This window comes from Coregonus lavaretus (genome assembly GCF_964263955.1).
Source record: "Coregonus lavaretus genome assembly, chromosome: 24".
Taxonomy (NCBI): domain Eukaryota; kingdom Metazoa; phylum Chordata; class Actinopteri; order Salmoniformes; family Salmonidae; genus Coregonus; species Coregonus lavaretus.
The window spans coordinates 24513359-24585447 of NC_140011.1; the positions used below are offsets into that span (position 1 = coordinate 24513359).

Here is a 72089-nt window from a genome sequence, read left to right on the forward strand (position 1 = left end):
TAGTTAGCAAACTAGCTAGCCATTGCTTTCAGACAAAGAAGAACCCCTCCTTTCACGGCACGAACACACAGAGAGAGCCAAACTAACGTTAACTAGTCACCCATGTCCCGAATTCCTTGAGCGACTATCAATATGTAAAAAACAAAACACAAGTGTAGGTTATGACTTACCCCTAGCAGCTACTGTTAGCTAGCCAAGTGCAAAGCTAGCCACTGAATTGACTCAGCCAGTTCGCGTCTGTTCGCTCGGTCGTTCCAGCTATTGTTTACAAGTAGCTATCCAGGTTGCAACAAGCTTGCTAATTTTCAAGCACAGTAGCCACTTGCTACCTAACGTTAACGGTTCAGACAATGAGGTTAGAAAACAGCTGAATGGTAGGCAGTTATTGTATATAACCATTGTAGGCAGCCAGCTGGCGTAATTACAGGCACTCTCAGGCGTGAAACAACTATACCGTTGCTAATAGCTACTCGCCAGCTAGTCCAGGTGGTGAGTTAGCTAGCTAGCTAGCTTCGTGCTACACCCGGCACTGCCGAATACAATACTAACCTACAATAATTACATACAACAACTACCTACAACAACCCACGATACCTACCTACAATACCTAACTACAATCTAAATACATCGTTTAAGCCTTACTCGACAAAGCCCAAGCTATGTATAAAGCCAAACTTACCCGACGCCAAGCTTACCCGACATCACTGCTCTAGAGGAGATCTGCTCTCCTCCACCAAATAGAAGTGATAGGTTGGCGCGATATCTCCGCTGCGCTGTATCAGCACCATGGACAGTTTCCTACACACTAAAGCAAGGCTGTTGAAAACCTAGGCTGGCTAAGTAAGGAAGTCACTGGCTATACCACCAAGATTTTGATAAAAACCAACCAGCTAGATTGTTTCTTACCTTTTCAGAAGAGTTGCAGCCTCCTTGATGCTATATGGAACTACTTGATTAATCGATAATTCCATTCTCCCCAAAATCTTCACGTAAGATCCCCTCAAATGCCAGTTGGATTAGTTGAGCTTTCTTCAGGTGTAGCATGCTTCTTCTGTGCTGACTGAACACGTTTGTCAAAGTGGAAAATGAGTTCTCGCATGTAGCTGTGGACGCCCCACTCATGAGCCCTATGATTTCATTTTGAATATTGTGTGACGTGTTTCTGTCATTGTGGGGTATAGTTCTAAACACATTGGCACTTCCTTGTCTTTTCTGAGAGTATATTTTATCATAGACAGAAAAAGTCCACTGCCCCCCTCCCCTCTTGACTCTATCACGTCCAATGTCCCCCTCTGGTTGCTGGTTTGAAACAAGGAACTCAATAATGTCCACAATGGCTGACACACCGATGTTCCCATAGCACTTCGAACTTGTTTTTCTTTCCACAGTGCAGTGCATTTCAAATGGTCTTTGCATGATGCGTGCCTAGCAAATGGTTTGGTACTATCAGTAGCATGCTTCCAGTTAGAAAACCTGTCTTGGGTGAAAGCCTTGTCTGCATTAGCATTGGACCTAACACAGAACTTTCAATCAATCAATCAATTTCAATCAATTTTATTTTATATAGCCCTTCTTACATCAGCTAATATCTCGAAGTGCTGTACAGAAACCCAGCCTAAAACCCCAAACAGCTAGTAATGCAGGTGTAGAAGCACGGTGGCTAGGAAAAACTCCCTAGAAAGGCGAAAACCTAGGAAGAAACCTAGAGAGGAACCAGGCTATGAGGGGTGGCCAGTCCTCTTCTGGCTGTGCCGGGTGGAGATTATAACAGAACCATGCCAAGATGTTCAAAAATGTTCATAAGTGACAAGCATGGTCAAATAATAATCAGGAATAAATCTCAGTTGGCTTTTCATAGCCGATCATTAAGAGTTTGAAAACAGCAGGTCTGGGACAGGTAGGGGTTCCATAACCGCAGGCAGAACAGTTTAAACTGGAATAGCAGCAAGGCCAGGCAGACTGGGGACAGCAAGGAGTCACCACGGCCGGTAGTCCCGACGTATGGTCCTAGGGCTCAGGTCTCTCAGTTGGCTTTTCATAGCCGATCATTAAGAGTTGAAAACAGCAGGTCTGGGACAGGTAGGGGTTTCGTAGCCGCAGGCAGAACAGTTGAAACTGGAATAGCAGCAAGGCCAGGCGGACTGGGGACAGCAAGGTGTCATCATGCCCGGTAGTCCTGACGTATGGTCCTAGGGCTCAGGTTCTCAGAGAGAAAGAGAGAACGAGAGAATTAGAGAGAGCATACTTAAATTCACACAGGACACTGGATAAGACAGGAGAAGTACTCCAGGTATAACCAACTAACCCCAGCCCCCCGACACATAAACTACTGCAGCATAAATACTGGAGGCTGAGACAGGAGCGGTCCGGAGACACTGTGGCCCCATCCGAAGAAACCCCCGGACAGGGCCAAACAGGAAGGATATAACCCCACCCACTCCGCCAAAGCACAGCCCCCGCACCACTAGAGGGATATCCCCAACCACCAACTTACAATCCTGAGACAAGGCCGAGTATAGCCCACAGAGGTCTCCACCACAGCACAAACCAAGGGGGGGCGCCAACCCAGACAGGAAGATCACGTCAGTAACTCAACCCACTCAAGTGACGCACCCCTCCCAGGGACGGCATGAAAGAGCACCAGCAAGCCAGTGACTCAGCCCCTGCAACAGGGTTAGAGGCAGAGAACCCCAGTGGAGAGGGGAACCGGCCTGGCAGAGACAGCAAGGGCTGTTCGTTGCTCCAGCCTTTCCGTTCACCTTCACACTCCTGGGCCAGACTACACTCAATCATATGACCTACTGAAGAGATAAGTCTTCAGTAAAGACTTAAAGGTTGAGACTGAGTCTGCGTCTCTCACATGGGTAGGCAGACTGTTCCATAAAAATGGAGATCTATAGGAGAAAGCCCTTCCTCCCGCTGTTTGCTTAGAAATTCTAGGGACAATTAGGAGGCCTGCGTCTTGTGACCGTAGCGTACGTATTGGTATGTACGGCAGGACCAACTCGGAAAGATAGGTAGGAGCAAGCCCATGTAACGCTTTATAGGTTAACAGTAAAACCTTGAAATCAGCCCTTGCCTTAACAGGAAGCCAGTGTAGGGAAGCTAGCACTGGAGTAATATGATCAAATTTCTTGGTTCTAGTCAGGATTCTAGCAGCCGTATTTAGCACTAACTGAAGTTTATTTAGTGCTTTATCCGGGTAGCCGGAAAATAGAGCATTGCAGTAGTCTAACCTAGAAGTAACAAATGCATGGATTAATTTTTCTGCATCATTTTTGGACAGAAAATTTCTGATTTTTGCAATGTTACGTAGATGGAAAAAAGCTGTCCTTGAAACAGTCTTGATATGTTCGTCAAAAGAGAGATCAGGGTCAAGAGTAACGCCTAGGTCCTTCACAGTTTTATTTGAGACGACTTTACAACCATCAAGATGAATTGTCAGATTTAACAGAAGATCTCTTTGTTTCTTGGGACCTAGAACAAGCATCTCTGTTTTGTCCGAGTTTAAAAGTAAAAAGTTTTCAGCCATCCACTTCCTTATGTCTGAAACACAGGCTTCTAGCGAGGACAATTTTGGGGCTTCACCATGCTTCATTGAAATGTACAGCTGTGTGTCATCCGCATAGCAGTGAAAGTTAACATTATGTTTTCGAATAACATCCCCAAGAGGTAAAATATATAGTGAAAACAATAGTGGTCCTAAAACGGAACCTTGAGGAACACCGAAATGTACAGTTGATTTGTCGGAGGACAGACCATTCACAGAGACAAACTGATATCTTTCCGACAGGTAGGATCTAAACCAGGCCAGAACTTGTCCGTGTAGACCAATTTGGGTTTCCAGTCTCTCCAAAAGAATGTGGTGATCGATGGTGTCAAAGGCAGCACTAAGGTCTAGTAGCACGAGGACAGATGCAGAGCCTCGGTCTGACGCCATTAAAAGGTCATTTACCACCTTCACAAGTGCAGTCTCAGTGCTATGATGGGGTCTAAAACCAGACTGAAGCATTTCGTATACATTGTTTGTCTTCAGAAAGGCAGTGAGTTGCTGCGCAACAGCTTTTTCTAAAATTTTTGAGAGGAATGGAAGATTCGATATAGGCCGATAGTTTTTTATATTTTCCGGGTCAAGGTTTGGCTTTTTCAAGAGAGGCTTTATCACTGCCACTTTTAGTGAGTTTGGTACACATCCGGTGGATAGAGAGCTGTTTATTATGTTCAACATAGGAGGGCCAAGCACAGGAAGCAGCTCCTTCAGCAGTTTAGTAGGAATAGGATCCAGTATGCAGCTTGAAGGTTTAGAGGCCATGATTATTTTCATCATTGTGTCAAGAGATATAGTACTAAAACACTTAAGTGTCTCTCCCGATCCCAGGCCCTCGCAGAGCTGTGCAGATCCAGGACAGCTAAGCCCTGGAGGAATACGCAGATTCAAAGAGGAGTCCGTAATTTGCTTTCTAATGGTCATGATCTTTTCCTCAAAGAAGTTCATGAATTTATCACTGCTGAAGTGAAAGCCATCCTCTCTTGGGGAATGCTGCTTTTTAGTTAGCTTTGCAACAGTATCAAAAAGAAATTTTGGATTGTTCTTATTTTCCTCGATTAAGTTGGAAAAGTAGGATGATCGAGCAGCAGTGAGGGCTCTTCGGTACTGCACGGTACTGTCTTTCCAAGCTAGTCGGAAGACTTCCAGTTTGGTGTGGCGCCATTTCCGTTCCAATTTCCTGGAAGCTTGCTTCAAAGCTCGGGTATTTTCTGTATACCAGGGAGCTAGTTTCTTATGACAAATGTTTTTCGTTTTTAGGGGTGCAACTGCATCTAGGGTATTGCGCAAGGTTAAATTGAGTTCCTCAGTTAAGTGGTTAACTGATTTTTGTCCTCTGACGTCCTTGGGTAGGCAGAAGGAGTCTGGAAGGGCATCAATGAATTTTTGTGTTGTCTGAGAATTTATAGCACGACTTTTGATGCTCCTTGGTTGGGGTCTGAGCAGATTATTTGTTGCGATTGCAAACGTAATAAAATGGTGGTCCGATAGTCCAGGATTTTGTGGAAAAACATTAAGATCTACAACATTTATTCCATGGGACAAAACTAGGTCCAGAGTATGACTGTGGCAGTGAGTAGGTCCAGAGACATGTTGGACAAAACCCACTGAGTCGATAATGGCTCCGAAAGACTTTTGGAGTGGGTCTGTGGACTTCTCCATGTGAATATTAAAATCACCAAAAATTAGAATATGATCTGCTATGACTACAAGGTCTGATAGGAATTCAGGAAACTCAGAGAGGAACACTGTATATGGCCCAGGAGGCCTGTAAACAGTAGCTATAAAAAGTGATTGAGTAGGCTGCATAGATTTCATGACTAGAAGCTCAAAAGATGAAAACGCCATTTTTTTTTTTGTAAATTGAAATTTGCTATCGTAAATGTTAGCAACACCTCCGCCTTTGCGGGATGCACGGGGAATATGGTCACTAGTGTAACCAGGAGGTGAGGCCTCATTTAACACAGCAAATTCATCAGGCTTAAGCCATGTTTCAGTCAGGCCAATCACATCAAGATTATGATCAGTGATTAGTTCATTGACTATGACTGCCTTTGAAGTGAGGGATCTAACATTAAGTAACCCTATTTTGAGATGTGAGGTATCACAATCTCTTTCAATAATGGCAGGAATGGAGGAGGTCTTTATCCTAATAAGATTGCTAGGGTGAACACCGCCATGTTTAGTTTTGCCCAACCTAGGTCGAGGCACAGACACAGTCTCAATGGGTATGGCTGAGCTGACTACACTGACTGTGCTATTGGCAGACTCCACTAAGCTGGCAGGTTGGCTAACAGCCTGCTGCCTGGCCTGCACCCTATTTCACTGTGGGGCTAGAGGAGTTAGAGCCCTATCTATGTTGGTAGATAAGAGGAGAGCACCCCTCCAGCTAGGATGGAGTCCGTCACTCCTCAGCAGGTCAGGCTTGATCCTGTTTGTGGGTGAGTCCCAGAAAGAGGGCCAATTATCCACAAATGTTATCTTTTGGGAGGGGCAGAAAACAGTTTTCAACCAGCGATTAAGTGCTGAGACTCTGCTGTAGAGCTCGTCACTTCCCCTAACTGGGAGGGGGCCAGAGACAATTACTCGATGCCGACACATCTTTCTAGCTGATTTACACGCTGAAGCTATGTTGCACTTGGTGACCTCTGACTGTTTCATCCTAACATCGTTGGTGCCGACGTGGATAACAATATCTCTATACTCTCTACACTCGCCAGTTTTAGCTTTAGCCAGCACCATCTTTAGATTAGCCTTAACGTCGGTAGCCCTGCCCCCTGGTAAACAGTGTATGATCGCTGGGTGATTCGTTTTAAGTCTAATACTGCGGGTAATGGAGTCGCCAATGACTAGGGTTTTCAATTTGTCAGAGCTAATGGTGGGAGCCTTCGGAGTCTCAGACCCCGTAACGGGAGGAGTAGAGACTAGAGAAGACTCAGACTCAGACTCCGACTCGCTACATAATGGGGAAAACCGGTTGAAGGTTTCTGTCGGCTGAATGAGCGACACCGGTTGAGCATTCCAACAGTATTTCCCTCCAGAAGCCATGAGAAAGTTGTCCGGCTGCGGGGACTGTGCGGGGGGATTTATACTAACGTTACTGTCTGTACTTACTGGTGGCACAGACGCTGTTTCTTCCTTTCCTACACTGATATTGCCCTTGCCTAACGATTGCGTCTGAAGCTGGGCTTGTAGCACAGCTATTCTCGCCGTAAGGCGAGAATTCTCCTGTATATTATGAGTACAGCGACTGCAATTAGAAGACATCATGTTAATGTTACTACTTAGCTTCGGCTGTTGAAGATGTTGAAGATGTTGATGAACCACGTCCAGATAAAGCGTCCGGAGTGAAAAAGTTGAATAAGGGAAAAAAGTTGCGATGGAAAAAAGGAAAATAACGTAAAGTTGGCAGCTAAAACGCACAGGAAAATGACTCTTCTGTCTCGGGATAAACGTCCGGGGTGAAAAAGTTTAACGAAAAAAGATGAGTGAGGACAAAACTAAAAAGTTGGTAAATTTGTTGAACACAGAGATTGAATAAACGTTTATTAAAAGTAAAACGTGAATAGTTTGGCAGGTAGCCAAGTAGCAACAAACAGCACAGCAACAACAGCACGGAGACAATGCGGAAGCGAGACGGAAGTCACGTGTTCAATCGGAAGAAACCGACATGGGAAACAAAATGCTGCATCTGCAGTAACCAAGTATTCCAGCAACTCTCTTCCTATGAACCAGTTGCTATTAAATGAACGTTTTGGGGTAGGATAGGATTCTAGGCTAACCTGGGTTGGCTCCTCTGTTCCAAGATAGTCAGGAACAGTCAGAGGTGGAGGGGGCTGTGGAGCAATAGTTCTGGTGGCGCTTGTGGAAGGGTGGGTAGGCTCTGCACGCGGAGCTATCTGGATCTCAGCAGCATCATCGCTGCTGGACTTGGTGGGGGCCTCGGTGGTTTGGTGCTGCTACTGCTCATCACTCTCCTTCTCCTTTTGGCTTTGTTTGGATACTTTGGCAAAGCCAATTTATGATATCCATCGTGACAGTGGCAGATTGGTTGGTTCGAGCTAGCTAAATAGGCTAAGGCTAATAACATTAACACTTTTTACAGCTAGCTAAGAAGCTAACTAAACTCTGGGGCGTGAGGCAGGTTTGAGTGAAGCGGCTTCAACGGTAAACTTGACCCTGGCTTTATAAATCAAAATCAAATATTACAGGTTGAGGCGTATCACGTTATTTACTTAGCCCACCACAGATGAGAAGCGTTTTTTAACCGCTTTTTATGGAAACCTAAAGGAGTCATACCTAACCACCCCAGTGTCTTTTCATAGCCCCCCTACACACACCGTGGTGCTCTCTGTCCATTGTGCTGACACATCGAAGAGGCGATACAGATTTTGCACCAACCTGTCACTCAATCATTCAAACTTTTTTGCTATTTTTATAAAGGGACATAAAACTAAAACTGAGGGGGCTAAGCCACCTTTTGCCCCCTCGTGGAGCCGTGCCCAACACATAATTTATATGCATATAGGCCTATATACACTGAGTGTACAAAACATTAAGGACACCTGCTCTTTCCATGACAAAGACTGACCAGGTGAATCCAGGTGAAAGCTATGATCCCTTATTGATGTCACTTGTTAAATTCACTTCAACCAGTGTAGATGAAGGGGAGGAGACAGGTTAAAGAAGGATTTTTAAGCCTTGAGACAATTCAGACATGGATTGAGTGTGTGTGCCATTCTGAAGGTGAATGGGCAAGACAAAAGATTGAAGTGCCTTTGAACGGGGTATGGTAGTAGGTGCCAGGCGCACCAGTTTGTGTCAAGAACTACAACGCTGCTGGGGTTTTCACGCTCAACAGTTTCCTGTGTGTATCAAGAATGGTCCACCACCCAAAGGACATCCAGCCAACTTGACACAACCGTGGGAAGCATTGGAGTCAACATGGACCAGAATCCCTGTTGAATGCTTTCGACACCTTGTAGAGTCCATGCCCCGACGAATTGAAGCCATTCTGAGAGCAAAGGGGGGAGGGGGTGTATCTATAATTCAGACATAGCAAAAACAGTTCTTGAAATAAAAAAATATTATACTGTATTATACTGAACAGAAATATAAATGCAACACGTGCTTCTACATCTGCATTGCTTGCTGTTTGGGGTTTTAGGATGGGTTTCTGTATAGCATTTTGTGACATCTGCTGATATAAAAAGGGCTTTATAAATAAAATTTGATTGATTGATATAAAGTGATGGTCCCATTTTTCATGAGCTGAAATAAAAGATCGCAGAAATTTTCCATATGCACAAAAAGCTTATTTAGCTCAAATTTTGTTTACATCCCTGTTAGTGAACATTTCTCCTTTGCCAAGATAATCCATCAACCTGACAGGTATGGCATATCAAGAAGCTGATTAAACAGCATGATCATTACACAGGTGTACCTTGTGCTGGGGATAATAAAAGGCCACTCTAAAATGTGCAGTTTTGTCACACAACACAATGCCACAGATGTCTCAAGTTTTGAGGGAGTGTGCAATTGGCATGCTGACTGCCTCCAACGTCGTTTTAGAGAATTTGCCAGTACATCCAACTGGCCTCACAACCACAGACCATGTTTAACCACGCCAGCACATGACCTCCACATCCGGCTTCTTCACCTGCGGGATCGTCTGAGGGGGCTCCCCAGTAGGTGGACCTGGCTCCCAAGTGGGTGGGCCTATGCCCTCCCAGGCCCACCCCATAGTTGTGCCCCTGTCCAGTCATGTGAAATCCTTAGATTAGGGCCTAATTTATTTATTTCAATTGACTGATTTCCTCAGTCAAATCTTTGAAATTGTTGCGTTTATATTTTTGTGCAGCATATAATATATGTATACTATACATATATATGTGAGTGGAAAAAATATATACAACATATCATCCGGTCATGTTGGATTGATTTATATATTATTTGGAAATACATCGACAAAGGGTACAAATTACAGAATGTTTATAATGGTCAACATAATTTCAAATAATTTGTGTCATCATGAAGTTGTTACTTTGTTTCAATTCCTATAAAACTTCCACATTATTAGATCCGGGAATTGTTTTATGTGTGATTTCTAGTCTCTTTATTTCCCTGCGCAACTTTACTGTCGTTCGACCTTTTTTCCCACTCTGCCCAGAATAATTTTGAGATAACTAGCAGGCGTTGCAATTTCGGAATCTGTCCTTGTATGATGGCGGACGAAAATTCCCACTGGAGAATCCGCAACGCATAGCCTACCCTGAGTACGGAAAAAATGAAAAAATGAAACGAATAAACCGAGCCGGGACGGACTGTAGCATACAGCTTTGTCAAAACAATTATACACCCGGGCTCATTCCGGAAGATGTCAAGATTGCAAGCGCGGAAATAAAGCAGTTTTAATTTTTATCATTTGATAATGAAAACCGGCAACTCATTTTATTTCAAAGCGTTATTTGTGCAGTCACCGCTGGTGGATGAGGAGGATTTTGGAGCTCGAGCAAGCCTACTCGCATGAGCTGCATCATTTTGGGAGGTAGTCAAACCATTCTGTTTCGTTTTTTTCTGATTTAGAAATCGTAAATAAAAAAAATTGTACAGGCCGCAGTTGCTCATAGTTCACTCGACTCGCTCTTCATAATGAGTGAGGATGTCTGTTTGCAAGCTAATGCATGTTTGGTGAGCATTATCAAACGCGATGGTGCTGCCTTTTAGTTTCCGTCACAAATAATCTGTTGATTTTAGACAGCGGTTTCGAATGAAGTTTTCGAGTAAAACTCCGTTGTCTGCACTGGCTAATTAACCCAGTGATAGATTGTAACAAATGAATTGTAGCTTTGAAAGCGCATTGGAAGTTACAACAGTGAAGGACGAGGAGGAACAGTCTGAAAACAACCTTGCAGCCAGCCATGTTTTGTGAAATTTGCTTCAATTTTCTCTCACATTCCATAATCGCATCAATTGATTAATGACGGTGTACTTTTGTGATAAAGCGTAGGCTATTTGGTTCAGTTTCAATTGGTCGACATGATGAAGACAATGTTTCCAATTTCGAATATAATTTCTACTTCTGTTTTCGAAAACGGGGTAGGATTTTAATTCATTTCATTCTGAAATTGGCGCCACCTGTCGGTAGTTATTTTATGAAATTAAGAAATTCCAATTAATTTGTCGTTTAAACATTTTATTCTAACCTTCGTTTTTAAAACATTTTGTGACCTTCATTTAGTTTTTAATTTCGAAGCTATTTTTGAAAAGAAGTAGCTACATTGGTAGCCTATGATTAAGTGCCTTGACTGTATGTACGCTTGCAGTATGAACGCTCTTCTTTTTTACTGTAGAGGATAATTGGTAGATTGTACGAGCTGCTGTTTGAGTGCATGTAAAAATATTAACTGTTTGATACATGTATTGATTGCAATATTGCCTCAGTCTTGAACCAGATTCGTTCTATCATTATGCGCTCTTTGATGTTGAATATGAGAAACTAGGAGTAGCCTAGCCACAGTTTGAATCAGGGTGTGTCAACTCCCATAACGTTTAATCAAAAAGTTTGGACTACTATCTAGTTTTTATATATGTTAATAGTGAATATGTCCTTAATTGAAATAGCTTACTAATTAGCATCCTCCTACTTAAAATAATAAAAATATAACTGCCTTAACTTACAGTGCAACTGTCTTACTCCATCATAACCCAAGATCTTGGCTGTATTAATCCATTGTTGATGTTTTTGTCATTTGACAACAAACAATGTAGGCTATAGCTCCAAAATCTGTTTAGAACTAATGCCAATCTAAAAGTAGATTGTTAATCCTTGTTTCCAAAGTTTAGATGCATTTGAGTGGTCACATTTCCCCAGCCCTATCAAGGTTTACCAAACAAAGTGGCAGGCAGGGTCTGACTGTTGAAATGGCAGATTGCGGCTTTGATACTACTAACATCCTCTCTGATGTTGATGGTAATTGTGAAAAAGTGTGTTTAGTAGTCTACCGATATAGTAACAATCAGCCTAATCTGTAGGCTGGGTGTGCCTTCCCATAGTATTAAATAAAGAATGACAGTGTATGACAGATCTAAGCCCTTAGATGTAGATTGGAAGAGAGGGTAAAGAGATATGGTAACAACACTGTAATGTAAGAGCTTCTGCATGTCACCCATTCTGACATTCTTATATAAGAATTCCCTTTGTAATATACAATAGAAATGTGGTGTTTGAAAGGTCAAGGTTGCCCATCTTGAATTTGTTTTGTGTGTTTTGAGAAATTATAAAGCGAATTCATGTCGTGGTCTGCTCGATGATGAAATATGGTAAACAAGGAATGCACCGGACTTGTTATGTGTCTAAACTTTGGAAATAAAACAAACACTGACCAAACAAAAGCGAACAGTAGAGAAAAGAGGACAAATGCAGAGGAGGAGTTGGCACATTTTAGGAAGAGGAAAAACAATCATAACCAATTTCTCTGCTGTTTACATTAATCTTGTAGACACTAAACAATTTCCTGTCTTGCATGGTTTGTCTTTGTTAAGTAGATCTGAGGGAGCCATTTTACTTTGGTCATTTTGGCGCTGACCTTTAGAACTGTAGTGTGAATTTGAAGTGTTGGTGGAAATGCTGTGCATGCTAAATCTGAACCTGAACCCTGACCTTTTCCCTCCACATTCAATCTAATAAAAAATGCAGGCTATGAATTACATTAGGAAATTCCAGGTTTTCAATTGAAGAGAATGAATGTATGGATGACAGGAATGTTTATTATTATTATTAATAAATGTCAGAGCAGCCAAGGAATGAAAGTCATTTAGGATTTGTTTTGGAGTGAGGTTGCATTAAAGTGAAAGGCACCTTTTTATAGACACACAACATGCAACTTTAATTGTACATTTTATGGTGTTCTGTGTTTATATATAGTTATATACGTTAATGCATATTAGTTTGTGGAGTGTATTCTAATTTTTTAAAACTAATCGACCTGAACTATTTACAGACACTGGCTTGCGGGACCCTGGTAGAAGGGAGACACAGGACTGTGCAAGACAGAGCTGTTTGCAGATTTTAGGCACTGATCACCAAGAGGTAGGATGTAATGATCTGCTTATGAACCCCAAAATATCTGCCGCCCCAATTTAAACAAAACTCAGAGATGGAGAACAAGAAAGAGCAAACCCTGTTGTCAGTTCATAACAATTAATGAAGGCCTAGACCATCATCTTTCACTAGCTAGGACTTAGTGTCACTTACTTTTAATGTCTAGAGTGCAGTCAACTTTATGTAGGCATACCTGTTTTTTAGGAAACCTTGTTGCAATGCAGGTAGGTGTAATCCTTCCTTCTGAGCATTTGGATATTCTTGCTGAGAGCTACGAAAGCTTAGCAATTGCAGTTGCTAGTAAGTGTTTGTCAACTCTTTAGTTGTTGGCCAGGTAAACCTTGGCATCTGTCCAATTACCTACCATATAAGCATAGTTGTCCTGATAAATCTCTGAAAATGACATCACTCGAGTTGGGGCCAGCAGTATAGTATTTCAGGTTTGGACGGCTATATTAAAGAACTTTGGGCATTTTGGGTAGTTTGTATATTCTGTGCATATTTCCCCCTCTACTTAAAATTAACCTTATTGGACTCATGAATAATGCACAAGGACGCTCGATTGCTGCAGCAAAGATGAATTAAGGCCAGTCTGTGTACTGTTGTTAAATGCACATAGGAAGTGTGTGCTATTTGTGTCAGGTTTCTAACGGTTTCAGGGCTCAGGTTGCCTTTCTAAAAATACTATTTTATAAAGAGAATGTAATTTCTGTGAAACAGGGGGAAAGTCTCCTCTTGCTCTAATGAATCTATAAATCACAATGGAGCAGGTTTACCAGACCTGCCTCAGCCTGCACTGCAATTTTGATTTTCATCAAAAATGTAATCTGCTAGCGTACAAGGGCTTAGCGGCAGACCGGATGCCGCCCTGAATTTCTAATTTTAGGGCTGCTCTTTCAGGATTTATTTTTGGATAATTCAAGTCCGCTTTTCAATATCTCTAGTTATTAAATTTTAATTCACAGCATTAACATATACATTGAAAAGTTTTATGGGGTTTCCGAGCACATGTGGATTGAATTTTACGAGTTGATGCATTTCTGTTTCCAGACCATTCCGGCTAATAGAAGGAAATGTAGGAAAAAAAAGATTCTCCCATTTCTCTGCATTATTGCTTTTTTTAAATTGTTGGTTGGAAGCCATCTTGAGAGAAATTTATTACACCGAGGGGCTAGGAAAATGTGCTTCTGATTAAGGAGAGAAGGAAAGCATTCGGGCTGAAATAGGTTTTGGTCATCCCTGTGGCTGACAATATTCTACTCACCACTGATACTCCTCTCTGCATAGCAGGAATATAGGGAACCAATGTATTGATTTCAATCGCAGGAGGTTGGTGGCACCTTAATTGGGGAGGACGGGCTCTTGGTAATGGCTGGAGCGGAATGAATGCATTTGTATTTATTATGGATCCCCTTACTCTTCCTGGGGTCCATGGTTTCTATGTGTTTCATGCTATTCCATTCTCTCCGTTCCAGCTGTTATGAGCCGTCCTCCCCTCAGCAGCCTCCACTGATTTCAATGTTATTTTATTCATATGCGCTTGCTTTTCAACCAATTTCTATACTCTTGTCACCTTTTCTTATTTTGAGTCTGTTTTTTCATGTCCATTGTTGCTATGCATTTTCCTCAGCAAAATGTCTTTCTCAGAAATGAAGTCGGAATTGGTCTAGTAGTGCATAATTTGTTCTGGTATTAGCCCATCATGTACAGTCCACACATAGCCTAGTATTTCAAGTATCTTGCCCCATCTTGATGCAATGTTTAAAAATGTTCCATTAATTTATGTTTCCTCCAATGTTGACCTTTCCGACATCTCTAGCAATGAGACTGATTAGCTTAGTGCTGTAGTCCAGCACAGATATTATGTTTAATATCCATACAATGACATTTAACTTAACAGCTGCCCTCAATCTTGAGGAAAGCAGTCGTCTATTCAAATGGGCAAATTTCCTGCTAAACCTGTTTCATAAGATGTAGTCTCGCATACACACATTTCCTAAAAAAGCTTTCATGTTGAATTGATGCTGTGATGCAGTGCCTTAGACCGCTGCGCCACTCGGGAGGCCGTGACACCATGTTTTTCACATCTTGGAAGTAGGCCCATTTCAGTTTCACAGCATTGGATTATTTGGATGCATTCTGTATGTTATGTGATGTAATTATTTAAACAGTGAGGGAATGGAAAAACTAAATTAGCCCCTAAACGAGGCCTACAACTTAGGCCTTTCACTCGTGCAGGTGAAAATATCTGTTTCAGTAGCTAGGTTTCCATCCAATTGGCGACAGAATTTCATGTGAATACAATAAAATCTGCATTTTCAAGTGGTGTGTTTCCACCAAACAGACTTGTTGCGGATAAAAATCAGTGCGTGATGACGTACTGCATACAAAATGTACTTTTTCGCCAGAATGAAAATCTAAAGATCAATGTGTTTTACATTGCATTTTCAACTCTATTGATAGTTTTGCTATTTAACGCAACAGTTTTTGTGACAAATGTGCCTACTCTGGTTTTGGCACGTGCGCTCTAGCCAGCAGCTCGCAGATACTGTGCAGGTAGGCTAGTATACATGATGAGATTATTATGGATAAGAGCGAGAATATTTTAATTTGTCAAATGGCAGTCAGCATTGATCATCATCTCACCAGAATAAGACCCTTTTTTTATTGGAAAGGAGCATCAAGCTCATCACCGTGCACATCCGCCACCCTGTGAAGTTCATCATAATTTATTTCATCTGTAGCCTTAGTGGGAGGACCACACACCATATCATCGCGTGACTTCAAGTTTACCTTCGATATGATGGTTATTATATCAATATTAGCACATAAAGGTGTTTCCTCTGCCATTTGTTTAATAATTAATTTAAGGACACAAAAAGATCCCACCATGTCGAACAAACAAATTCTGTCGCCATTTATAATCCGTACAGAAACTTCCTGTTTCCATCACAGCTGTCGTGGTGATACTGTAGGACTTTACTCGCATAAAAACTGTGGATGGAAATGTGGTTGTGTGACCTTTTTATGAGAGAAATTCCCTGAAATGGCACATCATATTTTCTAAAATGTAGCCTGTCTCTCAGAGGCTGCAAGATATATCCTCAGTTGATCCTATTTCATCCATGGTTGTTTTTTTCCACCGTGAGATTTCACAAACTTGATCAGATTAATGACATGATGGTTCCAGCGCAGACGCAAACTAGTCTCAAATAGACTGGGCTAGCTATCAATAACTAATTCACAATTGCATAGCTACCGACCAAGCAGCACAGATTTAATGTCTACGTGTGATAATTTTGTGAAAAAATTAATCACATCCTGCCATTATGGTATGGAATCCAATCATGTCCAGCGCTGAGAGGGATTTCACATTTCAGCTTTTTCCTCTCGGTTGATATTCCCCTCCATGTAGTTTCGTGCTCCCACTTGTTCCAGATAGGGCTGTGTTTTTGTTTTAAAAAAAGCTCTCATCATAATTTCCAACACAACATGGCGCACGGCCGCGACAGGGCTGCTGCTGAAATGAGCACTCAGCCGTTCCCTTTGCTTCCCAAATGAGTTTTTACGGCCTCCAATCTAACCAAGCGTGTTGAATTGAATTGGCATCTTTTGAGGGAGATTAGAATTTCCAATGTTTCCATTGTCGGCTAGCTACTTTTCTTTGCAGGAATCATTTTATTGAGTAGGCTAGATGTCAGGGGCGGTTAGTCATTTTACATTTATTCTAATGCTGTTTGAGATTAGTATAGCCCCAGCCCATTTAACTGTTGAACCCATGCTGATATGAAAAACATGGAGGTTCTCCCATTGTCCATTTCTCTACCAGATCAGGAGCACCATGACCAACCAATGTAGACTAGATTTCAAAATTAGGGAAATGGGGCATGAAACAATGGAGCAGGAAACACATTTCAATTAGGCCTAATATTTGTTTAACAGAAAGTTAAAGTAACTGTGATTTTATTTTTATGACTAGCCTACATGCAATGAGCCTGCCCTTTTTTCTCCTTTACACACATTGTTCTATTGAACCAGTGCCCTTTTCAATATGGCCAGCTCTGTCTGAAGGAGCGCCTGATTAACCAATTGCCATCCAGAAATACTCCCTCCACAGCTTGGTCATCTAAATACACTGCTCAAAAAAATAAAGGGAACACTAAAATAACACATCCTAGATCTGAATGAATGAAATAATCTTATTAAATACTTTTTTCTTTACATAGTTGAATGTGCTGACAACAAAATCACACACAAATTATCAATGGAAATCAAATTTATCAACCCATGGAGGTCTGGATTTGGAGTCACACTCAAAATTAAAGTGGAAAACCACACTACAGGCTGATCCAACTTTGATGTAATGTCCTTAAAACAAGTCAAAATGAGGCTCAGTAGTGTGTTTGGCCTCCACGTGCCTGTATGACCTCCCTACAACGCCTGGGCATGCTCCTGATGAGGTGGCGGTTGGTCTCCTGAGGGATCTCCTCCCAGACCTGGACTAAAGCATCCGCCAACTCCTGGACAGTCTGTGGTGCAACGTGGCGTTGGTGGATGGAGCGAGACATGATGTCCCAGATGTGCTCAATTGGATTCAGGTCTGGGGAACGGGCAGGCCAGTCCATAGCATCAATGCCTTCCTCTTGCAGGAACTGCTGACACACTCCAGCCACATGAGGTCTAGCATTGTCTTGCATTAGGAGGAACCCAGGGCCAACCGCACCAGCATGTGGTCTCAGAAGGGGTCTGAGGATCTCATCTCGGTACCTAATGGCAGTCAGGCTACCTCTGGCGAGCACATGGAGGTGCTCAGTGTGAACCTGCTTTCATCTGTGAAGAGCACAGGGCGCCAGTGGCGAATTTGCCAATCTTGGTGTTCTCTGGCAAATGCCAAACGTCCTGCATGGTGTTGGGCTGTAAGCACAACCCCCACCTGTGGACGTCAGGCCCTCATACCACCCTCATGGAGTCTGTTTCTGACCGTTTGAGCAGACACATGCACATTTGTGGCCTGCTGGAGGTCATTTTGCAGGGCTCTGGCAGTGCTCCTCCTGCTCCTCCTTGCACAAAGGCGGAGGTAGCGGTCCTGCTGCTGGGTTGTTGCCCTCCTACGGCCTCCTCCACGTCTCCTGATGTACTGGCCTGTCTCCTGGTAGCGCCTCCATGCTCTGGACACTACGCTGACAGACACAGCAAACCTTCTTGCCACAGCTCGCATTGATGTGCCATCCTGGATGAGCTGCACTACCTGAGCCACTTGTGTGGGTTGTAGACTCCGTCTCATGCTACCACTAGAGTGAAAGCACCGCCAGCATTCAAAAGTGACCAAAACATCAGCCAGGAAGCATAGGAACTGAGAAGTGGTCTGTGGTCACCACCTGCAGAACCACTCCTTTATTGGGGGTGTCTTGCTAATTGCCTATAACTTCCACCTGTTGTCTATTCCATTTGCACAACAGCATGTGAAATGTATTGTCAATCAGTGTTGCTTCCTAAGTGGACAGTTTGATTTCACAGAAGTGTGATTGACTTGGAGTTACATTGTGTTGTTTAAGTGTTCCCTTAATTATTTTAAGCAGTGTAGAAAGTTCTGCACAATTATTCATATTTAGGGTGACAAACGGAAACATGTCACACACCAATGCTGTAGTTTTGATTGTGATTCAAAAGCAAAGTAATATTTGGGGGACAACAGCGGCCCACGTAACTATGATCTGTTTTAATAATTTGCGCCAATGTCAGTAAGTTATCGCTTCCAAGAAAAGGTGTGTTGCCCATGAAAGGTCTTGTTGTTGCTATTATTAGTGAAATTCTTCTCTTTCCAAAAAAAAATCTGTCATCCCGGTTATAGCTCTGTTTTGCTTGGTTGCATTTTACACATACCCTCTTGCCTGGTGTCCCCTCATTATAGTACTAGTGTACTATGGTACTTACAGTAGAAGGCTGGGTAATTTGGATGTTTCTGAAATTAGAGCACCTGGGCACTGGATGTATTGTCATCAAAGGTCACCCGTACACAATGAAGCGCTGTAGGGCTAATTATACATAATAATCATGCATATCTCTCCCATCTATTCCCCTCCTATTTTGGGCAAACCTCATTGTCATGAGTCATTTTGTATTTTTTATAGAGGCCAGATTTGGTAGCCCCCCTGGTTAGAATAGACCTTTATTCATCTCGATAACAATAATGCCCATATGGAGACAATTTTGAGAACCATTAAATTGCCCTTTCTCTCATTAGTATACCAGACTACACCTCTCTCTCAGAAGTACATTGGTCAGTCATATGGCAATCCCAGTCTGTGGGTGTTACTGAGTGTCAAGTGCCTTGCCTTAGAGCTGTCTAAAAATAGTTTTTTCAGAGCTCGGCTGCCTTGATGTTGTCCATTGATGATGTATTTGAACTGCACCTGTTTCAAAGAAAGGCAGCTGTTTTTGGAGAGGTCGATTTAGTAATTCTGTATTGTTTCTTCCTTCTCTCTTTCTCCTGGCTGTCTGTTGCTCTCTCTCACTCTCTCACACGCATAGCCCTAGGTACGCTGGCCCTGAGTAGTAGGAGTCATGAGTGGTCAGGAGGTGCCTACCAATCCTGCGCAGGAGCAGGTTGACACGGGGGATGGAGTCTCAGATGGCCCCACCACAACCCCAACCACCACCGCCACTCTCACTGTCCCGGTCATGATAAAGAAGGAGCCTTGCACGCAGGGGGCCAGTAACGGGAAAGATGTGCCTGCCGAGATCTGTGTGGTCCTCGGTGGAGGAGGAGGAAGGTCTCGCAATGACCAGACTCAGGGTACGACCCCCTAACACGTCACCTCCCACTCCACACACAATGCGCAGGTTCATTTTGCATCACCCTCTGTGCTAGGTTGGTGGAGTTTGCACAATTTAGACCATAATGCAAAACGGCTGACGCAAAACGAACAAACCCACTCTGTAGGAAAGAAGACCTCCTTTCAACGCCTATGTACCTGTCATTTTACCTTCTCCCTCTACATCTGCGCTCTTCCAAACCTGTGCACCTGCATCCAGCCGTTCAAATGTTCTCATCTCAATTGCTACATTTTTTACCTACTCCCAACATCTGGGTTCATTACACAAACCTGTTTTGCACCTGTCTTCAGCTACACACTGGCCTCTGAAGTTGAACATTAACCATCTCAGCTGGAATGTGCAGTGCCTTCAGAAAGTATTCATACCCATTGACTTATTCCACATTTTGTTGTTACAGCCTGAATTCAAAATGGATTAAATTGATTAATTTTTTCCTCACCTATCTTCACACAATACCCCATAATGACAGCGAAAACATGATTGGTGGACTCCAAGTTGTAGCGACGTCTCAAGGAAGTTCAAAGGAAATTGGATGCACCTGAGCTCCAATTTGGAGTGGCATAGCAAAGGGGTGTGAATACTTTATATAAATGAGAGATTTCTGTATTTTAATAAATTAGCAAACATTTCACAAACTCAATGGAGAATCTCCATTGAAAATGATTTGAAGTCCAGAACTAGGCTTAATCTGTGCCCGGGAAATCACCCAAGTGTTTAGGTATGATGATGTTACACAGAGAGAGACATTTATTGGCCAGTTTATTAGGTACACACATCTACATCATTTTTTTACATTTTTAGTCATTTAGCAGACGCTCTTATCTAGAGCGACTTACAGTTCATTTCCCAGTCCCGTGGGAAATGAACCCACAACCCTGGCGTTGCGAGCGCCATGCTCTACCAACTGAGCTACAGGGGACTAGTACTGGGTCGGACCTCCCTTTGCCTCTAGAACAGCCTGAATTCTTCAGGGCATGGAAATGTTGCTCAATTGGTATCAAGGGACCTAATGTGTGGAAAATATTCTCCACACCATTACACCACCAGCCTTTACCGTTGACACCAGGCAGGATGGGGTCTTGGACTCATGCTGCTTATGCCAAATCTTGACTCTGCCATCAGCACGATGCAACAGGAACCGGGATTCGTCGGACCAGGCAATGTTTTTCCGCTGCTCAATTGTCCAGTGTGTCCACTGGAGCCGCTTCTTCTTGTTTTTAGCTGATAGGAGTGGAACCCGGTGTGGTTGCCTGCTGCAATAGCCCATCCGTGACAAGGACCGACGAGTTGTGCCATCCAAGATGCCGTTCTACACACCACTGTTGTACTGCACCATTATTTGCCTGTTTGTGGCCCGCCTGTTAGCTTGCATGATTCTTGCCATTCTCCTTCATCCTCTCATCAACGAGCTGTTTTCGCCCACAGGACTGCCGCTGACTGGATGTTTTTTGTTTGTCGCACCATTCTCGGTAAACCCTAGACACTGTCGTGCGTGAAAAGCCCAGGAGGCCGGCAGTTTCTGAGATACTGGAACCGGTGCACCTGGCACCGACGATCATACCACGCTCAGTCGCTTAGGTCACTTATTTTGCCCATTCTAACGTTCAATCGAACAGTAACTGGATGCCTCATCGTGACTCACTGTCTGTAGGAGCGAACCATTTTTGTGAATGGGGTGGTGTACCTAATAAACTGGTCACTGAGTGCATGTTCTATATATTGTTACAGACCAATGATATCAATGCAGTCAACTATGGGGCGGCAGGTAGCTTAGTGGTTAAGAGCGTTGTGCCAGTAACCGAAAGGTCGCTGGTTCTAATCCCGGAGCCGACTAGGTGATAAATCTGTCCATGTGCCCTTGAGCAAGGCACTTAACCCTAATTGCTCCTGTAAGTCGCTCTGGATAAGAGCGTCTGCTAAATGACCAATTATTATTATTATTATTATTATTAACTATTGCAGCATTTTCAGCCCTCTCTATATTTACTTTCCTCTGTCACACAGGCTCCTATGTTTGTGGGATATGTGGGAAGAAGTACAAGTACTACAACTGCTTTCAGACGCACGTCCGTGCCCACAGAGGTAAGGAAGGCCTGCCCTGAAACACTAAGGCTTCTTTGTGTGATGACATAGGAAATGTTTGATAAGATCAAAATAATCAACTCAAGTCACTGCATACATGATTTAATAGCACCTCATTTTTGATAATCCCTCTCCTGCTAAATATATAAAGGCATGATAATGCAATCCCCGATCCAAAAGTCACATGAATCCAATTTTGGGGATGTAAAATTGGATTTATGGCGTAATGTTATGTTTGAGGCTCATTTCTTATCAGTAACTTGTCAGCTGCATTCATCCGCTAATACTTTTTAAGTACTCTTTTCTTCCACTCTCCTTCCTGACATCCATCATTTTTTATGTGAGCGATGCCAAATGTTGTCTGAGATCCGAGTGAGTCAAGCTGTTATAAGCGTTGGTGCCATGCCAACAGCAGATCTCTTAAGAATGTGTTTCTGTCTTTCCCCACCCGCAGAGTCCGACAGCATACCAGGGGAGGGTGCACCACCAACTCCCAACAGTGAGTACACAGATGTGTATGCAAATGCTTTCACATGCACAAACACGCACGCGCTCACGAATGCGCATACACACAGGTGTGTACATGCATACACACGCACACATCTACAGTGCCTTCAGAAAGTCTTCACACCCCTTTAATTTTTCCACATTTTGTTATGTTACAAAGTGGGATTAAAATGGATTTAACCCCCTAGAGTCGATTGACGCATTGGTGTAATCTACTGTAAGTAACACAGTTTAAGCTAGAGATATCTTTTTTGTTGCATTGGATGCATCTCGATCAATCGCATCCGCCGATGTCGCACTTCTGCATCTGCGGTGAAAGATGGCATAGCTAGAGCTGTGTTTGTCAGACCATGAGACATCCATAAAATCGGTCTTCTCACGAAAACGTCTGTAGTGTCCAAACGGCTTGACCTACATATTATGACCACTCTATGGAAAGGGGAGACTTTCACGAACACTACGGGTGCCTCCGTTTTTCTCTACGACCCCCACAAGTGTCAAGGGACTCGTCTGAAGTCGATACAGTCGATGTGCCAACTTCTGTTTGTAGTGTCCGAACTGCTTGGGCTACAAACTAATGTGACCCCACTGTGGAAAGGGGAGATTGTCATGAACACGATGGTGTTCTCCTTTTGCTTTACGTCCCCCAAAAGTGTCACGGGACTTGTCTGAAGGTAACTGGTACCGGTTTAAATTTTTTTATGGAAGTGTGAAGGTAGTGTTGTGCCTACCCAAAAAAGAAGTAAAATACTGTATTTTTTGCCATTTATGAATGTGTTATTCAATGCGTTTCTCTGGGCTATAATAGTAAAGGCCAAATTCAATATTTAATCAAATACATTTTTTCGATAAAATTTTTTTTTTATACCTAAAGGGTACTAAAAATCAAAATCATATAGCTAATTGATACATAGTTTGACCATATTAAAATTCATGTCAGCTTGAGTGTCAAAGTGTAAGAAAAATGTGAACATTTGTTTAAAAAAATAAAAGAATACTAATAACATGAGCAATAAAACACTAATACAGTGCATTCGGGAAGTATTCAGACCCCTTGACTTTTTCCACATTTTATTATGTTACAGCCTTATTCTAAAATGGTTTATATAAATAAATAAATAAAAATACTCATCAATCTACACACAATACCCCATAATGACAAAGCGAAAACAGGTCTTTAGAAATACCTTATTTACATAAGTGTTCAGACCCTTTGCAATGAGACTCGAAATTGAGCTCAGGTGCATCCTGTTTCCATTGGTCATTCTTGAGATCTTTCTACAACTTGATTTGTAGTCCACCTGTGGTGACTCTAATTGATTGGACATGATTCGGAAAGGCACACACCTGTCTATATAAGGTCCCACAGTTGACAGTGCATGTCAGAGCAAAAACCAAGCCGTGAGGTCGAAAGAATTGTCCGTAGAGCTCCGAGACAGGATTGGGTCGAGGAACAGATCTGGGGAAGGGTACCAAAACATTTCTGCAGCATTGAAGGTCCCCAATAACACAGTGGCCTCCATCACCAAGACTCTTCCTAGAGCTGGCCGCGCGGCCAAACTGAGCAATCGGGGGAGAAGGGCCTTGGTCAGGGAGGTGACCAAGAACCCGACAACTCCAGAGTTCCTCTGTGGAAATGGGAGAACCTTCCAGATGGACAACCATCTCTGCAGCACTCCACCAATCAGGCCTTTATGGTAGAGTGGCCAGACGGAAGCCACTTCTCAGCAAAAGGCACAAAACAGCCCGCTTGGAGTTTGCCAAAAGGCCCCTAAAGGACTCTCAGACCATGAAAATCAAGATTCTCTGGTCTGATGAAACCAAGATTGAACTCTTTGGCCTGAATGCCAAGTGTCACGTCTGGAGGAAACCTGGCATCATCCCTACGGTGAAGCGTGGTGGTGGCAGCATCATGCTGTGGGGATGTTTTTCAGCGGCAGGGACTGGGAGACTAGTCAGGATCGAGGGAAAGATGAACGGAGCAAAGTACAGAGAGATCCCTGATGAAAACCTGCTCCAGATCACTCAGGACCTCAGACTTGGGCAAAGGTTCACCTTCCAACAGGACAACGACCCTAAGCACACAGCCAAGACAACACAGGAGTGGCTTCGGGACAAGTCTCTGAATGTCCTTGAGTGGACCAGCCAGAGCCCAGACTTGAACCCGATCGAACATCTCTGGAGAGACCTGAAAATAGCTGTCCCCCCATCCAACCTGACAGAGCTTGAGAGGATCTGCAGAGAGGAATGGGAGAAACTCCACAAATACAGGTGTGCTAAGCTTGTAGCGTCATACCCAAGACGACTCAAGGCTGTAATCGCTGCCAAAGGTGCCTTAACAAATTACTGAGTAAAGGGTCTGAATACTTATGTAAATGTATATTTCAGTAGTTAAAAACAAAAACGTTTTAGCTTTGTCATTATGGGGTACTTTGTGTAGATTTGATACGGGGAGAAATAAATATTGCTTCCAGAGGCAGCTTGGAACTCGGTAGTGAGTGTTGCAACCGAGGACAATAGGATTTTAACGTAGCAAAATGTAAAGGGGTCTGAATACTCTCCGAACGCACTGTATATCTTCATAACATAAGTATTCAACCGCCTGAGTCAAATGTTAGAATCACCTTTGGCAGCGATTTACAACTGTGACTCTTTCTGGGTAAGTCTCTGTGCTTTGCAGACATGGATTGTACAATATTTGCACTTTTATTATTTTCAAAATGTTTCAAGCTCTGTGAAGTTGGTTGTTGATCATTGCTAGACAGCCATTTTCAAGTCTTGCCATAGATTTCCAAGCTGACTTTAAGTCAAAACTGTAACTAGGCCACTCAGGAACATTCAATGTCGTCTTGGTAAGCAACTCCAATGTATATTTGGCCTGGTTATTGTCCTGTTGAAAGGTGAATTTGTCTCGTTGTGTCTGTTGGAAAGAAGACTGAACTAGGTTTTCACCTAGGATTTTGTCTGTGCTTAGCTCTATTCAGTTTATTTTTTATATCATAAACTTCCCTAGTCCTTGCTGATGATCAGCATACACATAACAGGATGCAGCCACCACCATGTTTGAAAATATTGTTAGGTTTAAAGTTCTGGTACCATGATCCAGAAAGACTCTAATAAAAGCTGATGATAGATGTATTCACCACACTGGGTCATACAGCTGCAAAGACAAGATAAAAAGTCACAAGCACATATATTTATAACCTCCGACTCATCTACTGTGTCTAGGATGAACAATCAATCAGCTTGAGTCCGGAAACTTGGTACTCCTCCACGCATCTCACCGGTCTTCTTATCAGTCAGTAGAGTTCTTGAAGTTAGGATCCCTAAGTATATACACTATATATACAAAAGTATGTGGCCACCCCTTCAAATGAGTGGATTTGGCTATTTCAGCCACACCCGTTGCGGACAGGTGTATAAAATTGAGCACACAGCCATGCAATCTCCATAGACAAACATTGGCAGTAGAATGGCTTTACTGAAGAACTCAGTGACTTTGAACGTGGCACCATCATAGAATGCCACCTTTCCAACAAGTACATTTGTAAAATGTTTGCCCTGCTAGAGCTGCCCCGGTCAACTGTAAGTGCTGTTATTGTGAAGTGGAAACATCAAGCAGCAACAACGGCTCAGCCACGAAGTGGTATTCCATACAAGCTCACTGGACCGCTGAATCGCGTAGTGCCTAAAAATCCTCTGTCCTCGGTTGCAACACTCACTACCGAGTTCCAAGCTGCCTCCGGAAGCAACGTCAGTGCAAGAACTGTAGCTTCATGAAATGGGTTTCCATGGCCGAGCAGCCGCACACAAGCCTAAGATCACCATGAGCAATTCCACATACACACACATACGCACGCACAGGTGGATACTATAAGAATATAATGATATAACCCAGTAAAGATCTAAAACATTAAGATAATATGATATAAGACGGTGAAGCTATAAGACTGTGTTATAGGACAGTAATTTACGATCTATCAGCTCTAACTCTCTCCTTATGGAATCATTTTGGTACTCAGAGACGGGCCCCTTTTATACTCTCCCTCTGGCCAAATACAATTGCACATATACTGAACAAAATATAAACACAGTATGTAGAGTGTTAGTCCCATGTTCATGAGCTGAAATAAAAGATCCCAGAAATTTTCCATACGCACAAAAACCTTATTTCTCTCAAATTTGTTTACATCCCTGTTAGTGATTATTTGTCCTTTGCCAAGATAATTAATCCACCTGACAGGTGTGGCATATCAAGAAGCTGATTTAAACAACATTATCATTACACAGGTGCACCTTGTGCTTGGGACAATAAAAGGCCACTCTAAAATGTGCAGTTTTGTCACATAACACAATGTCTCAAGTTTTGTGGGAGTGTGCAATTGGCATGCTGACTGCAGGAATGTTCACCAGAGCTGTTGCCAGAGAATTGAATGTTAATGTCGCTACCATAAGCCACCTCCAACGTTGTTTTAGGGAATTTGGCAGTGCGTCCAACCGGCCTCACAACCGCAGAACACGTGTAACCAAGCCAGCCCAGGACCTCCACATCCGGCTTCTTCACCTGCGGGATGGTCTGAGACCAGCCACCCGGACAGCTGATGAAATTGTGGGTTTCTACTAGGGCTGACCCCGTTTGGTCGATAGGTTGTTGGTCGACCAAGATATTTTTTTCAGTCGAGCAGTCTATATATATATATATATATATATATATATATATATATATATATATATATATATATATATATATATATTTTTTTTTATGGCACGAGACAGCTGTCTGATTCACGTCTGTCTCAGTGGACTAATCCATTGCGGAGGCCGCGGGGATGGCTCACCATTAGTACATTTGCTGTTAATTCCCATAATTTCTAATCTACAATGTTTGTTTGGTTACGGTAATTTCTGTTAATTATGTTAACATTGTCTGTTTTTACATCCATTGAGAATGACAATAGTTCCTCAACGTAGCCTATTTGAAAAATCTTTCCAGCTCTCTTTCGATAACCACTCAGCGTGAAAGGGGGAAAAAATGTAATGCGCTGATCTGGTGGAAAGGTAATAAAATAGGCCTACCTGATTACTTCTTATCCCTTGCGCAAATAGCCTACAGCTATGTCTGTCCGGAGGTCACTGGAGTGGGAAACTTATTTTATACAATGTTGCAAGTTTGCTAGCTCAAGCTTCAGGCCTGACCCAAGTTTTATAGTTGATACAATGTTTCAAGTTCCTTGCAGACAGGCCATGTGTAGTGTAGCCAATGTGATTCATAGGATATTTATTTTTATCAGGATATTTTCTACCTGCAGGCTGAAATGTTTTTATTTGTTGGCTTTATGTAGACTGTTTTTACATACAGTGGGGAAAAAAAGTATTTAGTCAGCCACCAATTCTGCAAGTTCTCCCACTTAAAAAGATAAGAGAGGCCTGTAATTTTCATCATAGGTACACGTCAACTATGACAGACAAAATGAGATTTTTTTTCTCCAGAAAATCACATTGTAGGATTTTTAATGAATTTATTTGCAAATGATGGTGGAAAATAAGTATTTGGTCAATAACAAAAGTTTCTCAATACTTTGTTATATACCCTTTGTTGGCAATGACACAGGTCAAACGTTTTCTGTAAGTCTTCACACGGTTTTCACACACTGTTGCTGGTATTTTGGCCCATTCCAAAGTAAAGCAGAGCAGTGATGTTTTGGGGCTGTCGCTGGGCAACACAGACTTTCAACTCCCTCCAAAGATTTTCTATGGGGTTGAGATCTGGAGACTGGCTAGGCCACTCCAGGACCTTGAAATGCTTCTTACGAAGCCCCTCCTTCGTTGCCCGGGCGGTGTGTTTGGTATCATTGTCATGCTGAAAGACCCAGCCACGTTTCATCTTCAATGAAAATTACAGGCCTCTCTCAACTTGCACAATTGGTGGCTGACTAAATACTTTTTTCCCCCACTGTATGTCCATAGATTATATTAAAGAAAATGTGAAGGGAGGAGGAGTGATTGAGGCCAAAAGGGGGGGGGGGGCATAGTGGGGGGGGCATAGTGCAGCATTTAGGAAAGTGTTTAGGAAAGTATTCAGACCCCTTTTACGTTTTCCACATTTTGTTATGTTACAGCCTTATTCTAAAATTGATTAAATTGTTGTTTTCCCTCATCAATCTACACACAATACCCCATAATGACCAAGTGATTACAGCCTTGAGTCTGTAAGGATCTCTCTGTACTTTGCTCCGTTCATCTTTCCCTCGATTCTGACTAGTCTCCCAGTCCCTGCTGCTGAAAAACATCCCCACAGCATGATGCTGCCACCACCATGCTTCACCGTAGGCATAGTGCCAGATTTCCTCCAGACGTGACGCTTGGCATTCAGGCCAGAGAGTTCAATCTTTGTTTCATCAGACCAGAGAATCTTGTTTCTCATGGTCGGAGAGTCCTTTAGCTGCCTTTTGGCAAACTCCAAGTGGGCTGTCATGTGCCTTTTTTATTGAAGAGTCTCTTCCATCTGGCCACTCTACCACAAAGGCCTGATTGGTGGAGTGCTGCAGAGATGATTGTACTTCTGGAAGGTTCTCCCATCTCCACAGAGGAACTCTGGAGCTCTGTCAGTGACCATCGGGTTCTTGGTCACCTCCCTGACCAAGGCCCTTCTCCCCCGATTGCTCAGTTTGGCCGGGCGGCCAGCTCTAGCAAGAGTCTTGGTGGTTCCAAACTTCTTCCATTTTCAAACATGATGGAGGTGACTGTTTTCTTGGACCTTCAATGCTGCAGAAATGTTTTGGTACCCGTCCCCGGATCTGTGCCTCGACACAATCCTGTCTCGGAGTTCTACAGAGAATTATTTCGACCTCATGGCTTGGTTTTTTCTCTGACATGCACTGTCAACTGTTGGACCTTTATATAGACAGGTTGTGTGGTTTGTAAGTTGTTCTGTACAAAAAGAGCTTCTGGATACCAGGACAGCGATTTCTCACCTCGTATTGGACAAAGTTTTTTCTTCAACAAGTCGGACGTGAAGGATATTCTACAGACACCCGACACGGCCCAAATCCCTGTCATTCGCATGAGAAAGGTTGGGGTGCCTTGTAAGGATCTGACAGCGAGCAAGTAATCTGCCTCTTCAATCAGTCCTATTAGCCAACGTACAATCATTGGAAAACAAAATGGACGACTACGATCAAGGATATCCTACCAACGGGACATTAAAATCCGTAATATCTTATGTTTCACCGAGTCGTGGCTGAACAACGACATGGATAACATACAGCTGGCGGGATATATGCTACATCGGCAGGATAGAACGGCTGACTCCGGTAAGACAAGGGTTGGGGGTCTCTGTATATTTGTAAACAACAGCTGGTGCACGAAATCTAATGCTAAGGAAGTCTCGAGGTTTTGCTCGCCTGAGGTAGAGTATCTCATGATAAGCTGTAGACCACACTATTTACCAAGAGAGTTTTCATCTATATTTTTCGTAGCTATCTATTTACCATCACAAACCGATGCTGGCACTAAGACTGCACTCAATGAGCTGTATAAGGCCATAATCAAACAGGAACATGCTCATCCAGAGGCAGCGCTCCTAGTGGCAGGGGACTTTAATGTGGGGAAACTTAAATCCGTTCTACCTAATTTCTACCAGCATGTTAAATGTGCAAGCAGAGGGAAAAAAACTAGACCACCTTTACTCCACCCACAGAGATGTGTACAAAGCTCTCCAACGCCCTCCATTTTGCAAATCTGACCGTAATTATTCCTGCTTATAAGCAAAAACTAAAGCAGGAAGCACCAGTGACTTGATTAATAAGGAAGTGGTCAGATGACACATGCTAAGCTACAGAAATGTTTTGCTAGCACAGATTGGAATATGTTCCGGGATTCTTCCGATGGCATTGAGGAGTACACCACATCAGTCACTGGCTTCATCAATAAGTGCATCGATGACGTCGTCCCCACAGTGACCGTACGTACATAACCCAACCAGAAGCCATGGATTACAGGCAACATCCACATTGAGCTAAAGGGTAGAGCTGCCGCTTTCAAGGAGCGGGACTCTAACCCGGACGCTTATAAGAAATCCCGCTATGCCCTCCGACGAACCATCAAGCAGGCAAAGAGTCAATACAGGACTAAGATTGAATCGTACTACTCCGGCTCCGACGTTCGTTGGATGTGGCAGGGCTTGGAAACTATTATAGACTACAAAGGGAAGCACAGCCGCGAGCTGCCCAGTGACAGGAGCCTACCAGACGAGCTAAATCACTTCTATGCTCGCTTCGAGGCAAGCAACACTGAAGCATGCATGAGAGCACCAGCTGTTCCGGACTCTGTGATCACGCTCTCCGTAGCCGATGTGAGTAAGACTTTTAAGCAGGTCAACATTCACAAGGCCACAGGGCCAGACGGATAACCAGGACGTGTACTCAAAGCATGCGCTGACCAACTGGCAAGTGTCTTCACTGACATTTTCAACATGTCCCTGACTGAGTTTGTAATACCAGCATGTTTCAAGCAGACCACCATAGTCCCTGTGCCCAAGAACACTAAGATAACCTGCCTAAATGTCTACCGACCCGTAGCACTCCCATCTGTAGCCATGAAGTGCTTTGAAAGGCTGTTCATGGCTCACAACACCATTATCCCAGAAACCCTAGACCCACTCCAATTTGCATACCACCCCAACAGATCCACAGATGATGCAATCTCTATTGCACTCCACACTGCTCTTTCCCACCTGGACAAGTGGAACACCTACAGTGGGGGAAAAAAGTATTTAGTCAGCCACCAATTGTGCAAGTTCTCCCACTTAAAAAGATGAGAGAGGCCTGTAATTTTCATCATAGGTACACGTCAACTATGACAGACAAATTGAGGAAAGAAAATCCAGAAAATCACATTGTAGGATTCTTTATGAATTTATTTGCAAATGATGGTGGAAAATAAGTATTTGGTCACCTACAAACAAGCAAGATTTCTGGCTCTCACAGACCTGTAACTTCTTCTTTAAGAGGCTCCTCTGTCCTCCACTCATTACCTGTATTAATGGCACCTGTTTGAACTTGTTATCAGTATAAAAGACACCTGTCCACAACCTCAAACAGTCACACTCCAAACTCCACTATGGCCAAGACCAAAGAGCTGTCAAAGGACACCAGAAACAAAATTGTAGACCTGCACCAGGCTGGGAAGACTGAATCTGCAATAGGTAAGCAGCTTGGTTTGAAGAAATCAACTGTGGGAGCAATTATTAGGAAATGGAAGACATACAAGACCACTGATAATCTCCCTCGATCTGGGGCTCCACGCAAGTTCTCACCCCATGGGGTCAAAATGATCACAAGAACGGTGAGCAAAAATCCCAGAACCACACGGGGGGACCTAGTGAATGACCTGCAGAGAGCTGGGACCAAAGTAACAAAGCCTACCATCAGTAACACACTACGCCGCCAGGGACTCAAATCCTGCAGTGCCAGACGTGTCCCCCTGCTTAAGCCAGTACATGTCCAGGCCCGTCTGAAGTTTGCTAGAGTGCATTTGGATGATCCAGAAGAGGATTGGGAGAATGTCATATGGTCAGATGAAACCAAAATATAACTTTTTGGTAAAAACTCAACTTGTCGTGTTTGGAGGACAAAGAATGCTGAGTTGCACCATACCTACTGTGAAGCATGGGGGTGGAAACATCATGCTTTGGGGCTGTTTTTCTGCAAAGGGACCAGGATGACTGAACCGTGTAAAGGAAAGAATGAATGGGGCCATGTATCGTGAGATTTTGAGTGAAAACCTCCTTCCATCAGCAAGGGCATTGAAGATGAAACGTGGCTGGGTCTTTCAGCATGACAATGTTCCCAAACACACCGCCCGGGCAACAAAGGAGTGGCTTCGTAAGAAGCATTTCAAGGTCCTGGAGTGGCCTAGCCAGTCTCCAGATCTCAACCCCATAGAAAATCTTTGGAGGGAGTTGAAAGTCCGTGTTGCCCAGCGACAGCCCCAAAACATCACTGCTCTAGAGGAGATCTGCATGGAGGAATGGGCCAAAATACCAGCAACAGTGTGTGAAAACCTTGTGAAGACTTACAGAAAACGTTTGACCTGTGTCATTGCCAACAAAGGGTATATAACAAAGTATTGAGAAACTTTTGTTATTGACCAAATACTTATTTTCCACCATAATTTGCAAATAAATTCATTAAAAATCCTACAATGTGATTTTCTGGAATTTTATTTCTCATTTTGTCTGTCATAGTTGACGTGTACCTATGATGAAAATTACAGGCCTCTCTCATCTTTTTAAGTGGGAGAACTTGCACAATTGGTGGCTGACTAAATACTTTTTTTCCCCCACTGTATGTGAGAATGCTATTCATTTAGTTGACTACAGCTCAGCGTTCAACACCATAGTGCCCTCAAAGCTCATCACTAAGCTAAGGACCCTGGGACTAAACACCTCCCTTTGCAACTGGATCTTGTACTTCCTGACGGGCCGCCCCCAGGTGGTAAGGGTAGGTAACAGCACATCTGACACGCGGCACATCTGACACGAACCCCTGAGGGGCCCCTCAGGGGTGCGTGCTCAGTCCCCTCCTGTACTCCCTGTTCACCCTTGACTGCATGGCCAGGCATGACTCCAACACCATCATTAAGTTTGCCGACGACACAACGGTGGTAGGAATGATCACCGACAACGATGAGACAACCTCTCCCTCAATGAGATCAAGACAAAGGAGATGATTTTGGACTATAGGAAAAAAAACAGGACTGAGCACGCCCCCATTCTCATCGACGGGGCTGTAGTGGAACAGGTTGAGAGCTTCAAGTTCCTTGGTGTCCACATCACCAACAAACTATCATGGTCCAAACACACCAAGACAGTCGTGAAGATGGCATGACAAAGCCTCTTCCTCCTCAGGAGACTGAAAAGATTCGGCATGGGTCCTCAGATCCTCAAAAAGTTCTAAAGCTGCACCATCGAGAGCATCCTGACTGGTTGCATCACTGCCTGTTATGGCAACTGCTCAGCCTTCGACCGAAAGACACTACAGAGGGTAGTGCGTACGGCCCAGTACATCACTGGGGCCAAGCTTCCTGCCATCCAGGACCTCTATATACCAGGCGGTGTCAGAGGAAGGCCCTAAAAATGGTAAGACTCCAGCCACCCTAGTCATAGACTGTTCTCTCTGCTACCGCACAGCAAGCGGTACTGGAGCGCCAAGTCTAGGTCCAAAAGGCTTCTTAACAGCTTTTACCCCCAAGCCATAAGACTCCTGAACAGCTAATCATGGCTACCCGGACTATTTGCATTGTCCCCACCCCACCCCACTCCCTCTCTTACGCTGCTGCTACTCTCTGTTTATTATCTATGCATAGTCACTTTAACTCTACTCACATGTACATATTACCTCAATTACCTCTACTAACCTCTGCCCCACACATTGACTCTGTACCTGTACCTCCTGTGTATAGGCTCCCTACTGTAATTTTATTTTACTGCTGCTCTTTAATTATTTTTAATTAAATGTTTTACTTGACACTTAGTTTTCTTACAACTGCATTGTTGGTTAAGGGCTTGTAAGTAAGCATTTCAAGGTCTACACCTGTTTTATTCGGCGCATGTGGCAAATAAAATTTGATTTGATTTGTGTGCCTTTCCAAATTATGTCCAATTAATTGAATTTACCACAGGTGGACTCCAATCAAGTTGTAGAAACATCTCAAGGATGATCAATGGAAACAGGATGCACCGGAGCTAGATTTTGAGTCTCATAGCAAAGGGTCTGAATACTTATGTAAATAAGGTATTTTTGTTTTTCATTTTTAATACATTTGCAAAGATTTCGAAAAACCTGTTTTTACTTTTTCATTATGGGAGATTGTGTGTAGATTGATGAGTAAAAAAAATAATGTAATACATTTTAGAATAAGGCTGTAACGTAACAAAATGTGGAAGAAGGGGTCTGAATACTTTCCGAATGCACTGTATAGAATTAGTCATGATGTATTGTATGCAGAGGCTATAAGACAGATTGGTGGAACTACAGTGTGGAATGATGGAGCTTCCATGGCTGCTCCTGTAGTAAGGGGACCTAATGTCGGGGCTGGTGTTTCTGCTGGTCCTGGCATGGTTTGAAGGCCTGCTCAGAAACCTTGCGCTCATGAATGTGCAATGTCAAAGGACACTTTGATAATGAATAAAGTTGACTTCATAGCTTTTATTGGTAAAGTTATCAATATGTCTTGGTTTGTGGAAAGCAAAAAATGCCAGGTTGAAGGTTATTGTGGAGACGGCAAAAGAGATATTGGGGGTAACAGATGTTACTGTTGACATGCTGAACAATCCTAAAGGTGGAGTGTTTCACCATGATGAAGTGTAATGGGGTTGGAGGGTTTTTTGGGGGAGGGGGAGGGTGTGGTAGAAGTTAGTAGGGATTTATTTGGTTTTTATTTTCATGGTAGTACAGAATTGGGCAGATCATGATTGATCGTACATTCCAGCATAGTAGGTGGCGGCATGCACTTAAATGATTGTTTGCGGACAGCCATGATATGATATAGAAGAAGAAAAGGTTGCTGTCCCCTGGTGTAGCCTTTTAGGAGTGTAACAGCAGAATCTGCGAAGGCCAGCAGCAGCGGGAGGGAGAGGGTCAGGAACATGCTTTTTTCTGGTTAGGCTATCTTGATCTCTGGCTCCCTCGAGTCACTTGTGTCTTTTTAATTATTTTATCAACATGTGCTTAAAGCATAAGACAAGCTCAGTAGCCTACATATAGTTGATTTTATTAAAACACAAAGGGTGTGTCTACGTAGGGTAAAATAAACATTTAAAAATTCCAACCAAGTTGTTAAGATTTTCTTTTTTTTGGACAGCCCTAGTTTGCACAACCGAAGAATTTCTGCACATGGCTCATCTGCGTGCTTGTCGTCCTCACCAGGGTCTTGACCTGACTGCAGTTTTGCGTCTTAAACGACGTTGGTGGGCAAATGCTCACTTCCGATGGCCACTGACATGCTGGAGAATTGTGCTCTTCACGGATGAATCTCCGTTTCAACTGTACCAGGGAGCTGTCAGACAGCATGTATGGCGTCGTGTGGGCGAGCGGTTTGCTGATGTCAATGTTGTGAAGAGAGTGGCCCATTGTGCCGGTGGGGTTATGGTATGGGCAGGCATAAGCGACGGACAATGAACACAATTGCATTTTATCAATGGCAATTTGAATGCACAGACATACCGTGACGAGATCCTGAGGCCCATTGTCGTGCCATTCATCCGCCGCCATCACCTCATGTTTCAACATGATAATGCACGCAAGGATCTGTACACAATTCCTGGAAGCTGTAAATGTCCCAGTTCTTCCATGGCCTGCATACTCACCAGACATGTCATCCATTGAGCATTTCTGGGATGCTCTTGATTGATGTGTATGACAGCGTGTTCCAGTTACTGCCAATTTCCAGCAACTTCGCAAAGCCATTGAAGAGGAGTGGGACAACATTCCACAGGCCACAATATACAGTGTGGTCAACTCGAAGCGAAGGAGATGTTGCGCTGCTTGAGGCAAAATGGTGGTCACGAGATACTGACTGGTTTTCTGATCCACGCTTCTACTTTTTTTTTTAAAGGTATCTGTGTCCAACAGATGCATATCTGTATTTCCAGTCTTGAAATCCATAGATTAGGGCCTAATGAATTTATTTCAATTGACTGATTTCCTTATGAACTGTAACTGAGTAAAATCTTTGAAATTGTTGCCTATTGCGTAAATATTTTTGTTCAGTGTAGATCATTCTATCTAACCCATAACACTATAATCACTACTGCTAGGCCACTTTATATAAACATACTAAAACGTGCTCAAGTCAATTAGTCAGTTTCCAACAATATGAAGAGTTGTCCTCAGTGATATGTTTGGGGCAAACAACACAACACTTTGTATTCAGGACATAAAGGTCATTTCTTAGCCAAATGTTTTGTAGTTTTACTTTAGTGCCTTAATGTAGTGACTGGGTATATTGATACACCATCCAAATTGTACTTAATATCTTCACCATGTTAAAAGGGATATTCAATGTCTGCTTTTTTTTTTACCCATCTACCAATGGGTGCCCTTCTTTGGCAATGGAAAACCTCCCTGGTCTTTGCGGTTGAATCTGTGTTTGAAATTCACTCCTCGACTGAGGGACCTTACAATTATCTGTATGTGTGGGGTACAGAGATGAGCTAGTCATTCAGAAATCATGTTAAACACTATTATTGCACACACAGTGAGTCCATGCAACTTATTATGTGAATTGTTAAGCACATTTATACTCAACTTATTTAGGCTTGCCATAAAGGGGTTGAATACTTATTGACTCAAGACATTTCAGCTTTTTCATTTTTAATTAATTTGTAAAAATGTCTAAAAACACTATTCCACTTTGTGTGTGTAGGCCAGTAATGCCAAAATCTCAATTTAATCCATTTTAAATTCAGGCTGTAAGACAACAAAATGTGGAAAAAGTCCAGGGTTTGAATACTTTCTGAAGGCACTATACAGTGAGGGAAAAAAGTATTTGATTCCCTGCTGATTTTGTACGTTTGCCCACTGACAAAGACATGATAAGTCAATAATTTTAATCTAGGTTTATTTGAACAGTGAGAGACAGAATAACAACAAAAAGATCCAGAAAAACACATGTCAAAAATGTTATAAATTGATTTGTATTTTAATGAGGGAAATAAGTATTTGACCCCCTCTCAATCAGAAAGATTTCTGGCTCCTAGGTGTCTTTTATACAGGTAACGAACTGAGATTAGGAGCACACTCTTAAAGGGAGTGCTCCTAATCTCAGTTTGTTACCTGTATAAAAGACACCTGTCCACAGAAGCAATCAATCAATCAGATTCCAAACTCTCCACCATGGCCAAGACCAAAGAGCTCTCCATGGATGTCAGGGACAAGATTGTAGACCTACACAAGGCTGGAATGGGCTACAAGACCATCGCCAAGCAGCTTGGTGAGAAGGTGACAACAGTTGGTGCGATTATTCGCAAATGGAAGAAACACAAAATAACTGTCAATCTCCCTCGGCCTGGGGCTCCATGCAAACTCTCACCTCGTGGATTTGCAATGATCATGAGAACGGTGAGGAATCAGGCCAGAACTACACGGGAGGATCTTGTCAATGATCTCAAGGCAGCTGGGACCATAGTCACCAAGAAAACAATTGGTAACACACTACGCCGTGAAGAACTGAAATCTTGCAGCGCCCGCAAGGTCCCCCTGCTCAAGAAAGCACATATACAGGCCCGTCTGAAGTTTGCCAATGAACATATGAATGATTCAGAGGAGAACTGGGTGAAAGTGTTGTGGTCAGATGAGACCAAAATGGAGCTCTTTGGCATCAACTCAACTCGCCGTGTTTGGAGGAGGAGGAATTCTGCCTATGACCCCAAGAACACCATCCCCACCGTCAAACATGGAGGTGGAAACATTTATGCTTTGGGAGTGTTTTTCTGCTAAGGGGACAGGACAACTTCACCGCATCAAAGGGACGATGGACGGGGCCATGTACCGTCAAACCTTGGGTGAGAACCTCCTTCCCTCAGCCAGGGCATTGAAAATGGGTCGTGGATGGGTATTCCAGCATGACAATGACCCAAAACACATGGCCAAGGCAACAAAGGAGTGGCTCAAGAAGAAGCACATTAAGGTCCTGGAGTGGCCTAGTCAGTCTCCAGACCTTAATCCCATAGATAATCTGTGGAGGGAGCTGAAGGTTCGAGTTGCCAAACGTCAGGCTTGAAACCTTAATGACTTGGAGAAGATCTGCAAAGAGGAGTGGGACAAAATCCCTCCTGAGATGTGTGCAAACCTGGTGGTCAACTACAAGAAACGTCTGGCCTCTGTGATTGCCAACAAGGGTTTTGCCACAAAGTACTAAGTCATGTTTTATAGAGGGGTCAAATACTTATTTCCCTCATTAAAATGCAAATCAATTTCTAACATTTTTGACATGCGTTGTTCTGGATTTTTTGTTGTTGTTATTCTGTCTCTCACTGTTCAAATAAACCTACCATTAAAATGAAAGACTGATCATGTCTTCGTCAGTGGGCAAACGTACAAAATCAGCAGGGGATCAAATACATTTTTCCCTCACTGTAGCTACAAACCCTATGTTTTGACCTGCACCATTCTCCCCACAACACCACCTTGATAATTCTCCCAGTAAGACAATAGGTCACATCTCAAAAAACAATCTTCTTCTTGTACAACATGGAATATGCCAACACTGCACAAAAGCAAACTCGATGGACCAATAACACATCAAACCATCCACTGGTTTTTATACCTTATTGAGTGAACTGAAACAAATGACTGCTGTAAGCTAGGCAGTGACCAGTGGGATGTGACGTCATTGCATTCCCGTGTGTGCCACAGACCAGTGTGGTCTCTGTTTGTCCGAATGCAGATAGTTTCCGCTACTCCTGTGACATCTGCGGGAAGAAATACAAGTACTACAGTTGCTTCCAGGAGCACCGTGACCTGCATGCTGTTGACGGTAACTGACTATGTACCCTCTCTTCTCCTTTTACTCTCCATTATTGTGTTCCTACTAGGCCTTTTCTATTCTTTGTCTGTTTTTAATTGTATTTGTATTTTATCATTCAGCAGACGCTCTTATCCAGAGCGACTTACAGTAGCAATTAGGGTTAAGTGCCTTGCTCAAGGGCACATCGACAGATTTTTCACCTAGTTGGCTCAGGGATTAGAACCAGCGACCTTTCGGTTACTGGCACAACGCTCTTAACCACTAAGCTACCTGCCGCCGAATTCAAATGGGAACTTGTTCTGTCTCAGTAGCAATGTTGCCTTGACTTGCAGTTCCATCGAAGTTTGTGGGTTTGTTTAGAATAAATTCTTGGGAAGTTGAGGATGCAATGTCCTGGTAAAAGGAAGATCTCAAAGTGCTTAGAACAGTAAACAAGGCAGTCACATGGCAGATATTTGTAAGAGTAGTGTCCTTGTAGCCCTTAAGGCAGAGCTATTTGATTGAAACTTCACTTCCACGGCTACTGCTGCTCTAAAGAAAGTACCCTGTGTGAATTAACTTGACCCCTTCCTCCATATTCCTCGGTCTTCCCCTCTCCCCAGACCCATACGAGCAGGTGGTTCTAGGACCTGTGGAAGACCTCAAGGAGGAGGAGCCAGTGGAACCCTTTCAAAAAATAGGACCAAGTAAGGCTGCACTGCATGCTGGTCTGCTGTTGCTTGGAAGATTAGGGTTTTGCTATTGGGCACACCATACTGTGCGAGATATACACTGAACACCTTCCTAATATTGAGTTGCACCCCCTTTTGCCCTCAGAACAGCCTCAATTCATCAGGGTCATGGACTACAAGGTGTCAAGTGTTCCACAGGGATGCTGGCCCATGTTGACTCTAAGTCCTTTGGGTGGTGGACCATTCTTGATACACACGGGAAACTGTTGAGTGTGAAAAACCAAGTAGCGTTGCAGTTCTTGACGCACTCAAACCAGTGCGCCTGGCACCTACTACCATACCCCGTTCAAAGGCACTTAAGTATTTTGTCTTGCCCTTTCACCCTCAGAATGGCACACATACACAATCCATGTCTCAATTGTCTTGAGGCTTAAAAATCCTTTGTTAACCTGTCTCCTCTCCTTCATCTGTTGTGAATGTATTGTAATGTTAAAAAAAAAGGTATAACTGCCTTGGCAGCAGCTAATGGGGATCCATAATAAATACAAATACAAATCTACACTGATTGAAGTGGATTTAACAAGTGGCATCAATAAGGGATCATAGCTTTCACCGGGATTCACCTGGTCAGTCTGTCATCTGTGTTTTGTACACTTTATTTTTAATTTTTTCACCTTTATTTAACCAGGTAAGCCAGTTGAACAACTTCTCATTTACAACTGCAACCTGGCCAAGATAAAGCAAAGCAGTGCGATTAAAAACAACAACACAGGTTTACATATGGGGTAAACAAAACAAAGTCAAAAATACAACAGAAAATATATATACAGTGTGTGCGAATGTAGTAAGTTATGGAGGTAAGGCAATAAATAGGCTATAGTGCAAAATAGTTACAATTTCGTATTAACACTGGAATGATAGATGTGCAAAAGATGATGTGCAAATAGAGATACTGGGGTGCAAATTAGCAAAATAAATAACAATATGGGGATGAGGTAGTTGGGTGGGCTAATTTCAGAAAGGCTGTGTACAGGTGCAGTGATCGGTAAGCTGCTCTGACAACTGACACTTAAAGTTAGTGAGGGAGATAAGTCTCCAGCTTCAGAGATTTTTGCAGTTCGTTCCAGTCATTGGCAGCAGAGAACTGGAAGGAATGGCGGCCAAAGGAGGTGTTGGCTTTGGGGTTGACCAGTGAGATATACCTGCTGGAGCGCAGACTACGGGTGGGTGTTGCTATGGTGACCAGTGAGCTAAGATAAGACTGGGATTTGCCTAGCAGTGATTTATAGATGACCTGGAGCCAGTGGGTTTGGTGACAAATATGTAGTGAGGGCCAGCCAACAAGAGCGTACAGGTCACAATGGTGGGTAGTATATGGGGCTTTGGTGACAAAACGGATGGCACTGTGATAGACTACATCCAATTTACTGAGTAGAGTGTTGGAGGCTATTTTGTAAATGACATCGCCAAAGTCAAGGATCGGTAGGATAGTCAGTTTTACGAGAGCATGTTTGGCAGCATGAGTGAAGGAGGTTTTGTTGCGAAATAGGAAGCCGATTCTAGATCTAACTTTTGATTGGAGATGCTTAATGTGAGTCTGGAACGAGAGTTTACAGTCTAATCAGACACCTACAGTGAGGAGAACAAGTATTTGATACACTGCCGATTTTGCAGGTTTTCCTACTTACAAAGCATGTAGAGGTCTGTAATTTTTATGATAGGTACACTTCAACTGTGAGAGACGGAATCTAAAACAAAAATCCAGAAAATCACATTGTATGATTTATAAGTAATTAATTTGCATTTTATTGCATGACATAAGTATTTGATCACCTACCTACCAATAAGAATTCCAGGTCTCACATACCTGTTAGTTTTTCTTGAAGTAGCCCTCCTGTTCTCCACTCATTACCTGTATTAACTGCACCTGTTTGAACTCGTTACCTGTATAAAAGACACCTGTCCACACACTCAATCAAACAGACTCCAACCTCTCCACAATGGCCAAGACCAGAGAGCTGTGTAAGGACATCAGGGATAAAATTGTAGACCTGCACAAGGCTGGGTTGGGTTACAGGACAATAGGCAAGCAGCTTGGTGAGAAGGCAACAACTGTTGGCGCAATTATTAGAAAATGGAAGAAGTTCAAGATGACGGTCAATCACCCTCGGTCTGGGGCTCCATGCAAGATCTCACCTCGTGGGGCATCAATGATCATGAGAAAGGTGAGGGATCAGCCCAGAACTACACGGCAGGACCTGGTCAATGACCTGAAGAGAGCTGGGACCACAGTCTCAAAGAAAACCATTAGTAACACACTACGCCGTCATGGATTAAAATCCTGCAGTGCACGCAAGTTCCCCCTGCTCAAGCCAGCGCATGTCCAGGCCTGTCTGAAGTTTGCCAATGACCATCTGGATGAACCAGAGAAGGAATGGGAGAAGGTCATGTGGTCTGATGAGACAAAAATAGAGCTTTTTGGTCTAAACTCCACTCGCCGTGTTTGGAGGAAGAAGAAGGATGAGTACAACCCCAAGAACACCATCCCAACCGTGAAGCATGGAGGTGGAAACACAATTCTTTGGGGATGCTTTTCTGCAAAGGGGACAGGACGACTGCACCGTATTGAGGGGAGGATGGATGGGGCCATGTATCGCGAGATCTTGGCCAACAACCTCCTTCCCTCAGTAAGAGCATTGAAGATGGGTCGTGGCTGGGTCTTCCAGCATGACAACGACCCGAAACACACAGCCAGGGCAAAATCATATTAAAAATCATACAAAGTGATTTTCTGGATTTTTGTTTTAGATTCCGTCTCTCACAGTTGAAGTTGTACCTATGATAAAAATGACAGACCTCTACATGCTTTGTAAGTAGGAAAACCTGCAAAATCGGCAGTGTATCAAATACTTGTTCTCCCCACTGTAGGTATTTATAGTTGTCCACATACTCTAGGTCAGACCCGCCGAGAGTAGTGATTCTAGTCGGGTGGGTGGGTGCAAGCAGCGTTCGGTTGAAGAGCATGCATTTAGTTTTACTAGTGTTTAAGAGCAGTTGGAGGCTACGGAAGGAGTGTTGTATGGCGTTGAAGCTCGTTTGGAGGTTTGTTAACACATTGTCCAATGAAGGGCCAGATGTATACAAAATGGTGTCGTCCGCATAGAGGTGGATCCGAGCGTCACCAGCAGCAAGAGCGACATCATTGATATACACAGAGAATAGAGTCGGCCCGAGAATTTAACCCTGTGTCACCCCCATAGAGACGGCCAGAGGTCCAGACAACAGGCCCTCCGATTTAACACACAGAGTTCAATCTGAGAAGTAGTTGGTGAACCAGGCGAGGCAGTCATTAGAGAAGCCAAGGCTATTTAGTCTGCCAATAAGAATGCGATGGTTGACAGAGTCGAAAGCCTTGGCAAGGTCAATGAAGACGGCTGCGCAGTACTGTCTTTTATCGATCGCGTTTATAATATCGTTTAGGACCTTGAGCGTGGCTGAGGTGCACCCATGACCAGCTCAGAAACCGGATTGCATAGCGGAGAAGGTACTGTGGGATTCGAAATGGTTGGTGATCTGTTTGTTAACTTGGCTTTCCAATACTTTCGAAAGGCAGGGCAGGATGGATATAGGTCTATAACAGTTTGGATCTAGAGTGTCACCCCCTTTGAAGAGGGGGTGACACTCAGTGTATACTCTTCAAAGGGATTGATTATGTATCTGAAATCCATCCTCTTGCAGTGTGTTATTAAGGCAATGTTATTAGTTTTAGCATTTAGCGCTTTACCTCATACATGCAATGTATTTGGGTCTGGGGATAGGTATTAGTACATTATATCCCATTATGAGCGTAATACAATATGATTAGATTTGGGGAATAATTCAGTCTCACAATTTCCCCACAACTGAAAATTAAGGAAACCATTTCAGTGAACCACCAAGGATGCTACTCATGTTATTCTTATATCATTGCAGGAAGTCATTTTTATCGCATGCAAGTAATGTGATATTTTGGGTAACCTCTGTCATTTTCTCCCACAGAAACTGGGAGCTATGTGTGTGAGTTCTGTGGGAAGCAGTACAAGTACTTCAACCCATACCAGGAGCATGTGGCTCTTCACCAACCAACGAGTAAGTCATCTCACAGGTCTACGGAAGGGACTAGTCATCTGTTGTAGTCTAACCTATCTCTAACCTCCCAAACTCACCTGTGTTAGATCATCAGTTCAGTTAAAGTAGGTAGATAAGTTACCACTGTTATTTATATGATTGTACTGACAGAACTCTCTACCCACAGATTGGTCCTTCGATAATATGAAGTCGCCTCGGTCACGTGGAAGTGTGGGTGGAAACATGGACGTCAGCAAATACAGTGCCACTAAATTAGAAACCGGTATGGACAACTGAGCTGGGATCTGTGCTTAATCTACTCGCACACTAACTCATTCACAATCGCTGTGTGTGAATGTATATAGAGTGACAACCAAAAAGGGTGTTCTAAACCCTTAAAGATGTCAACTTTTAGAGCTTGAAATGGACCTGAGAGTTTATCATACAGTGGGCAGGTTCAATCAAACCCTAGCTGTTGTTATGTACAGTGGCTTGCGAAAGTATTCACCCCCTTGGCATTTTTCCTATTTTGTTGCCTTACAACCTGGAATTAAAATGGATGTTCTGGGGGGTTGTATCATTTGATTTACACAACATGCCTACCACTTTGAATATGCAAAATATATTTTTTGTGAAACAAACAAGAAATAAGACAAAAACAGAACTTGAGCGTGCATAACTATTCACCCCCCCAAAGACAATACTTTGTAGAGCCACCTTTTGCAGCAATTACAGCTGCAAGTCTCTTGGGGTATGTCTCTATAAGCTTGGCACATCTAGCCACTGGGATTTTTGCCCATTCTTAAAGGCAAAACCGCTCCAGCTCGTTGGATGGGGTTCTGCTGGTGTACAGCAATCTTTAAGTCATAGCACAGATTCTCAATTGGATTGAGGTCTGGGCTTTGACTAGGCCATTCCAATACATTTAAATGTTCCCCTTAAACCAATCGAGTGTTGCTTTTTAGCAGTATGCTTAGGGCCATTGTCCTGCTGGAAGGTGAACCTCCTTCCCAGTCTCAAATCTCTGGAAGACAGAAACAGGTTTCCCACAATAATTTCCCTGTATTTAGCGCCATCCATCATTCCTTCAATTCTGACCAGTTTCCCAGTCCCTGCCAATGAAAAACATCCCCAAAGCATGACGCTGCCACCACCATGCGTTACTGTGGGGATGGTGTTCTCGGGGTGATGAGAGGTGTTGGGTTTGCGCCAGACATAGCGTTTTCGTTGATGGCCAAAAAGCTCAATTTTAGTCTCATCTGACCAGAGTACCTTCTTCCATATTTTTGGGGAGTCTCCCACATGCCTTTTTGGCGAACACCAAACGTGTTTGCTTATTTATTTCTTTAAGCAATTGCTTTTTTCTGGCCATTCTTCTGTGATGCCCAGCTCTGTGGAGTGTACGGCTTAAAGTGGTCCTATGGACATATACTCCAATCTCCGCTGTGGAGTTTTGCAGCTCCTTCAGGGTTATCTTTGGTCTCTTTGTTGCCTCTCTGATTAATGCCCTCCTTGCCTGGTCTGTGAGTTTTGGTGGGCGGCCCTCTCTTGGCAGGTTTGTTGTGGTGCAATGTTCTTTAAACATTTTTAAATAATGGATTTAATGGTGCTCCGTGGGATGTTCAAAGTTTCAGATATTTTTTTATAACCCAACCCTGATCTGTACTTCTCCACAACTTTGTCCCTGACCTGTTTGGAGAGCTCCTTGGTCTTCATGGTGCCGCTTGCTTGGTGGTGCCCCTTGCTTAGTGGTGTTGCAGACTCTGGGGCCTTTCAGAACCGGTGTATATATACTGAGATCATGTGACACTTACATTGCACGCAGGTGGACTTTATTTAACTAATTATGTGACTTCTGAAGGTAATTGGTTGCACCAGATCTTATTTAGGGGCTTCATAGCAAAGGGGGTGAATACATATGCATGCACCACTTTTCCGTTATTTAAGTAATCTTTTTTCATTTCATTTCACCAATTTGGACTATTTTGTGTATGTCCATTACATGTAATGCAACAAAATAGGAAAAACGCCAAGGGGGATGAATACTTTTGCAAGGCACAGTAACATTTGATATCACTGTAAAGCAAGGCTACAATCTCCTGCCGCAGATCGTTTTCTCTCAACTTTCTCTGCTGTGATCTGAAGCCCCTCGCTCATCTTATCTGTCATATCTCTCACCTGATCAGTTCCTCCACTGAGCATTCTGTATATGCAGAGCTATTTAAAGCATGACACACTCCTCTAGTACAGAATAATGGGTCAAAAGAGATGGTGGACAGGAGTAGTAGGACCCATATTCAAATGCTATGGGTGAATATACCTTTTTTATTGAATCCGGTGACGAAAAAGCAATGAATCATCCCAAGGTGACATTCAATATGTAGTACCCAATTCACTGGATTAGAATTGTATGGGCTTTGGAAAGCATCTATTGTGTCAACATCCACCATTATTGTATGATAAATTATGTATCCACCTGTTTTTCACCCATGTCTTGTCAGAGGTCTACACTCAAAAATAACTATTTTTTTGTATATCTGGACTGTTTTTACACATCAAGTAAGAAACCTTTTTGGAGCGTGCAATGGTTTTTCTTTGGGTCTTGTCAGTTAAAACATTTGTATTTATTCATACTTTTATTTAGTGTTTTACTTTTCTATTATTTCTCTATTTTCTTTCTCTCTGCATTGTTGGGAAGGGCCCGTAAGTAAGCATTTCACTGTTAGTCTACACCTGTTGTTTACGAAGCATGTGACTAAAACAATTTGATTTGTTATATTCCACAGACCGTCCCTTCAGTCGGAAAATAGAGAGCAAAACCCAGTCCAGCCTGGTGGACACCAACAGTTCCCAGAACTCAAGCGGTGAGCACTGTGGCGCTTCTCATTAGCTGTATACTTGTGCATTTTATGAATGTCTGCACCATGCAGTGTATTTTCAGTTGGGCAACTCAATCATTAGCTGTGAATGTCAATAAATAGGGAGACAACGTGTTCTTAGACCTGGGTAGAACATGGAGATAGATGGAGAGTGAATCAGGCAGGAGTGTGAGTGTTGGTGGCTTAGTAGTGTCCAAGCATATAACCACATTCAAATCAAGGCCATTGTCTTATTCTCTACCCCTCTTCCTGAACTATACACTCGTTTGCTCCCCCTTGTGGATTCAAAAATAATGGATTGGTCTAGGAAATATAGTTGCCAATGCCTATATCAATCGAAGGCTTTTAAATCCACAAGGAGAGCAAGTGCACACTCTGAAAGGGTAGGGAATTGTATCTGAAAACCGATGCAGTGTGTCTGAGTCTGTGACGTCACTCACTCCCTCTCTCACTCAGGTACTCCAAGCCCCCTGGTGACCGGTTCGTTCCCTGCATCACAGAGTGAGTCCACTTCTCTCTCTACCTGCCTGCCTGCAAACACAAACAAATGGGGCCATTTCACCCTCTCCATTTTGTTTATTTTGACCATAATGAGAAGCAGCTGCTGCCAGTGATATTTTCCTACTCACTTGTCATTTCGCCTTGTTCATTTGGGCTTGTTACACTTGCACCTCCATTTAGGCAGTGTTTGTGACACTGTAGTACTTGATGTGAAGGGTTGAAATTAGGCAGGTTAATCCATGGCGAATGGAAGAGACTAGTTGTGGCATTACTGTTTTTAAGTGTTGTCATGGCATGAGATGAGGGACTATTTACTGACCCATACTTTACCCAAGCTGGGCATAATGATTATGTGCCCTTCAACAATAAGCTGTTACAGTTGACAAGCCAGATGGGAAAATGTCATGAAAAACCTATGCAACCAAATAAATTAGCCACAAAGTGCTTCACAACAATCGGGGCCTAATGCCGCTAAAACCCCAAAGACAAGGCGACACTCTTAAATGTCATACATGGATAATAGAAGAAAATGTTTCATTAAGTAGGTTTAACATGTCCCTGTGTTTTTATATGCAGTAAAATTAAACTTGCCGGCAGTGGCCTAGATCTTGCTACACTCAGGGAATAGACTGGACAGGTCCACAGTGGATGTGCTCTTTCTTACGCTACGGGAACCCTTATTCTGGGCCTTGTGTTTCTAGAACCCTACACATGTGGCGCCTGTGGCATCCCGTTCCAGTTCTACAACAACCTGCTGGAGCACATGCAGTCCCATGCTGGTGAGTTACCTGCACCTAGAGGGAGATATACCTGACTGGCTCTACTCATGGAGTGTAGTCGTCAAATGGCTGGGAGGCGAGATTTCAGCTGATCAAGTTGGTCTCAGTCCAAGTTTAAGTTGAATTCTAAGCTTGTTAATGGCTTGATACCCTTAGGTTAGGAGAGATGGAGAGGCAATGTTTTCATTCAACATGTTTTCACATTTATTATTTTATATATAACATTTATTATGCACTTTATTTGTGTTATGACCATTGTCACCCATGTAGTTTTGTGTACCTACTCTTTTGGTTGATTATTGGTTGTTTACTAACCCCATCTAACTGTTAGCCTCTAGCTAACCCTCAGCTTTTGGCTTTTAGCAAACCCTCTGGAAGTATAAGCTTCTTTGCTAACCTTTTGCTGTACTGAACAAAAATATAAACGCAACATACAACAATTTCTATGATTTACTGATTTACAGTTCATATAAGGAAATCTGTCGATTTTAAATAAATAAATTAGGCCCTAATCTATGGATTTCACATGACTGGGCAGGGGTACAGCCATGGGTGGGACTTGGAGGGCATAGGCCCACCCACTTGGCAGCCAGGCCCACCCACTGGGAAGCCAGGCCCAGCCAGTCCGAATGAGTTTTTCCCCACAAAAGGGATTTATTACAGACAGAAATACTCCTCAGAACCACCCCCTCAGACAATCCCGCATGTGAAGAAGCCAGATGTGGAGGTCCTGGGCTGGCATGGTTACACGGCGTCTGCGGTTGTGAGGACGGTTGGACGTACTGCCAAATTCTATGAAATTATGTTGGAGGTAGCTTATGGTAGAAAAATTAACATTAAATTCTCTGGCAACAGCTCTGTTTGACATTCCTGCAGTCAGCATGCCAATTGCACGCTCTCTTGAAACTTGACATCTGTGGCATTGTGTTGTGTGACAAAACTGCTCATTTTAAAGTGGCCTTTTATTGTCCTCAGCACATGGTGCAGCTGTGTAATTATCATGCTGTTTAATCTTGATATGCCACACCTGTCAGGTGGATGGATTATCTTGGCAAAGCTAGTAGCTGTTAGATAACCCTAGCTTAACAGTTAACCAACCCTCTATCTCTCTGTTTCCCCCCAGCGGATAATGAAAAGCATACGAAAGGGGAATCTCCAAAGACATCACCGGGCCCAGCCTCACAGGACCAGCTATGGAGGTCCCCCCAGCCCCAGCATCAGGCCCAAGCTCAAATAGTTCAAGTCCAGATACAGGCTCAATCCCAGCCTGCACAGAGAAACCACTCCATCAACCGTGAGTAGGCTACGACTCATTCAATATCACTGTCATAGTCATGCTGCCTATGAATAAACGATTAGTTACCGGAGTGTAACTCCAGTTCTATGAGTGGAGCGGAGCCCCATAGGGGAGCTCTGCTCCTATTGGTTTACCCACTGCCCTAAGGCAGCATCAGCCTGAGACAAAATTATGCACACACCTGCAGCCAATAGGAGTACAGGTGTGCCTATAAGAGGGGATGCCTCCCCTCAATCAGCCTCCCGATATATTTATCTTCAGCGAGACTAGAGAGGGTCGGCAGGGCCTTAAGTCCTATGGGGCTCCGCTCCACTCATAGAACTGGAGTTACACTCCGGTAACTAATCGTTCTATATCGTGGAGCTCCGACCCATAGGGGAGCTCTGCTCCTATTGGTTTAAGGCGGAGCGTAGCGCTCCAAAATGTACTCCCTGCCGAGCCCAACACTTCCCATCAAAATGAAAAGGTCAGGCCTAGCAATGGCTGCAACCAATTCCCGCAGTACTGTAACCACTGTCACCCTACAAGTGTCACAATATACTGCGTCATCGGTTAAAAACCCGCCCCATCTAGTCCAATGGCAACACCAATGACTAGTGGGCAGATCACCAGAATACAGGCCATACTAATCTGTACTAGCAGATAGATGGTACCTCAATATCCTGTTACAATACTACCGACCACTAATGGAATGAGACAAAGTGTCATTCTACATTGTGTACACGGTAGGCCGCCTCACTCAATCAATGGAACCCCAGAGATTATTGGGCAGATCCCAGAACATGATTCATACTAATCTGAACAAGCAGATAGATGACGTCACATTCCGTCAAATTGTCATGACCGGTCTAATAGTATCGTAACCCAGGTTACTACTATTATCCCTCATCACTCCGCCTCACTCCAGTGAATCACTGGTGGGCAGATCAATACATGCCCTCTACTGTACTGAACCTGTCAGTCAGGAGTCATGCCACAAATATGTCCTTCTATCAGAAGCGGACCTGATAGAGACCCTGTCTCCACAGTCCTGCATTCCTCTCCTCCTAGCTCAAAGTCTCCCTTCAGCCACGCTGAGTACAGACTGAGCCAAAGAGTTAGAAGACATATCCAAGAGAGAGAAACTGATAAATGGAGACGGTGTTGACCATGACGCCGCTCTACATATATCCTCTACCCCTGTTCCTCTGAAAAGGGCAGTAGAAGCTGCTACTCCACGAGTGGAGTGAGCTCTGATACCCTGAGGCAATTGTCGCCCCGCTGCCTCATAAGCTGTCTCAATGCCCTCACAGAGCCAATAAGACAGACGCTGTTTCGAAAGTGGTCTACCTAGTGCAGCAGCACCATCACACACAAACAGCTGAGGCGATGACCTAATCGCTGCTGTGCGCTCAAAGTAACACGCCAAGGCGCGTACTGGGCACAGGCGATGGAGCCTTTCCTCACTCCTCTCTCTATGAGGAGGAGGAGAAAAAGCCCACAGCTCCACGGTCTGTGATCTATATGAACTCCTAATAACCTTCGGCACAAATGCCGGGTTAGGACGTAACACCGCTCTGCTCAGATCGCCATTAATGGCCAGGCAGTCGGGTCTCGTCGAAAGAGCACACAAATCAATAACACGCTTAGCCGTAGTCAAAGCGAGCAACAGCACTGTCTTCTTGAGGGGTATTTGATTCAATGGCTCAAATGGCGACTTACGTAGCGCTTCGAGTACCAAAGCCAAATCCCACTGAGGAAGCGTGGCTCTAGGTGTTGGCCTAAGCCGCCGCATTCCTAATAGGAAACGTTTCACTAGAGGGTGGCTAAAGACATTGTCTCTGCCAAACCCCTCGTGACAAGCTGAAATCGCCGCTGCAAACACCTTAATGGTGGCGGGCGATCGCTGCTTGTCAAACATAAGCTGTAGGAAAGAGAGAATACTCTCAACCTGACAGCTCATGGGGTCTACACCTTGTGTGACACACCATTGTGAAAACACGTTCAATCTACTGGCATACATCTTAGAAGTGGAACTGGCACGATCCTGATCCTGATCACCGCATCAGATAACCCACAGCGCTCTAGCCTGTCCCTCTCAGCAGCCAGGCCTTCAGTGGTTGGCCGATTATGGGAAACTGCACTATCGTGCCCCCCGCCTGAGACAATGCGTCCCGTCGATGTGGATTTGGCCAAGGTGGCGCAATCAACATCTGACTCATCTCCGCAAACCAAGGAGCCCCTGGGCGATCGGGGGCTACCAGTATCACTGACAGCCCTCCTGACCTCACCCTGGCTAACAGTGGGAGAATGCAGGACAGCGGAGGGAATGCATACAGAAGAACTCTCGGCCACGGGTGGTGCGCAAAGGTGTCTCTTCCTAGTGGCGGTTCTTCCTGTTCCCTTAGAGAGAACCATAGGGGACATTGCGCGTTCACACGTGATGCGAATAGATCCACCTCGGCTCTCCCGAACTGTTCCCAAATTTGGAGAACAATGTCCTGATGCAGACACCACTCGTCGTCTCGAGGACCCCCTCTTGACATGAGGTCTGCTCCTACGTTCAAGTAGCCCGGAATGTGTGCTGCTCTCAATGAGCGAAGGTGCTCGTGAGCCCACAGCCACAATTCCTCTGCCGCCCGATGGAGAGCAGGAGACCTGACTCCTCCCTGGCGATTTATGTGGGCTACTGTGGATTGGTTGTCTGACCAGACCAGCACATCGCGACCCCGAAGGGTAGACGCGAAGTGGGTCAAAACCAGTCGAACCATTTCCAACTCCAAGAGGTTGATGTGGCGACTCGCAGGAGGCCACACACCTCCTATCGCTTGGGTCTGACATGTCCCTCCCCATCCCGATAGGCAAAGTGTCCTCTTACATCCCAACACTGGGATGTAAGAGGACACTTTGCCTATCGGGACTCCGTGCGTGAGAACGCGCGGGTTTCTCCAATAGTTCAGATCTGCACTGAGCGTGAGGGGAACCACCACCAACCGATGACGTTGATGCAATGGGTCTAATCTTAGTTGGGCGAACAATCGCTCCATCCTGCGCATGTGCAGGAGTCCCAGCGGAACCACAGAGTGGGCTGACGACATGAGACCCAAGAGTGACATGATCGACAGCGCCGTCACCGTGTGATTCGGACGACACTTCCTCAGGGCTAGCAACAACGCTACCCTTCGGGGGTCCGAAATTTGAGCCCTCATCGTTACAGTGTCTAGCTGTATCCCCAGGTACACAATCTGATGACTGGGCCAGGGCGCGCTCTTTTTCCAATTCACAGCGAACCCCAGACGTGTGAGATGAATCACTGTCTGTGTTGTGTGAGTGATCGCCAGCTCTGCTGACGGGGCGAGAACCAGTAGGTCGTCTAGGTAGGCTAGTAGCCATATTCCCTGATGACTCAACGGTTCCAATGCCGCCTCCACACACTTGGAAAACGTGTGAGGTGCCAGGGCGTACCCGAATGGCATCCTTGTGTATTCGTACGCCACCCCTTGAAAGGCGAATCGCAGAAACTTCCTGTGTCGCGGCTGTACCGGCACATGAAAGGACGCGTCCTTTAGGTCTATGCTCGTACAAAAGTCTCCTTTCTGGACACATTCCAGCAGACGTTTTGTCGTTAGCATTCGAAAGGGCCGTTTGGTTACGCTCTCGTTGAGAATGCGTAAATCCAATATTGGCCTCATTCCCCCCGTCTTTTTTGGCACTAGGAAGTAGGGCGAATATAGCCCCTTGTTCCTTTGCTCCTGGGGAACCACTGTGACCGCCTCCTTCGCCAAAAGTTCCGTAATCTCTGAAACCAGAGCGGCCACTTTTTCGGGCGTTTTCATCACCGTCTCCACCACTCCCCTGAATGGGGGTGGGGTCCGATGGAATTGGAGAGCATAACCCTTCTGCAGCGTCTGTTCTAGCCAGCGTGAGAGGGTGCAGCTTCGCTGCCACTGCCAGCAATACAGAGAAAGCGGCCGAGCGCGAAGCTGTGGTACATTCAGTAGGAAGGACCTGTATTCCTCTATGGCCCTTGCTGCCGCTGTTCCCCAACACTGAGGTGGTGGAACAGCCCAAGGTGGGCCTCCCATGAAAGGGAGAGGAAGCATTAGTGCGTTCTGAACAAAGAAGGAGGGGCAGAGACGTCAGTTAAACCCGTAACCGTCGTATTCCTGCCCTCCGTGAACGCAGCGCGGGTCTGAATTGCACTGACCGAGGCCACAGCCTGCGACAGGGCACCATCCCCAGCAAGCGATTGCGTCATCGTAGGTGATAGAGTCGCTATTAGAGTCCCTCACTACAATACTCCTAGGAGTCTGTAATATGAGGGCTCTATGAGGTAACACAAGGCGGCGCCTTGATACCTTCTTAACCTTCACCTTCTGTGCGTGTTCAACTCTGCACCTCTGGTGGGTTGAGTCACGCTCAGTGTGGTGAGTATTAGCGCGTTCTGTGACAGGTGGGGGCGCCGATACGTTGGTTATTCCTGTAACCTTAGTTATCCGGCCCTCCGTGAACGCAGCATGGGTCTGAATCGCACTAACCGAGACCTTAGTCTGCGATAGTGCGCCATCCCCAAATAGCGGCTGCGTCATCATGTCTCCTGACTGAGACTGCAGCCTGCTATGAGAGGCACTCACTACAGTACTCCTTGGAGTCTGTAATGTGAGGTCTCTTTGAGATAAACCAAGACGGTGTCTTGGTATCTTTCCTCCTTTCACCTCCTGTGTGCGTTCAGCTCTGCACCTCTGGTGGGCTGAACTACACTCATTGTGGTGAACATTGGCGCGTTCAGAAAGAAGTGAGGGCGCCGATACACTGGGCACCTTCGTGACCGTGGTAATCGGGCCCTCCGTGAACGCATCATGGGTCTGAATCGCACTAATGGAGACCTTAGTCTGTGATAGTGCGCCATCCCCAAATAGCGACTGCGTCATCATGTCAGAGTCTGACAGAGACTGCCGTCTGCTATGTGAAGCACTTCTTATACCTGAAGTGTTATGTGAACCTACTCTGAATGCCTGTTCAGCAGCGCACCCTTGGTGGGCTGAACGGCGCTTAGAGTGGTAGGGGAGAGAGGGTGAGATTTGAACGCTCTCGGACGTATTATGGAAAAGGGGTTCTTTTTTGACAAAGTCAGGTGGAGCCAACTCTTTATTCAACACATCAACAAAAGCATTTACATCATCACCCATCCCTTCACCGAGGTGGCCATGGACCTCCCCGAGCAGACGGCCGATGCCTGTGTTAGGTGTAGGATGGCGCCAGAAATTCTAGACGCCTCCTCCACCTCCTCTGGCTCCAGCGCTGTCTTACCCGTGGTTAAATGGGACAGAGCGGCTGCCAAGAGGGCAATGTTGTTAGCTGCTGCTACAGCTTGGGCTCCCAAATTGAAGGACTTCTCTAACAGCTGTGCTGTGAGACGGTCCTTCTGAGATGGCAATGTGGCCTTCCTGGAAGAGGGCCAGGGACTCGAACCCAGTACGAGATACGCCGCCATGGCGCTCTCTAACCTGGGGATTCCCTTAGCTTGGCCCTGGAACCTTCCCTCCACTCTAGTGAATGAGAGGTATGTTTTAGCCGGCGAACGCGCCGCTAAAGGTGCCTCCCATGAGCCCTCAACGTATTTTGCCAATGAAGGCATGGCAGGAGCTAGTGGCTCTGCCGCTCTTCTTGGCCTGGAATAAGGGCCGCCCTCCATTAAGTCAACCTCCGGTGCGGAGGGAATAGGGGGCAGCGGTATTTCCAGCCGTCTAGCAGCTCTCTCAATGAGACCCGGAAAGTCCGTTATCAGAGACGCTGCGGTGAAGGACAGGGCTTCTGATTTCTCAGGGCCCGTGTTGTCATCACCATAGGAACTACAAGCCCTCTCGCTAACCAAAGGAAAGGGGGGCTTGAATGTATGAGGGACGGGGTCTGACTGTTCCATAGGAATGTCAGCCTCCTCCTCATAGTCCCCATCATCCCCTGAGTCTGCGCCGTCAGATGACGCCTCTGAAGCAGAGGCTAGTATCGACAACATGTCCTCTAGGGGGATATCCTCCCTAAAAAACGCCCAACGCTGCTTCCTCTCCTTTGTAGAAAGGAGGGCGCAGGAGGCGCAGTTAGGGGAACTGCAGACGCCCTCTTTGGCATGCTGGGACCCTAGACACATGAAACATAAGTCGTGGGAGTCGCCGGCCGCCATGGAGGAGCATCTGCATTGAGCTCTGAAAATAGCTTTTGGGGGTGGAAAATCTCCTGGTGTGCTCATTTTAGGACGACGTCGAAGACTGGAAATTCGACGGCGTTCTCGTCCTGAGTCTTCTCTTCTTCTCTTCGTCTCTTCTTGGCTTCTTCAGTCTAGTCCAGTCTCTGAAGATAAAGGGAGGCTGATTGAGGGGAGGCATCCCCTCTTATAGGGACACCTGTACTCCTATTGGCTGTAGGTGTGTGCATAGTTTTGTCTCAGGCTGATGCTGCCTTAGGGCAGTGGGTAAACCAATAGGAGCAGAGCTCCCCTATGGGGCGGAGCTCCACGATATAGAACAGGGTTTCCACCCACTCTTGAAAATGTTCTTTGATGACGTAATTTCACTTCTTATGTTATAAAATAAATTTTACCAAGACAAATATGATTCTTCATGTTCTGAATTGTTCAGTGGGTTCTTTCTCTAACATATAAACATTATATCCAAAAAGTCTCATTTCGTAACCTAATAGATCCGATAATAAGCACCAAGCTCTGTTGACAGAGCGGTGCCAGTTTCTTGCAGCAACTGTCTAGGATTTGACATGTTGTGGTGGTCGTCTGCAAAGTTGTTTCTGCAGGTCGCAAAAAGCAAAATTAGCATTACACAATCCGAACTAAATGTAAAAGGCTTTGCAAATAAAAAGCTTGCAGTACGCTCAGTGCTCTGTTGACATTTCAGAGATACGCTTTTTTCTGTGAGAAATCTTCTAAAAAGAACAGGAATTTAATATGAATAGGAAAAGGGTTTATTAAAATATGAAAATACATGTCGTCTCAAAATCAATATCCATCTTACCTCTATATTGTTTTATGTCCTCCGGATCCCAGAAGAAAGATGACGTGTTCAATGGTGAGCCTGTCAGGTAGCCTTAACTCTCTCACAGCATCCAGCCTAGCTGACGCAATGCCATTTTCCTGATTTGATTGCCACTTTTTTTTCTCTGGCCTCCATTGATTTAGTCACCTTCATTTTGGCCATCCTACATGGGTAAAATCTCCAATAACTTTTGAACGGATTATGATGGAGACATAATTTTTATTACATTATTATTTTACCCACTGGTCAAAATATGCATTTTTGATTGGACACCCTAATAAACACACTTAGGCCACACTGCCTATGAATACACACTTTATCTCTCCCGCTTAAACTCTTTCTCCTATCTCTACCTCCCTTTCCCATAGTTTTCCTCAGTTTTCTCTTTCTCCCATCTCCTCTCCCTCTCTCCTCCTCACTCTCACTGTATCTCTCCCATTCCTCTCTCTATCCACAGAGAACAGTGGTGGGTTACCGGAGAAGGAAAGGCAACAGGTGGCTGAGCGTCTCTTGAGGGTGATGTGTACAGACCTGGGCGTGCTCAACATGCTCAACAGCAAGGACTTCCTAAAGCTGGCCCAGACTCTGGTGGACACGGGCGCCCGCCACGGTGCCTACTCCACCCGCGACGCCCTGGGCAACATGAGCTCTCTGGCCCTACTCCAGCTTCCCCGCATGTACAACCAGGTCAAGGTCAAGGTGACTTGCGCCCTAGGCTCCAACTCCTCACTGGGCATTGCCGTCACCTGCCATTCCCAGACAGTGGGACCTGATGCCTGCCTAGTGCTGACAGCCTACCAGGTGGAGGGGTCCAGGCTCAAGCGCTACGTTCTAGGCGTCAAGGAGGCAGACCTGAGGGAGGGGCCCGAGCAGGTGCACCAGTGGACACAGAACGTGCTGTCGGAGTTCGTCATGTCGGACATTCGCACAGTGTACGTGACTGAGCCGCGGGTAGGGGTGGGGGGCTTGCCGCTGGGTGGAGGTGGGCGGAGGAGGGTGTGCCTGCGGTGCGCCGGGTGCTCGTTGGGTGCTGTGGTGCAAGCGGTGCTGGGGAAACACAGCTTGCAGGCAAGGGGGCTCCACGAGCTGTCTGAGCTGCTGGCCGCCTGCCGCGACATTGCCTCCACCAGCCTCTTGTCTACCAGCGGCGCCACGGACGAGGGCACGTCTAACCCCTCCACTCCCCCTGGGCTCAGCCCCACTCCTCCCTGCTGGGACCGCACAGCTGAGGCCCTGCTTCAGGTGCACTCCCACTTTGAGCAGATCTGCGAGGCGTATGGGAGGAGCAAGGCCACGGCTTCCACACTGCATGGCCTCAACAAGCACCTTCTGGGGACGCTGACCTGCCTGCTGGCCCCTTTGCGCCTGGCCGCCTTGGAACTCAGCAGCCAGAGGAGGCCCACCCTGCAGCAGGTGCTACCTGTCTACCTGCGCCTGGAGAAACTGTTCACCTCCAAGGCTGGGGAGGTGGGGACCTCCAGCAAGCTCTGCCATTACTTCCTGGAAGCTCTCAAGGAGAACTTCAAGGTGGAGAAAGCCCACCAGGTAGCCATGGTCCTGGACCCCCAGCTGAAGCTGCGTCCCGTCCCAGCCTACCAGCAAGAGGAGATCATCGCCCACGCCTGCGAGATGGCCACAGACGCCCGCGACGGCGGGGGGTCCGGAGGTGAGGACATGGATGGACCCTCAACACTCAAACGGCTCCGCGTGGATGTCCCCAGGGGCGGGGTGGACGCCAGAGGGGTAGTAGCCGTGTCGTCGTGTGAGGCGTCGTCAGATGAAAGCCAGACCCAGGTGAGACAGGAGGTGTTCCAGTATCTGGCTGAACCGCTCCTCCAGGGTACCAACCCAGACCTCTTCCACTACTGGAGCACCACGGTGGGCGACCGCTACCCCAGACTGGCACACCTGGCACTGTGGCTGCTGGCCGTGCCCGCTGTGGGCGTCCGCAGCGAGTGTGTGAGCATTTGCGAACAGAGCCTGGCCATTAAGAGGAGGCAGCAGGTCACCACCGAGGAGATGAACAAACTCATCTTCCTGCGCTCCAACATGGCCTGAATGTTAAGGTCCAACCACTGAGGCTGACCTAACCACGACCACAGCTCGACTGTTCTCGACTGCTCCACCAATGACTACACAGACTATCTACAGAGGTATGGGGGAACCCAGAGAGTCTGATCTCATGGACGTACTGTTGTGAAAGTAGCGTTGCCCTAAAAGCACATCAAAAGCCTAGGTTAGTGAATGAGAACATGCGTCAAACATCCAGACTGGTTGGATACTGTTCAAGAAGGGCGAGGAGGTAGGGCGATCTTCTCAAGATGGGGATCAAACCATGGTTAGTGCCAAATGCAACAAAGAAAAAATGAATTATCAGGGTTTGAATGGCTTTTAAAATTCATAGGATAAACGACAAGAATGGTAAGGGGTGTTGCATCTGGTGCTAGCTAGTAACCGCTGTTATTCTTTGGCCATTTAAAGATCTCTCTTTCACTAAATCACTTCTGACCCTATGAGTCAGTCAACTTCATGCCTTTACAATGTTATCAAATTGCCATATTTTTACAATTTCTTCAATGGCTTGTAGTTGTCTGGCTTTAGTAGCTTTTTGAAGGACTAAAGGGAGTAGATTGGCCTTCGGTGGTTGTGTATGGCCTAGCCTCAGATCCGTCCTGGACAATGGTGCCATTAGACTGCACTCTGTTACCGAGTGACTATACTGAATGACTTGAGGGTTGGGGTGGGTGTGATTGGGAACTCGTCGGCCTGATTGCCCCTGGCCTATTAGTGGTGTCTTTCTTTTTCTATGTGTATATTTTCTGACCCACCTCCACCCCCCCACATTTTGGTGACTAAACTATATATATTTTAGTAATAATAAATTCAATATTAAGAGGAAAACAAAACAAAAATGAAGTGGGCCTCTGACCCCGCCCAGCCAACAGGTGTCCATCCAACCCCCCACACCCGGAAACCATGTTTCCCACCCCTTCCCACCCCCCCTAGCAACTAGGTTTGCTCGTCAGTCACCCCCCAGCACCCCCCACTCCCCCTCCAGGTTACCAGAGATGTCGAAAGCATTCCACAGGGATGCTGGCCTATGTTGACTCCAATGCTTCCCACAGTTGTGTCAAGTTGGCTGGATCTCCTTTGGATGGCGGACCATTCTTGAGACACACCGGAAACTGTTGAGCGTGAAAACCCAACAGCGTTGCAGTTCTAGACACACTCAAACCGGTGCGCCTGGCACCTACTACCATACCCCGTTCAAAGGCACTTAAATATTTTGTCTTGCCCATTCACCCTCTGAATGGCACACATAGACAATCCATCCAATTTATTATTATTTATTTCTTGTATGTGTTGGGCTTTATGAATTGTTAATTTGTATGTGTTAGGCTTTAGCTAAGATTATTCTTTAGAGTCAAGTATATTTGTCCTGGCCTCATTTGTACCTTGACTAGCACCATTCATTCTCGCTGTTGATAATTCTAATGTTATAACTTCTAATAGTAACTGTATCCACTGGCGACTTGGGAGAGGTGATTGCCATCGAAGAGCCAACAGCTTTTTTGCGGCGGTGCTGCCTGCCAGCAGTTAATCATCTCTTATTGAGAGATTCAAGGAGCTATCATTGTTAAGTAACATAATAGATGCAAAGCATTGAATATTTACATTGATGCACATTTTACAAATAATTTTGTAACTTTGCCCCAGAAGCATTTAACTGCAGGGCACTCCCACATCATATGAAGAATGTGCCTACCTGATTTAGGGGACACAGTGAACAGTTGGGAGTTGGGGCCAATTTCACCATAAAACATTTCCTTGGTGATAAATACAGTCTGTGAACAAACTTAAAATGTATAAATTGATGGTTCGGATTACAGGATGCCAAGGTCATATTTTTCCATATTCTGTTCCAGTTAAAGGGTTGTTGATATTCAATTAGATCTGTGGACCATACTTTTTTAATGGCTAATTTAGAATATGAGCTTTCCAAGTTGTTTATGTATTATAGAGATCAGTCCTTTCCAGAGCCCAGTTAATTTATTTATAAATCCCATCATTGGATGGTTCGGTAGTTGGGTTTTCCAAGGCACTCCTTATGCCAGCATAGCTGACCTAAGTTGTAAAATAAAATAAAAAGGAGTTGCCTGGTAATGTGTATATACAGTGGCTTGCGAAAGTATTCACCCCCTTGGCATTTTTCCTATTTTGTTGCCTTACAACCTGGAATTAAAATGGATTTTTGGGGGGTTTGTATCATTTGATTTACACAACATGCCTACCACTTTGAAGATGCAAAATATTTTTTATTGTGAAACAAACAAGAAATAAGACGAAAAAAAACAGAACTTGAGCAGCATAACTATTCACCCCCCCCCAAAGACAATACTTTGTAGAGCCACCTTTTGCAGCAATTACAGCTGCAAGTCTCTTGGGGTATGTCTCTATAAGCTTGGCTCATCTAGCCACTGGGATTTTTGCAGATTCTTCAAGGCAAAACTGCTCCAGCTCCTTCAAGTTGGATGGGTTCCGGTCGTGTACAGCTATCTTTTAGTCATACCACAGATTCTCAATTGGATTGAGGTCTGGGCTTTGACTAGACCATTCCAAGACATTTTAAATGTTTCCCCTTAAACCACTTGAGTGTTGCTTTTTAGCAGTATGCTTAGGGTCATTGTCCTGCTGGAAGGTGAACCTCCTTCCCAGTCTCAAATCTCTGGAAGACAGAAACAGGTTTCCCTCAAGAATTTCCCTGTATTTAGCGCCATCCGTCATTCCTTCAATTCTGACCAGTTTCCCAATCCCTGCCGATGGAAAAACATCCCCTCAGCATGATGCTGCCACCACCATGCTTCACTGTGGGGATGGTGTTCTCAGGGTGATGAGAGGTGTTGGGTTTGCGCCAGACAAAGCATTTTTCTTGATGGACAAAAAGCTCAATTTTAGTCTCATCTGACCAGAGTACCTACTTCCATATGTTTTGGGAGTCTCCCACATGCCTTTTGGTGAACACCAAACGTGTTTGCTTATTTTTTTCTTTAAGCAATTGCTTTTTTCTGGCCACTCTTCCGTAAAGCCCAGCTCTGTGGAGTGTACGGCTTAAAGTGGTCCTATGGACATATACTCCAATCTCCGCTGTGGAGTTTTGCAGCTCCTTCAGGGTTATCTTTGGTCCCTTTGTTGCCTCTCTGATGAATGCCCTCCTTGCCTGGTCTGTGAGTTTTGGTGGGCGGCCCTCTCTTGGCAGGTTTGTTGTGGTGCCATATTCTTTCCATTTTTTAATAATGGATTTAATGGTGCTGCGTGGGATGTTCAAAGTTTTGGATATTTTTTTATAACCCAACCCTGTTCTGTACTTCTCCACAACTTTGTCCCTGACCTGTTTGGACAGCTCCTTGGTCTTCATGGTGCTGCTTGCTTGGTGGTGCCCCTTGCTTAGTGGTGTTGCAGACTCTGGGGCCTTTCAGAACAGGTGAGATCATGTGACACTTAGATTGCACACATGTGGACTTTATTTAACTAATTATGTGACTTTTGAAGGTAATTGGTTGTACCAGATCTTATTTAGGGGCTTCATAGCAAAGGGGGTGAATACATATGCACGCACCACTTTTCCGATTTATTTGTTTGAATTTTTTGAAACAAGTTATTATTTTCATTTCACTTAACCAATTTGGACTATTTTGTGTATGACCATTACATGAAATCCAAATAAAAATCCATTTAAATTACAGGATGTAATGCAACAAAATAGGAAAAACGACAAGGGGGATGAATACTTTTGCAAGGGACTGTATTGTTCACATTTTGGAATATTCTCAAGCCATTACTGTCCATGATATCGGTAAGGGTACGGATTCCACATTTGGACTATTGTGGGTGATGCAAAAGGCCACCCTCCAGGCATTATTGTGAAATATTGGAGTATGGGCAAGCCATTTTGATTCCCAGTTGCATTGTTTTTCAATTTTGCGCAAAATAGAAATTGTGTGAGCAATAATAGGTTTACATTTTTTAAGGGATATATCCGTGAAGACCACCTCTTCCAGGGCAATAGGAGACACAATATGTATCTTTATACTCAGCCAGGGGGAAGAATAATCATGTCTAAACCAATTTAGGATGGTTAGAAATGCTAGTGCCTGGAAATACTATTTCAAGTTTGGTAGGGATAGTCCTCCTTCGTCTTTCCCTCTTTGTAAGTTTGTTAATTTTATCCGGGATCGTTTACCTTGCCATATACATTTTGAAACTGCACTAGGAATTTTATCCCAATAGCCAGAAGGGGGAGCCATGGGAAGCATTGAACTACAGAAAATCAGCTGTGGCAATGTATTCATTTTGACAATAAATATTCTGGTGGTTAAAGCAACTGGGATTATATTACATCTACTGAGGTCAGATTTGAATTAATTGCAGCGTTCTGTTAAAGTTTCTGGCAATGGTTTTATCTAAGGAATTCAATATGTCTACTCCCAAATATTTAAAATGGGAAATGATTGGGATTCCATAAATAGAGATGGAGTCCTCCATCGGGGTCTTGAGAGGCAGTAGGGCTGATTTTGGTTAGATTCATTTTATAACTTGAGCTGAAGCTGAATTTATCTGAGTTTAAATGTGTTTGGGAGCAATTGAGAAATTGTCTAGATAAAATATTGTCTGCGTATAATGAGATGAAGTGATCAGTAGATTTTAGGGAAATTTGTGTTATTTCCTTCGATTGACGAATTGCCTGGGCCAGGCGTTCCATGGATATTAAAAATAGCTATGGCTGAGGGATTGGCATATAGCATTTTAATCGAATGAAATTGGAGCAAATTCCCATATGTTCCAAGACAGACCAGAGACATGAACAGTCTAGTCTATTAAAAGCTTTTTCTGCATCGAAAGATAATACAGCCCAAGGAGCTGTTGTGTCTGATGAAGCATCTAAGATATGTAATAGTCAACGGAGGTTATCCGAGGATATTTTTTTTTAAACAAACCCGCTTTGGTCTAGGTGGACCAATTTGGGTAAGTAAGTCTCAAGACGGGACGACAGCATTTTGGAAAAAAGTGTAATATCTGTGTTTATCTAAAATAGGGGGTGAGAGTGAGAACACTGGGTGGCATCCTTACCTTTTTTAAATTAAAGTTAAATTAGTGCTGTATTCACATCTCTCCCAAATGAACCTTTGTGAAAGGCTGTGTTAATCATTTCGAGCAATAGTGGACCTAATTGATTCCCAAAATGTTACTAGATCTCACAAGGAATACTGTCCCATCCAGGTGATCATGCTAGTCAATGCCTTTTTGAGTTCACTGAGAGACAGTTGGGCTTCCAGCGAGGTGGCAATTTTTTTTTACAGATTCTCTATTCTATGTGCGTTCTTTTGGATCAGATATGTTTCTGGGAATTTGCTTTATCAATATGGTTTCTTACTAGGATATCAAGACAGCAGGAACGTTTTAATAGAAATATTAAGGACTTTCATATTCCAAGAGATAATAGCTAACGTGGAAATTGTTTTTCAACAACATAATGTATTATTAATGGATGTAGTTGTTTAAATTATAATTTAAAAAAAAAATGTATTTCTTTCCTTGTCATTTTTATTTTTCAATCGTAGGCATGTAATACCATTGACAGCCATTACAAATAGCCATCCCACATTAGGGAAGTGGGAGCTAAAGGTTTATGGTCCCCCAGACTACCCGCCACACCTCCCCCAGAACACCCCACCCTCTTCAGCCCACTACCTTGGTGTGGTGGACATACAAAGGCAAAACAAACAAGCAATTACCCTAACAAACTAGAAAAAATTAATAAACAGGAATTACATACAAAAAACAAAACAACCACCATAAATACAACTTGCCAAAAAAATACAAAATACTAATTGTCATATGACTGGCTATCAGGAGCACCTTTCCTGTGTCTATGAAATCAGGCCCATCCCTCTTGATGTGTTATTTGGTCCCACTATCAGTAAAATCTTGACCTCCCACTTTATTTTGCGATAAATCCTTTCAGTGTATAATAGTGTTTTGACAGTTATTTTCAAAGAATCCAATACTAAGATATTTGTTTTGAGTTTTAAAAATGAAAACCTTCCACAGCAGAATCAAGAGATTCTTTGTGTTGCATCTCTACCTTAAGTCACCCAGTTTAACTGTTTGTAGAGCTATAACACAACTGTGGAAAACAGGGTGGAAACACTCCTGTACTTTTGCCCAAAAGTTAGCAACTATGGGGCAATACCAGAAAATATGTAACAAATCATCCCCTTCCACACCAAAAAAATTGCACAAATGGGATTCTTCGATGCCCCATATTTGAAACATATTGTTAGTAGCCAGAAATGTGTACAAGATCTTCAACTGAAACATTCGGATTGTGAAGTCTTGTTTTTATACTGAACAAAAATATAAATGCAACAATTTCTAAGATTTTACTGAGTTACAGTTCATATAAGGAAATCAATCAATTGAAATAAATTCATTAGGCCCTAATCAATGGATTTCACATGACTGGGAATACAGATATGCATCTGTTGGTCACAGATACCCCCCCCCCCCCCCCCCAAAAAAAAAGGTAGGGACGTGGATCAGAAAACCAGTATCTGGTGTGACCACCATTTGCCTCATGCAATGCGACACATCTCCTTCACATAGAGTTGATTGTGGCCGGTGGAACGTTGTCCCACTCCTCTTCAATGGCTGTGCGAAGTTGCTGGATATTGGCGGGAACTGGAACACACTGTCGTACACGTCGATCCAGAGCATCCCAAACATGCTCAATGGGTGACATGTCTGGTGAGTATGCAGGCCACTTCCAGGAATTGTGTACAGATCCTTGCGACATAGGGCTGTGCATTATCATGCTGAAACATGAGGTGATGGCGGCACATGAATGACACGACAATGGGCCTCAGGATCTCGTCACGGTATCTCTGTGCATTCAAATAGCCATCGATAAAATGCAGTTATGTTTGTTGTCCGTAGCTTATGCCTGCCCATAGCATAACCCCACCGCCACCATTGGGCACTCTGTTCATAATGTTGACATCAGCAAACTGCTTGCCCAAATGACGCCATACATGTGGTTTGCGGTTGTGAGGCTAGTTGGGCGTACTGACAAATTCTCTAAAATGACATTGGAGGTGGCTTATGGTAGAGAAATTAACATAACATTTTCTGGCAACAGCTCTGGTGGGCATTCCTGAAGTCAGCATGCCAATTGCATGCTCCCTCAAAACGTGAGACATCTGTGGCATTGTGTTTGACAAGACTGCACATTTTAGAGTCACCTTTGTGCACAAAATTTGAGAGAAATAAGCTTTTTGTGCATATGGAACAGTTTGTGAACTTTTATTTCAGCTCATGAATCACGGGACCAACACTTTACATGTTGCGTTTATTTTTGTTCAGTGAATAAATCAAACCAAAATCCTGTTTCCAAGGGATAGGAGTATCAAACTGCTCTTCCCAGAAAGAGTGGAATTTGTGTGTGATGGCAACCAATTTGTTGTTTTCCAAATGAAAATGATACATGTCTTAATTGATTTTGACTCTAGTTAACCATCAGTAGCTACTGATGTAGCCGGAGAAGATGGCTGCCGTTTTACAGCCCTCTAACCAATTGTACTATTATGTGTGTTTTTCCGCGTTATTTGTAATTTATTCTGTACATAATGTTTCTGCCATCGTCTCTTATAACCAAAAAGAGCTTCTGGATATCAGGACAGCGATTACTCACCTCGTATTGGACGAAGATTTTTTCTTCAAGTCAGACGTGAAGGATATCCTACAGACACCCGACAAGGCCCAAATCCCTGTCATTCGCATGAGAAAGAGATGGAGATATCATGGACGTAGGTCGGGGTGCCTTGTAAGGATCCGACGGCGAGCAAGTAAACTGCCTCTTCCATCAATCCTATTAGCCAATGTTCAATCATTTGAGAATAAATTGGATGACCTAAGATTACGGTTATCTTACCAACGGGACATTAAAAACTGTAATATCTTATGTTTCACCGAGTCGTGGCTGAATGACGACATGGACAACATACAGCTAGCGGGCTATACGCTACATCAGCAGGATAGAACGTCTGACTCCGGTAAGACGAGGGGTGGCGGTCTGTGTATATTTGTAAACAAACAATAGCTGGTGCACAAAATCAAATACTAAGGAAGTCTCGAGGTTTTGCTCGCCTGAGGTAGAGTATCTTATGATAAGCTGTAGACCACACTATTTACCAAGAGAGTTTTCATCTATATTTTTCATAGCTGTCTATTTACCACCACAAACCAATGCTGGCATTAAGATTGCACTCAATGAGCTGTATAAGGCCATAAGTGAACAGGAAAACGCTCATCCAGAGGCAGCGCTCCTAGTGACCGGGGACTTTAATGCAGGGAAACTTAAATCCGTTCTACCTCATTTCTACCAGCATGTTAAATGTGCAACCAGAGGAAAAAAAACTCTAGACCACCTTTACTCCACACACAGAGATGCATACAAAGCTCTCCCTCACCCTCCATTAGGCAAATCTGACCATAACTCTATCCTCCTGATTCCTGCTTATAAGCAAAAACTAAAGCAGGAAGCGCCAGTGACTCGGTTAATAAAAAAGTGGTCAGATGACGCAGATGCTAAGCTAAGATTGCTAGCACAGACTGGAACATGTTCCGGGATTCTTCAGATAGCATTGAGGAGTACACCACATCAGTCACTGGCTTCATCAATAAGTGCATCGATGATGTCGTCCCCACAGTGACCGTACGTACCCCAACCAGAAGCCATGGATTACAGGCAACATCCGCACTGAGCTAAAGGGTAGAGCTGCCGCTTTCAAGGAGCGGGACTCTAACCCGGACGCTTATAAGAAATCCCGCTATGCCCTCCAACGAACCATCAAACAGGCAAAGAGTCAATACAGGACTAAGATTGAATCGTACTACACTGGCTCTGACGCTCGTCGGATGTGGCAGAGCTTGAAAACTATTACAGACTACAAAGGGAAGCACAGCCGCGAGCTGCCCAGTGACACAAGACTTCCAGACGAGCTAAACCACTTCTATGCTCGCTTCGAGGCAAGCAACACTGAAACTTGCATGAGAGCACCAGCTATTCCGGATGACTATGTGATCACACTCTCCGTAGCCGATGTGAGTAAGACTTTTAAGCAGGTCAACATTCACAAGGCCGCAGGGCCAGACGGATTACCAGGACGTGTACTCCGAGCATGTGCTGACCAACTGGCAAGTGTCTTCACTGACATTTTCAACATGTCCCTGACTGAGTCTGTAATACCAATATGTTTCAAGCAGACCACCATAGTCCCCGTGCCCAAGGACACTAAGATAACCTGCCTAAATGACTACCGACCCGTAGCACTGACGTCTGTAGCCATGAAGTGCTTTGAAAGGCTGGTCATGGCTCACATCAACACCATTATCCCAGAAACCCTAGACCCCCTCCAATTTGCATACCACCCCAACAGATCCACAGATGATGCAATCTCTATTGCACTCCACACTGCCCTTTCCCACCTGGACAAGAGGAACACTTACGTGAGAATACTATTCATTGACTACAGCTCAGCATTCAACACCATAGTGCCCTCAAAGCTCATCACTTAGCTAAGGATCCTGGGACTAAACACCTCCCTCTGCAACTGGATCCTGTGCTTCCTGACGGGCCGCCCCCAGGTGGTAAGGGTAGGTAACAACACAGTTGTTTCCCAACGACACAACAGTGGTAGGCCTGATCACCGACAACGATGAGACAGCCTATAGGGAGGAGGTCAGAGACCTGGCCGTGTGGTGCCAGGATAACAACCTTTTCCTCAACGTGACCAAGACAAAGGAGATGATTGTGGACTACAGGGAAAAAAAGAGGACTGAGCACGCCCCCATTCTCATCGACGGGGCTGTAGTGGAACAGGTTGAGAGCTTCAAGTTCCTTGGTGTCCACATCACCAACGAACTATCATGGTCCAAACACACCAAGACAGTCGTGAAGATGGCACGACAAAGCCTATTCCCCCTCAGGAGACTGAAAAGATTTGGCATGGGTCCTCAGATCCTCAAAAAATTATACAGCTGCACCATCGAGAGCATCCTGACTGGTTGCATCACCGCCTGGTATGGCAACTGCTCGGCCTCCGACTGCAAGGCACTACAGAGGGTAGTGCGTACGGCCCAGTATATCACTGGGGCCAAGCTTCCTGCCATCCAGGAACTCTATACCAGGCGGTGCCCTCAAAATTGTCAGACTCCAGCCACCCTAGTCATAGACTGTTCTCTCTGCTACCGCACGGCAAGCGGTACCGGAGTGCCAAATCTAGGTCCAAAAGACTTCTCAACAGCTTCTACCCCCAGGCCATAAGACTCCTGAACAGCTAATCATGGCTACCCAGACTATTTGCACTGCCCCCCCCCCCCCCACCACATCTTTTTACGCTGCTGCTACTCTGTTAATTATTTATGCATAGTCACTTTAACTCTACCCACATGTACATATTACTTCAACTGCCTCGACTAGCCAGTGCCTCCGCACATTGACTCTGCACCGGTACCCCCCTGTATAAATAGCCTCCCTACTGTTATTTAATTTTACTTCTGCTCTTTTTTTCTCAACACTTTTTTGTTTTATTTTACTTTTTGATAAAAAAAATTAATGCACTGTTGGTTAAGGGCTGTAAGTAAGCATTTCACTGTAATGTCTGCACCTGTTGTATTCGGCGCATGTAGCCAATAACATTTGATTTGATTTGATCTAATCGGTAACAGATTTGCATGCAAATATTCCAAAATCTGCATAAAGAAATTTTGCATTTTCCCACCAGTGGTGTGTTTCCACCAAACAGATTTGTTACAGGTAAAAATCAGTGTGTGATGTCGTAGTGCACACAAAAGTTATTTTTCACGTAGGTTTTTATGTACAGAATAAAAATCCAGTAGCGGTGCGTGGGTAAAATCTCTGGGGAAGCAAGAAAAAAAGCCATATTACAACCTATGTGTTGTGATAATTGCTTTGTTTGCTCGATAACCTGTTAATTCATATGCCTTGCGACCGTGATATAGCCTAAAGGCTGAGACAATAATAAGGCACAGTGGCAGAATAAATTCAACCACACCTTTTTGTTTTATCACAAAACCGGACATTAATCTCTGTCTGGTTTAGTCCACAAAGCATATTGCATGTAACAGAAAGTTACATGACTTAAAGCATGGTCAAGCAAGTTAATGTTTGCACTTTCACACACCATGTCATCATATGACTCGCAAGTTTACTTCAATATGATGGTTGTTATATAAATATTTGCGCATAAGGGCGTTTCCACCGCCATTTCTCGCATAATTAATTTTATAGAAACAAAAAGATCCCACCATGTCGCACAAACAAATTATCTGTCGGCATTTATAAAATTGTACCGAAACTTCCTGTTTCCATCACAGCTGTTGTGATTTTTGTTATGTACGGTATGACTTTACTCACATAACTGGAAGGAAACGTGGTTTGTGAGATTTAATGAGGTCTACAAACAAAGTTTATCTTTTCTTTCCTTAACCCTTGTTGTTTTTAAAGACAGTCTTTCACTACACCAAACTCCACGTGTCTATGTATTATGTCTGTCAGTTTCTCATATCTATTAGTCTTTCTTAGTCTTCATTTTTGTTTGTACTTTTTACATCAAATGTAGACCCATGAATTAATTTATCCAAAAGCAAATAGTCCAAAGAAACTTACTGGTGTGGCTGTTATGGTTTCATGCTTTTAATTCATGCACTGGATTCATTTTGTAGGATTTTGATTGTAGGATTAAATGTTTTGGCAATGTATGTTCATCCTTCCCCGCATTTGAGTTTTGTCTGTCCTCCGTTCAGTGACACACTCCACTTTCTAATTTAGGAGTTGAGTGTGTGAAATCTTTTGTTGCCTTTGTGAAGACTTGCACAAATAAGTTGGAATATGCATAACATCCCAACTGGCTAGACCAATACTATATTGGAAGTGAGTGTCACACAGACCTAGGTACGTACATATTGATAACATGCCTATTCAGTATAGATGGTTGACTTATCTTTCCTCTGTCCATAGCATCTGAGTACTTTTTTATCTCAAGTTCTATGGCTCCAGGACATACAGGAAAGGCTATGGTTTCTCCGACATTATGATTTTGGACATGTCCAATATGATGAAATAGGAAGTGTAGCATATAGTCTGTGTAGCTCAGTTGGTAGAGCATGGCGCTTGCAACGCCAGGGTTGTGGGTTCGATTCCCACGGGGGGCCAGTATGAAAATGTATGCACTCACTTAACTGTAAGTCGCTCTGGATAAGAGCGTCTGCTAAATGACTAAAATTAAATATAGATAATGACACAAATGTATTTAGTTTATATGTGGTATTTTATTTTGAGTAACCATAGTGAAGGTATTTATCCTGTAGATCTTACATTAGAATTTCAAGCAGTAAATTCTCCTGGACATGCAGTCATTGTGGTGATCTCCAATACTACAACTATTGCCTAGCACACTTTGTTGGTAAGATGAGAATTATAACAAAGATATGCATGCAATCAATATTAGAGTACTGATCTATTCTATCATATAAGCCAGAGTGTTTCTAAGACGGAACAGTTTCAGGGGTTAGAAGTTGCTCGTAGGCACAGTTTACCATCCCCTAATCCTAACTTTAAACATTAGGGGCAAAGGCACATAAACTGACCTCAGATCAATGTCTAGGGGCAACTTCATCCTCCTTTCAGGGGTGGCAGTATGTAAATACCATAACTGTTGTTTTACTCCACTAGAGGGAGCAAGTGTTGCAGAAATGGGGAGTACAGTTGATAACACCATACATCTTTTTATAAACTAGCATTTCAAAGGTTTTGATACACACAACTCAAGCTAAATACTGTTTGTTATAAAGAACTGAATTCAGATTCGATATATTTTTTTTTTTTTCGCTAATTAATGGCTTTGCAGAAACGCAGGTCTCGTTTTTATCCGGTGGGTAGAACAAGATGCTAATGTGAACTGTAAATACAAGATGGCTAACAAATACTATTTCGCTCTCCTTCAGAATTTTAGACTATTCTCAATTCCAGTTGAGCATCAATGTTGTTTTATGGAGACGTCATGTTTGTTATTTCTATACTCTGCTAGGCTGCGTAAAAAAAACAACGTATTTTGATTCCACCATGTTTGTCTTTTGATCACGCTTTGGCAGATCATTTTATGGATTTGAGTTGTCTTATCGGTAGGCCTAATTTATACTTTTGTAGTGACACTATTTTGATAAACTGCTGACAGGATACAAAGTATTTTGTTTCAGAATGTCAGAAGTGACAGTACTGTACAATGTTCTGAAATACATTACCCACTGTAGTATGTGCTGTGAATAAACTGGCTGAAATGAACATCAGCTTCTCACCATGCTCTTATGTACAGTGTCGGTGCATTGAGAGGAGTGTGTTTGTGAGACAGAAATGACTAACACGTAGACCAAATTAGAGAGAGCCCCTCCATTCATATATGAACATACTGAGACAAGTGTCTGCTTTTCATAGAAAGAGAGTGCTCCTACATGGAGCAAGGCCTTACACAGTGGCTGAGAGAGAAAAACTGAGTGTTCATGGAAAGGGACGAGAGGCCTTACGTAAAGGCAGAGTGAGAGAGAAGCCTCACATGGAAGAAAAAAGAGAGAGAAGGATAGAGAGAAGCCTTACAGAGGGTGGTTGGTTGGAGGTGCGTGCGAGGGTTCCCTGGGGGCCACTGGTGCGGCGAAGGGGGGAGGGGCGTGGGTTTCGGCCTGCTGTCCTTCTTCCTCTCCTCGCACCTGGGTCACTGAGCCCCTGAGGCACTGCAGACTGCAGCCATGCAGAAACACCCTCGCTGGTTTCTAAGGTTACTCCCACCACTAGCCTGCCCGCGAAAGCTAATTCACAGCACATGTGCCTATGCGGGCCTCCCCTTCCCCGCCCCACTGCTGAAGGTCAGTTTTTCCACACCGTTTACCAACAGAGTTGGATGCCAAGTTTGTTTTTGCTTACAGCACAAGTGTTAGGGCAGCTCTAATTTTTTTTTGTCATTTAGGAAAAAACACACCACCCTTAGACAATTGCTTCCATTATGCACTAGTAAGAGAAGTTGTTGCAACTTAGTGCTTTATATGAGTAGCATAGAAATACATTGTGCACACACTTTTTCACATTAACTTTAGCAC

General features: G+C 44.2%; 1 protein-coding gene across 1 annotated transcript; it reads left to right on the forward strand.

Annotated features, from left to right (window-relative positions):
* Nucleotides 1-12610: 12610 nt before the first annotated feature.
* On the forward strand, nucleotides 12611-57920 carry LOC311099536 (zinc finger protein 618-like; the record flags this gene model as incomplete). Its single annotated transcript, XM_084140237.1, has 13 exons — nucleotides 12611-12638; nucleotides 19182-19446; nucleotides 21492-21569; nucleotides 22024-22068; nucleotides 38526-38615; nucleotides 39209-39292; nucleotides 43316-43405; nucleotides 43572-43667; nucleotides 46171-46248; nucleotides 46720-46764; nucleotides 47466-47543; nucleotides 48667-48837; nucleotides 56320-57920. The coding sequence occupies exons 2-13, from the start codon at nucleotides 19215-19217 to the stop codon at nucleotides 57918-57920; spliced, it is 2688 nt and encodes an 895-aa protein (XP_083996363.1). The 5' UTR covers nucleotides 12611-12638; nucleotides 19182-19214.
* Nucleotides 57921-72089: the final 14169 nt, after the last annotated feature.